The sequence below is a fragment of the Equus caballus genome, chromosome 10 (genome assembly GCF_041296265.1).
Source record: "Equus caballus isolate H_3958 breed thoroughbred chromosome 10, TB-T2T, whole genome shotgun sequence".
NCBI classification, from domain to species: Eukaryota; Metazoa; Chordata; class Mammalia; order Perissodactyla; family Equidae; genus Equus; species Equus caballus.
Window position 1 is genome coordinate 22,991,128 of NC_091693.1, and position 72,089 is coordinate 23,063,216.

A 72,089-nucleotide genomic window follows, 5' to 3' on the forward strand; every position below is an offset into this window, starting at 1 on the left:
TCCACGTGCACAGCCATCTCCAAGGTCAGACAGAGAAATTCAGCAGAAATATACAAAGAGCTCAATATCCTCTAGCGCTCCGCTCCTCACTCAGAAGCATAAAATAATATATTATCTTAAAAATATATATTTATTATGTATACTATATATATAACTTTAAACACATATTATTGTTAAAGTATGTTATGTATATAAAACACGTGTATATTAAAAATATGTATATATGTTAAAATTTCTTAAATGTTTGGGAAAGAAAAATATTCATTCACTGTAGTCCTGGAGAGCCATTTGCGGGGAGATGTAAGCCCTTGCTTCCAAGCCCCCAAGGAGGGGCAGGAAGTGGAGTCATATTCAGACACTTAGCATGGTTTCTTGTGTAAGCAAGAAGAGATGCAGAGGAAGATTCTACTCCAGAATATCCCAGGAGACTTCAAGAGAATCAAGAGCAGAATTGGAAGGAAATGCCAGAATCTTGTGCTCTGAGGGTGTTTCCCCCTCTGGTCCTTGGTTCTGTTGCTTTTCACAGGTGTCCTGATTTGCGTTACTTCTATTTCCCTCATGAGGGGGGATTATCTTAAAGTCTAGGATGACCAATGGGATTCCTGAGATATGTGTACTTTTCTTTCTTTTTGTGCTATCCTTTACATGTCCACCAGCAACAGCTGTGGGGGAATTTCTGTGCACATGTTCAAGTGTCTTCTAGGAGACAGATATGCAAGAACATGCATCATCTTCCAACTTTTGATAAAGATACCCTAATTGTCTGAAAAAGTCATTGTCCATTTATATCCCTGGCAAGCATGAATGAAATGTTGTATTTCTCCTGATCTTAAAAGGAGACAATATTAGTAAACTTTTAATTTAACCAGCTGATGGTCACTCACAAACATAACTATATTTTCTAACTTCTTTTTCTTTGGACACCATTGAGGATGGATGCCTCTTTATATGGGAAATGAGCACTTTTTTTGCTTTACTCTGAAATGTTTTCATAGGTTCTATGTTGTCTTTCATTGAGTTGTTTGTCTTTTTACTTTTCATCAAGAGTAAAACATATTTTCCTTGAATGGTGTTTCTCACATAGCATCCTACCAGGAGGATGCCCATCCATATGTCCAGGAAAAGATCCATCTTGGATCTGTTCTCACTAGTCATCTACCTGTCAAGAAACCTGAGGTGAGACCCACCTACCTGGCATAGCTTTCCATGCAAAGACTCGTACTGGGTTCCCTCTTACCTCATGCACCACACTAAAGATGGGAGGTGGACTTCTTGACGGGCCCCATGCTGCACCCGAGCACTTTGTCCAGGACCCTACTCTCATTGCCTTGCTAACAGTCACAATTTGTACAAGGTTTGCAGTGTCCGGCAGGACTATCCCAGTGAAGAGAAATAGAGAGAGGCAAAACACTTGGCAGCCCCCACAATATGGAAGGGATTCTAACATCTTAAGCAAGCAGGGTAAGGGCTATGAGGCATTTCCCCCCTTGGTTTTTGAGATGAAATAAACATATAACATTGTGTAAGTTCCCCCAATTCTCCTTCACTCCAACATGACCAGTTGGAATCTTCACATTTTAAAGAAAAATCTACCTTCTACGAATCCATGCAATTTTATCCCAGATAGCACGTGGTTGATTTTTTTTTTGATATCAATACTCATCTCATTGTTTTAAATCAGTGACAAGTTTTTGTGCTCTCCTTTGACTCAAACCAGGCCCATTTGCCCATTTCTACACGCAAATGTTTTAAATATGCTAATATTCCTCCATGTAATCATGTTTGAAATGACTACCATCTCTCTAATGACATTTAAATTTTGTAAGTTAGCGCGATGCTCCTAACTGAACCTGAATTTGGTTTATCAGTTTCTGAGAAGAACATCACATCTCATTACAGCATACACTGTCAGAGGTTTCACGCAATTGACTTGTGTTATCTCGTGTGATATTAACTTTGATCAGTTACTTAATAGAGTGTTTACGAGGCTTCCACACCATAAAGTTACTTTGCTGTGTGGTGTGTTTTTGGGCTGGGGCCAGGGTGTTGAATTAAATTCCACCAACTAGATGACTGAGTAGCCACATATAACATTTGCCATTTTTTGTGTGGAATCTGCGTACCTCACTCTCTTTTATTTGCTGATTCAAGTAATTATTCACATCAGCATGAGCTCATTTATATTTGTTTCATAGGAGTGTCTTGGTTATGCTAATGAGGTAACTGTAATGTGTGTGTGTGTGTGTGTGTGTGTTTGTGTCCCTACAGGGGTCTGGACATTAGAAAGAATAACCACGTCATCGCATAGAAATAGTTCACTGCCCAATCTCCAGGGTGGGGATGAAGTTCAAATATTATAACTTAGCCCAAAATGCTCCTAATGGAACCTGAATTTGCACTCCACCTTCATCCCACACTACTTAATTGTTACCTGAGAAAATTCTTTTCTTCACTTTCTCTTTTTTCTTCTTCTTCTCCCCAAAGCCCCACAGTACATAGTTGTATATTCTAGTTGTGAGTGTCTCTGGTTGTGCTATGTGGGATGCCGCCTCAGCATGGCCTGATGAGTGGTGCCATGTCCATACTCAGGATCTGAATTGGTGAAACCCCGGCCCAGCAAAAGGGAGCACGTGAACTCAACCACTCAGCCACGGGGCTGGCCCCTCTTCACTTTCTTGAATTGCCATCTCACGTTTCATTTTGTCCTGTAACTTTTCCAACAATTCCCTTCTTAGTTAATTTCTGGACAGATTTAATACGGCAGATTAAAAGTTACACACTCTAAGATTTCCCCACGACCTCTAGATTTGTTTCAGGAACAATTTATTTTTTATTGCAGAGACTCTGAGCTTCTCCATTGAAAGTGTGAATAAAATTTCAATTACGTAAGTATTTTCATAATAATTATGTGAGGTTTCACTTACATTTACTATTACTATTTATTGTTTATTTGGGGAACAGAAGCTTACTCTCCCTTGCTTACCACGTTCTCAAAAGGTGGTTGTTGCATAATTATGCATGCAATTCAGGGGATGATTGAGTAAATGATGCAACACTGTGCCAAAATATACAATTTATTTGTTTGTTATGAGTTTAGGGGGTTTTGAAATCCTCAAAGGGGCAAAGCAGAGCCTGGGCATACTGGAGTCACGGTTCATGAGAATAAATGGGCAGGCAGTTGCGAAACATCCATTAATCCAGGCTGAGATATTCAACAGCAGCCAATTTGGATTATCAAAAATACCAATACAAATTTGAAAGATGGAGGAGAGAGAGTAAAAAGACACAAAGGTGCTCACCAGGACAAGGATACCTTGGGTGGCTCTGGACTCAGGGGAGGATCTAGGGGAGATGTTGGTCCTGCGAATGTGTTTGACTCTCTGCTTGTGTCTGTACAGGATGAAAACCATTAAGCCACTGGCCCAGAGCATGAGCCCAAAACAGAAAATATCAGGGACTGATAGCAGTGCTGCATATAATGAGTCTCTGGTTTTGTCATGACGAACAGCAGAACAGTATCCAAAATGTTTTTGGTTTGTGATGTTTTTCTTGCTCCAATTGCTACTCACAAACACGGCATACATGACGTTTATCAGCATTTGCAGGATCCAGCACAGGAAAAGTGAAATGACAATGACACTGACAGCTTTCACTTTAAGCTCTGCCCACCTGGAGTTTCTGGAGCTTATTGTGATGGCCTGGAAGATACTCAAGAGGCAGGTGGTGCCAAGGGTCACACCTCTGCCCACTCTGTGAAGACAGAAAAGAAGTTTACACCCAAGGTCACTGGGAAAATGGTTCCACCCGAAGGCTGCCATTGTCTGCGGGACTCCTTTACAGAGGAGGGTCAAGGAGTTGGCTACAATCATGTGATTAAGAATCAGATCCTTGGACCTTAACCTGCACCCAGTGAAGTAAAGGAAGAGATGATGGTAAAGAAGAGAGAAATTCCCCAAGATTCCAACCACGGTCTGGATTAAGAAGAGCATTCCTATAACCAAATCTCTGGAGGCCATTCTGCCAGTTTCTAGACACCGTGAATTGTCTTCAGAACCAGAGGATCCTGCATGGGAATAGGAGGCGTGGGCTTCATGTATCATGTCAACTGAAAGCAATAGTCTCCACTTCTCATTAGCTTCTCCTTAGAAATGGTGTTGGGAAAACTGGATGTCCACAGGTCAAAGAATGATATTAGACCCCTGTCTTACACCATACACAAAAATCAACTCAAAATGCGTTAAAGACTTAACCGTAAGAACTGAAACAGTAAAACCCCTTCAAGAAAACAAAGGGGAAAATCTTCTTGACATTGGTCTTGGCAACAATTTCCTGGATATGATACCAACAGCACAGGCAACAAATCCAAAAAAGGACGTGTGGGACCACATCAAACTAAAAAGCTTCTGCAGAGCAAAGGAAATAATCACCAAAACAAAAAGGCAGCCTACTGAATGGGAGAAAATATTTGCAAACCACCTATCCAATATGGGGTCAATATGCCAAGTATATGACTCTCCTATAACTCAACAGAAGAAACATGAAACAACCCAATTAACAAATGAGCAAAGTTCTTGAATAGACATTTCTCCAAAGAACAGATAAGCGACTGACAAGTATATGGAAAAGTGCTCAACACTATTAATTGTCAGGCAAATGCAGATCAAAACCACAATGAGATGGTACTTCACATCTGTTAGGGCGGCTAGTATCCAAAAAAGACAAAAGAGAATCAGTATTGGTGAGGACATGGAAAATTTGGAGCCGTTATACATGATTGGTAGAAATATGGAATATTGCAGCTGCTATGGAAAACAATGTGGAGATTCCTTAAAAAATTATAATAGAAGTATTCCATCATCAGGCAATCCCACTCCTTGGTATATATCTGAAAGAATTTAAATCAAGATCTCAAAGAGATATCTGCATGCCCATGTTCATTACAACATCATTCACAATAGCCAAGGTATGGAAATAATTTTGAAATGTCCATTGACTAATGAATGGATAAAGAAAAGGTGGTATACACGTATAATAAAGTATTATGCAAGCTTCAAAAAGAAGGATATTCTACCCGGGTGAACATAGAGGACATTAAGTTAAGTGAAATAAGCTGTCACAGAAGGAAAAATATTGTATGATTCCACTTATATGAGAAATCTAAAACAATCAAATTCACAGAAGAGAGAAGAGAATGGCGGTTGCTAGGGGCTGGAGAGAAGGGGCAATGGAGGATTGCTGTTCAATGTGTGTCAAGTTCTGGTTATGCAAGATGAGTAAGTTGTAGAGATGAGTGGTACAATGTAGTGCCTATTGTTAACAGCACAGTGTTGTGCACTTTAAAACATTTTAAGAGAATATATTTCATGTAAGTGTTCTTACCTCAATCACACACACACACACACACACACACACACGAGCACAAGGAACTTTTTGGAAGTGATGGACAAGTTTAGCACCTTGATTGTGGTGATGGCATCACGGAGGTATGCGTATGTCCAAACTCATCAGAACGTATACATTAAATATGTGCCATTTTTGGTATATCAATTATACATAAATAAAGCTTAAAAGGAAAAACATTTAAAGTTGCTATTTTATTATGAGACTTTCAAGAGTTGAATGTATAACCTTTGAAGAGCACTTACAATGTATGAATCATTGCTATAAATGTCAAACCTGCGGTAACTTATTTTCAACAAATCTATGTGACATCACCTCTGTTACTTTCATCTTAAAGACAAGGAGAACATAAAGAAGATAAGTGGTTTGTCTAAATTCATATCCTGCTGAGGGCAAAGTGTGGACTTGAGTCTGGCTGGGTTGTTTGTAGGCAGCGCATTTCACCCCTATGATATACTAAGAAAGCTAGATGCCTCTGTTCTTGGAATCATCTCTATATATAGTTTTGTTTTTAGCTTTGTCATTTAATTTTTGTTTGGTAGTACATTACATTATAATTTTTGTTGTAACATTTTTCCATGATAAGCAAAGATCAATTCTATAGGCCAATATTAAAATGGATAAAGCTTTAGAGATTTATGGAAATGCAGATGCACTGATTGCAGCTTTGTCCTACAGGAACCTGTCCCATGACAGGCTGAACTGAAGGAATGCAAAAATAACTCAATATTAGGATAGAAACAGAAAGCAAAAACATTTTGGGCATTTGCCTTTATTCCAGGAACAGAAGTATAATGACACCTTTCACAGTCTCATGTCTTGCCCTAAAAGATGGGACATTGACTACTAATGTGCAAGGTTAAAAAGATTGCTAATTTTAGATCATACACTTATCTATCAATCGCTCATTATAAACTATTAGCCATGTGGTAAGTTTTCTGAAGTATATTAAAATATGACATTGGCAAATTGGAAACACTAATGTGTGAATATTGTATGCTTTATAAATTGACGCTATAGAATTTGTGATTGATATTAGAGAAAATATCACAGGATATATTTGAGCCCGACAGCTACTGTCTGAAACCCATTATTATAAAGTGATCTTTTCCTTAAATGTTGTTTCCCTAGCTTCAAGAGAGAAAAGATTCTCACCATAAGCAACAGACCACGATGTTTTCAGTAGAGACACAACCATCTCCATTAAGCACAAGATAGTCTCAGAATTAGAGAAAACCTTTCTATTGCAACAGTTGTCATTGGCATGCATTGTTTCTTCATAAGATTACACGATTCCCACAGATTTCTTTATCCTAGTCTTCTTTACATGCACGAAGGAATTATAGGCACACCTCTTGCAATCCTAAAAGTTTTGTCTGTGATTCCTGTAAGTTAGGCTGAAAGCAATTGGATTCAGAACTACAGGTCTTAATTACCTTAAAAATCAGGATTTATTTTCAATGGCGTAAACACCAACAATCACTTTCATTGTGGATTATACTAAATCACATTAGTTGCTATCAGGGATTGGTGTAAAATCTCCAACCCCATCTCTTTTTACTAACTCAGCTTTTGCTTCTGAATGCTTCCTCCTCCTGTGTCGCTTTGGCACTAGATCAATTACAAACCCAGAACAATCCCGTTTTTCGACATGACCGCTCACCTATATGTACTCCTGACAGGTGTCCATACCTTACAGACTTCGCCTTCAGACTGAAATAGAAAAGATTCTCCTGGATCTGTCCTGCTATCGGGGTGGTGAGCTCAGTGTGATGGTCCTGGCAGCTGGTACAGGGAGGGAGGGAGGCAGCCAGACCCTGACATATGGGGTAGTGATGCAGTGACCTCACCTCCCGCAGGAACTGCAATTATTATTTCACCTATAGTGGCAGTGACACTGAAGGCTCGGGGAGATGAGAACATTTAGGAAAAACTTTTTTTCCGAAGTTGCTAATTACCGAAACCAATTACAAGTTTCTAATTAGTATTTACAGGGGGACCCTGAAGTGATTGGTAGAGGCTATCTTCAATTCCTAGAGGTCTCAGTGGATGCTCTGCTGTGCTGGCAAGTTCTTCCGCCCCAAAGTGAGTTCTTCCTAACCACTGAGCTGAACGATCATTCAATCATAAGCAGAGAAATGGAACCAAAGAACCTGAGAAGGCTTTTCAAAAAGAAAGTGAAAGGAGGAACATGATGGAAGCACCCAATGCCAATGAATTTGGAAGTTTAGAGAAAATAGATCAGGTAGTCTAACATGCCATTCCTTTATCTAAGAGAGAAGCAAATTCTGCTTCCTCAATTCCAGAGCAGTGGCTGGTTACCATGGTCTTCTCCACTTATTTTTTGCCGAATTTTCATGAATAAGCACTGGCTGCTCTTGTAATTCACGGGGAAATATCAAGTAGGAGTTCAGATTGACCCTTTGGTTTTTCCTACCAACAAATCTGCATTTTATCCAGGTCCACTATCCAATGCATCTCAATTTGCAAGACTGGGATTAGTGCCATAATGGTGGACACCCCCTTCCACACATGCATGTGAGCACACACACATTTACATATGCAGATATAAACACACACATGCACACCCATACACATCAAATACACGGTGCCTCCTAAACATCCCAGAGCTGCCCCCTCAGCAGCGTGTAGCTGGGCATTTGGCCTCAGGACAGGTTTACAGGTTCGAATGAGTCTTGTGCACACCAGAACTCTGCAGTCCCAGCACCTCTCCCCTACCAGCGTCAGGGCCTGTCACGGAGGCCCAGGCTTTGGGGCTTCACCAACATAGCTCCTCTGGGTTCCGCTGACCTCCGCTCCCCGGCTGCTTTCAGAAATGCCCCTGCTGTCCCCAGAGAGGAGGCCCTCACCGCATGAAGTGTTATAGACTTGGTTTTGGGGGAGTCTCTGAAACTCTCTCTCAATGTCCCCCAACTCCATCCTCAATCCCCAAATGCTCCCTGGATTCTGGGCTCTCTAAAGCCCTCTCAATTGCTGAACGGCTCCTTCCCTGCCCATGCCTGCATGCCTGCTTCCTTCCAGGTCCCCTCTGGGTAAAAAGCAGGAACCCATTTGTGCTATCAGGGAATCTGGACCTGATGTCCAACCTTGTTGAGTTCTCCCCATCTGAGCTGGGCTCTGATTCTGTGGATAAATGAAGAATTTGTGTGACCCACTGCCCCTCAGGGACACCACACGCCCCAGTTCATCCCTGCACACAATGAGCCAGACTGTTCTTTAAAAAAAAGTTGGTTTTAATTGAGGTGTAATTGACATACAACATGATATTAGTTTCAAGTGTACAATATAATGATTCGATATTTCTGTATACTGCAAAATCACCACCACAATAAGTCTAGGTAATGTCGCTCACCATACATAGTTAGAAAATGTTTTTCTTGTGACAAGGTCTTTTGAAATTTGCTCTCTTAGCAACTTTCAAATAAGGAATTAAGTATTATTAACTATAGTCACCATGCTGTACATTACACCCCATGACTTATGTATTCTATAACTGGAAGTTTGTACCTTTGATCACCTTCATGCATTTCATATCTTGCCCACATGACACACCTCTGGCAATCACCAATGTGTTCTCTGTATCTATGAGCTCATTTTATTTTGTTATTTTTAGATTCCACCTATAAGTGAGAACATACAGTTTTTTCTTTCTCTGACTTATTTCACGTCACATAACTGCCCTCAAAGTCCATCCATATTCTTAAAATGGCAAGATTTCATTCATTTTTATGGCTGAATAATATTCCATTTATATATTTCATATTTTCTTTATCTATTTATCCATTGATGGACACTTAGGTTATTTCCATATGTTGGCTGAGCCAGAATATTTTTCACCTTGGTTTTCACTGGCACCCAGAAGGTCAGCTTCTCCAAAGTCTTGGTTGCCACTGAGCTCCTTGCCACAGGGAGATTGAGTTATCTCATCCCCTGCAAGATGCAGACTGAATCAGCCAGCAAGCAGGTCTATGCGTAAATATTTTTAAAAATAGACTTCACTTTTTAGAGCAGTTTTTGGCTCATAACAACGTTGAGTAAAAGGGTCAGAGATTTCCCATATGCCTCCTGACCCCACACATGCACAAACTCTCCCCTTGGCAACATATGTATTAATATTTTAAACACAATATATATTGTTAAAAGTATATAGTTATAGGTGTATTTTTAAAAAATCCTTGGTAATGACAAAGACCAAATTATAGTGTATTGTTTCAGATATATACGTAGGAGATAGAATGAAAGTGCTAAGGATAAGTAAACACCGAATAAAAGATTCCATCTAGTCCAGAGGGAACAGCCAGTGGTGACTGGATCACGTGACTAGGTTAAGATGATTGAATTAGGAGGGAAAGTGCTGGGTGTCCCTACGGATAATAGAGCCCAGCGGAAGGGACCTTCTCCTCAGGCATCTCTTCTTCAATCATCCTGGAAACCCCTCTGTCTCCAGTGGAGCTTGCCTGGTGTCCACATATCTGAGTGGCTACAGAGAGGCAGCAAGACCACAGGATAGTGTCCATTCCTATTTGGGGCCTCGATTTGTCCCCCGGAGTAATAGAAGAGTGGGAAAACTCTATAGAGGGCCATTTTAGGTGTTGAGGTAAGGATTAGTTAATTGTTTAATAGCATTTCTTGGCACAGAGCCTGATTCAAAATATATTTCAAAAATGTTAAGATTTAAACAAAGGTCAAAATTTCCAAGGCATGATCACTCAGCCCCTGATTTCTGTGGGTTGGTGGATGAAAGTTATGGGTACCCTTGACTGAGGGGCTTTGAAAACTTTAAGTGATTTGTTAATTTATCTTTTATTCCAATGTATTCATGAGAACTTGTTTGGAGCTAGTTAAAATTTAGGATCTTGACCCCAAACCCATAAATAAAACAGAGCAGGCCCTCAGCTGTAAAGCTTCCAGTCCAATGTTGCGGCAAGAATCATTCTACCCTAATTCATAGTTGGAAACTGCTTCCTCACTACTGGATTTTGTAATATAAAATCTGAAGAGGAAAGTATACTTTATTCTACATTTTCAAATATGATTTCCCCAAGGTTAGATACAGCATTTGCCTGACCCTATCTTTCTTGTTTCTATGGCAAAATTATCTTTTCTTTTTCCAAACGTAATCTATTATGATAAATTTGGTTATTTTATGACAGCCTGTGGCGATATAGCCTAGTGCTGTTTTTAAAGGAATGACATCTTTTCCCGTTACATTCTATTTACTTTTGTATTAGATCCAATTCATTTCTTGATTAAAGCACTTCCGTCTTTTTCTTCTTTTTGTAATCTTTTGGGTTTTGTCTCTAATTGCTGATGATGGACACTTCCGGTAAATTTTACCTTTCTTTGTAATGTGTCCATTTAGACCAAGGAATTTCCCCTGAACCCACGTTTTGCCCTGCTCCTAAGTTTTGCCATAAAGTGCTTATTTTTTGTTTTCTTCTTGATGATTTCCATTTGAAGTTCATCTTTGATTTCAAGATTTTCCAGGAATTTTTTTCATAGTTTAAAAAATACTGAATATTATAAAGAAATTAAATAATATAATTATATCTAATTTCTTAAATTACGACAAAGGTGGAATAGAAAGTATAAAATATCCAGTTTTCTAATGTATTGAGTTTCCCTTAAGGCCAATTCCATGATCAATTTTTCCAAATGTTTTATGGTATATCACGTGAGGTCTCTACATAAGGAATCTGCAGTTTATACAGATGAAACATGTTCAGTCAAGTGCAGGAACTTCTTTTTGATTTATCACCTTATTTTCATTCACATTGGTACTATGTTGCTAGTAGAAGGATATGTATACCTGGTATGAATATAAGGTAAAAGATGAGGTGGTGGGCAGAGAAGAGAGGTGGGACCTGATTGCATCCTTCACGTGGGAGATCCCAGGGATGTGGAGAATTCAGCAGTCTCATTTTCTACCCTCCAGAGGGCAATACAGTCCCCAGGACAGTACCCACACTGATGGACCCCAACACGCTTTCAGTAGAACAGGGCAAAGAGTTCTTAAAGCAGCTTGGGATTCCACAAACAGATGTAACTATAGGAGGTGCTGGATAAGTGACATGTGGAGGAATGAAGTGGACTCCAAGCCTAGTGTCACTTCTCTGGCAGGTTCTTCTCCCATGACCAAGGGTCAAATTCAGTGATTAACAACATGGATAGATGGGCACTGACCAACTAAATGGACATGCAGTGATCAGATGGGCGGGGGCATTTGCAACTGATGTGGCCTCAGTTCTGACCAGGGGACCACCAGCCTTCCCTAAATACTTACATCTCAGCCCTTTTGCACTTGGAGGTCATCAGCAAACTCATTGTGGGATTGGAGAAAAGAACCTTTACACTCTGATTAGCATGACATTAGAGAACTCAGGAAATTGAGAGTTTATCTTCTATTATCCCAAAGCTTCTTCCTGTGTGCAGAACTCTGATTGCATCTTGACTCTCTTTTCTTTCTCTCAGGTTGACATGATGACAGAGAAATGGGTTGTAGTTGCCACTGTGGAGGTTCTGCTCCGGTTTCCTCCGATACCAGGAGAGGATCCAAGTGCCTGCTGTGTCTTGAATAAGAAATGCCCGCCTTCAGTGGACCAGCCTCACACAGCTTCACAGAGCCATAGAAACCCGGAAGAGAGGTAGGACAAACGACAGGGAGTAATGCGGGCATGGCCCGGAGGGATTCCCTAGAAGGCACAGGTGGGGACCGTAGATTTCTGCCTGGAGCTGCCTAGAGGCTTCTGACTTGGGTGTCCCTCACCGTACATGGGCTTTTATTTGGGAGTTACCTGGTGTGAATTTGCATATATGTGTGAGCTTGCACAAGTATCTTCAGATTGCTCGTCCCTGTGTGGCTTTGTGCATGCCACTGTTGAAATACGGCATGAGGCTTTGGGGTCATGTATTTCTTTCACAGGCGCTCATTGGCTTCATATCAAATATTTGCAAAGCTTTGGCAAAGAAACTGGTGGATTTTCTCAGCAAGGTGTGTTCTGTGAAAATTGTGAGTTTTCTGATAACATATGGGGAAAAAAATGAATAGCTATTGCCTGTCCATTGGCTTTGATAAATATCGGTAGATAGTTTAATTTGGAGGGAGTGGCTTCACAAAAAGCCAAAACACAGGCCTAAGTTACCTTGACATTCTCAGGGAGGCACTGTTCAAGTAGCTCTATGGCAAAGATTCCAGAATCAGGCATTCAATGTTGCCAATCTAATTTCCCCATTTATATACTAAATGGTCTTTTCTTAAGCAGTGTCCTGTTCCGGGAGTAAGTAATGATGGGAAAAGATCACACAATGACATAGAGTGCACATCAGTTCATGAGAAGACCACATCATCGTGGGTGTGACAAATAGGGAGCCCCCATCTAAACAGAGAGGTAGTGGTACCCGGGACTTCCGTCTCTGTGTCTTCATAAATATTGTTTCTGTTCTTTTCTTGTGACTAGGAAGCTGAACAATCAGTTTCTAGAGGAGAAAGACCAGAAGCCCAAGGATGTGAGGCAGATGGCAGGTCATTACGTCCACCATCAGCCCCAAACACCCCCTCCAGCCCAGAACCTGAAGAAGCTACAGAAGGGACCAGTGGAGTGGAGGACTCCCTTACCAGAAGAGGAGGACACCACGGTAAGCGGAGGCTTCAATGTTTCAAGAACCAGGAGATTTCTTGGACCCCAGAGAGTGGGTTTGCACATGGAAAGTGCTGTGTCTGTAACTCAGGACTTCTTACTTATCCAAGGCTGGCCTGGTTCGTGAAGTCCTCGTTTAGCTGATTGGCCCATTCAGATCCTCTGAGGAGCAACCCTATTCCCTACTTGTGTCGTATCCAGTTCGGTGTTTGTCCAATACTCAAATCCAGTTCAGAATTGTCACCTTTAGACACTAAATTCCTTCCTCTCAGATCCCTTTCTAAATTGGGCCCTGAGCAGGACCATAATATCTTGAGTGTTCTGGCACCCGATGGGCCACAGGTCTTCCTCCCACACTGATATCCTACTCCAAATCTCTCTCCTTATATCAACCTTTGAAAGCTGTGATTTCTGCTGACTCACTGACCACCCTCCTTCTCCACCCACAGGTGAAGCGCAGGAACTGCGGGGCCTTTGGGCACATGGCCAGCAGCAGGGGGTGCCCCGTGAAGTGCTGGAGTGGGGCCCTTGTGCTGCAGCCTTTAGGCTCCAATAAGAAGGAGAACCAGGAACCCATGAGCACCAGGACCTGGAGACTCCAGGGTCCTTGAACCAGCCTGACAGAGAGATGGAACCAAGACAGAGGTGAGGAATCACAAGCTCTGAACGATGCTCGGGCAACGGAACCCCAGGAGATTGTGTCTCCCCCTCTACTCTTCCTGCACAGCCACCTCAGGCGCAGACAGGAAGACTCAAGAGAAGCAGACAGAGCTCCGTGCCTTCCAGGGGCTAGCCCTCAGAGCTCACTCTAGCCCTGAGAATCGCGGAGGGGGAAGGGCCAGGGCGTATCTTGGGATGTGGCTTATGGCTGACGGAGAAGCAGCAGAATCTAAAGGAGAGCACTTCATGCTGAAACCACGGTAGGCAATGGGCGCTTCCTGGAAGAGGGGGCTGCCTCTGAGGTAACAGAAGGAGTTGCCTTTGCACGGTTCCCAGGGGCTGCACCGCCTCCCTCACCCCACAGCAAGGGCTGGGAGTGGGCTCCAGGACTGTTCTTGGTCCCCTCACTGGTGTAGACAGGAAGGTCAGGGACATCCAGACAGCTGATGTGTTTTGTTCTGCATGCACGAAGAGCAGCAGAAGAAAGTTCTACCACAGAAATTTCCTGAGACCCCAAGAGAAGAAGCTGAGTCCCTGGAGAGAATCCACAGAAATCCTGTCCCTCTCTGAGGGTGAGGCTTGCCCCTGCCTCCCAGCTCCGTCCACCTTCCCTGTCCCTAATTTACTTCATGTCTATGCCTCTCAGGTGTGCAGTCAAAACCCAAGGTGGCCTATATGAGTCCTGTTTTAATTGTGGAATTTTCATATTCCAGTTCCTCTGATTTTTTTTTTTTTTTGCTCTTTTCTGCAAGTAGATCAGCAAGTGGAGGCACTTTTGTTCACGTGTGAAGGGTTTTATCAGATGCCTTCTACAATCCAGTATCAAGAGAAGGCATCCTTTAAAACTTTTGTGAATACTCCCACATTGCTCTTCAAAAGAACACTTGCCATTACCCTCTCCACACTGCATAGGGTAATGGTTTCTACCCTTGATCTCAAACAGACTATGCAAGGAAACGTTTCATTGTCATCTGAGAGGCAAAAAGTCAGATTGGTCTTGTAATTTTTTCCCCTGATCACCTCTGAAGTGGGCATCTCTGCAAATGAACAATGATTATTTGTATGTCTTTTCTGTGAAATTTGATTCTGCATGTTTTGTGTGTTTAAATTTGGTTGTGCCTTTTTCCTCCTGATGTAGAGAAAATCCTAATGTATACTTATTTTTCCCATATCTATTATTCTGCCATTTCCCATTTGTCCTAAGTTGCTTATTATTTTCATGTTTTCTATGTTCTGGTGGAATATGTCCATCCTTCACTTCATACAGTTAGACAATTCTGACTCCCGAGGTGTCTAACATGAGGTTTCTTCTCCCCCAGCATCCCACCAGGTCAGTACCTCTCCAAACAACCCAAAAGAGATCTGTCCTGCGCCCTGTTCTCACAGGTCAGCCACCTGTCAAGACACTCGATATGAGGTCCTTGTACACTACACCGTTTCTCAAGAAAGCACCTGAACTGAGTACTTGTGGACCAGCCCAAAGACATGAGGTGACCTTCACTGACTCATCCCACCAAGCTCTAAAGGGCTCCTGCCAGGACCCACCTCTCATTGCCAAGTCGACAGCCAGCAGGCCTGATGTTCTCCCACTTTGTTCCCCAGTCTACCAGGAAGACACTTGCCCTGGGTCGTGTCTGTAACCCCCAGGCACAAGTCCAATGTCCTTATGTGGACTCAAAACCTAGCTCACAGACTGCCACACAAAAATGTGGCACGAACTCTAAGTTCAGCATCTAGGCTGGGGGCAGGAGGTCTTCCCAGGTCCCAGTCTAGACTGGCCAGAACCCCCCCCCCCCCAAAATAAGATTCAGCATTTTTAAACCCCAGCTGAGTTCTCAGTGACCTCGTCTGGAGGCTGTCCAGGCTTTTCAGCTTCCCCCCAGCACAACTGGACTCGGATCCAAACAGACACCCCAAGTGACCAGGAAGACAACAGCCCTGATGCCCAGCTTTGACCTCCAGGCTCCACTCAACTCCCCAACTCACCTCACCTGAGCCCAGTCCAGACAGTACTGTCTCCCAGCCCCCAGGAGGCATGTTATAAGCTGGCACAGTCTTCATGAGTTGGGACAAGGAATGACAGAGTTCCAGGTTCTCAACCACTCCTACCTCCCTCCCTCCAGAGAAGTCTACACCTGCAGCCAGAGCCCTCACATCTTAGAGAATTCTGAGGGACAGATTCCCATGTCCCAGCAAGTGTCTTCTATGAGGACCTTCTGATCTTATTCTCACTCCAGGAGAGTGACTGTGAGTGGGAACCTCCGCCCCTCCCATGGAGAGAAGACGGTGCCTCAAGTCTCACACGACTGAGAAGACAGTGAGAGACTGAGGAGGGGAAAGAGGCAAGAGCAGCTGTGTCTGGTGAATCAGAGCTTCCCCAGGTGGGGCCTGTGCAAATGCTGGAACTCCAGATAATACTGGGGATCAATGAACAGACACTACCTTTAAATTTTGTAAATTTATTTAAAATGGAGCTTCTGAAACTGTCATACGCATTCCTTTGTAAATGAGATATAATTATGTAAGGAAGTCAGTCAACATGAAGAAGCCACGTTATACTATAATGTCAATAGAAAACTCTGAAATTCATCTTTGTGGGTGAGTAAATGACTGAAGTTTGGGTAACTTAAAAGGCTCATCTATGGATGTGGCAAAGGTCTGTATCCTGAGTCTAGAATTTTTGACACTGAGGGTGAGTGTTGGTGGAAATTGTCTTTGCCTTGGGAATGGGGAATATTCTCTTAACCTTGTACATTTTTAATTAAAAACCATTGCAGCATTATGTTTGATTAATTTATTTCAATATTAACAAAACTCTCTGAAATATATCATGTATTACAGGTGTTTTGACATTTATCACTTCTGTTCCATTTTCTTTATTTTTCTGCATCGAAGCTTATTTACCTAAGAGGACTGAGGTACACACAGTATAATCTAGGGCCCTGTAGCTTGCAAGAAATACAAACCCTCAGGCACAAGCCAGGCCTACTGGACCAGTATCTGGGTTCTTAATAATTCCATGTGTTTCATATGTAGGTTGAAGTGTGATTAGCGCAAAAAGAGAATGGTTCTCTATTTGCACATCAGAATCACCTGGTTAGGTTTAAAATTATAATAAGTGGTTCCTAGCCCCAGAGATGTTAATTTACTGACTTTGGTTTGAGACGTGGCATGAGATAATAGAAAAAATATATATTGTTCTCTGCCCCGGATTCCTGACACAGAGCTCCTGAAACCCTTTTAGTTTCCTAAGTGATAGGAGCACTAGGAGCATCTTTTGTTCTACTGAGGAGACTCTGGGTGGGCTCCTGAATGGGGGCTGGTCACCAGAAAGACCAAGCCTGATTAGAAGCTTGGCATTTTCAACCCCACTCCCCATCCTCCAGAGAGGGAAGAGGGGCTGGAAATGGAGATAATAATTGATCACGGTTACATGAGGAATCCTCCATAGAATTCCTGTAGTAGTGGGTTCAGAGAGCTTCCAGGCCGGGGAACACATCCACACTGGGAGGGTGACACACCTCAACTCCACAGGGACAGCAACTCCTGCTCTCGGGACGCTCCCCTTCCGCACACTGCGCATCTCCTCATCTGGCTGTTCAACTGTATCCTTTATCACATCCTTTAATAAACTGGTAAATGTGTTTCCCTCAGTTCTGTGAGCTGCTCCAGGAAATTGATCGAACCCAAGGAAAGGGTCGTTGGAACCTCTGATCTACTGCCAGTTAGTCAGAAGCACAGGTGACACTGAGCTTTGAACCGACATCTGCAGTTGTCTCAGGTGAAATAGAAGTAAAAGGAATAATTAAGACTATCTTTTCACAAAATTCTACAGTTTGTACAGATTTGGGGGAAATTGGTACTGAGCTGTAACCCTCAACACTCAATTAGTAAATCTTCCTGGATAATATATAAAACAATATTTATTCCCTGATTCAACAGTCGCACAAATACAGATATAAAACAAAGAACCCTATGAGCGTCATCAAAAACATGTAACTAATGATTAAATAAACAAAAAGCAAGTTCATTTCTAACACATGGAAATGTGCAAGATGAAAGCAACAGTAGCCTAAACAAAATAAATTAAGGTAGACTTCAACATCGTGCACGTCGTTCAATTTCATGAACTCCTTCAATATGATGCATCAATATCACGTTTGTTGAAGAATGAACAGCAGCACACACAGGGGATGCACAATGTGGCGCCAACAATAGTTGCCAGCACAAAGGCGATGACCATTAATAAACGTGGTCAAAACTGTCACGGTGCCCTTGATAGATGCTTTTGTGACATTCCACAGAAACCAGAAAGACAACAGGAAATAGTTATTAGCTAGGCTCTTGTGATACTCTCGTGAGATAAACATGTCCTTGGACATGCTGACCACTCTACTCAGTGCTTCAAGGGGCACTGTTTTATGTAGCAGGATAATATTTCTTGTAACATATTACTCAAGGTGTTCAAGAATTTTCTGTTACCCAGTAAACCCACTCCATGGGAAAGTCCACTGGAAGGTGTCCTTCACCTAAAGATGGGTTATCGCAGTAGAAAAAGAGGAGGAGGGGCTGGCCCTGGGGCTGAGTGGTTGAGTTCGTGCGCTCTGCTTCAGCAGCCCAGGGTTTTGCCAGTTTGATCCTGGGCGCCAACACAGCACTGATCATTAGGCTACGCTGAGGTGGCGTCCCACATGCCACAACTAGAAAGACCCACAACTAGAGTATACAACTATGTACTGGGGGCATTTGGGGAAGATAAAGCAGAAAAAGAAAAAGAGGAGGAAATTTCAGACTCTAGGAATGAGTATTTCAAAAGCAAAAGGCAAAAATCACCAAACGTAAGAGAATATGAAACCAACACGAGCCAAGGTTTTTCTATATTCCAACTAGGAAGAGAGCTGGAAGAGGGAGAAAAATACAAGACATGGAAGTCAAGTAGGGGGTGTGAGACTTTGTGTGATTATGGAGAAGAAGCCATGTGCTCTGCCCAGACTCCAGGCCGAGCACCTGAAAGACAGAGATGCTCCCCAGGTGGGACTGAGGATCAGAGACAATCTCTCCAGCCACTGTCTTTACAGTACTGCTGAGCAGCAATCTCAGAAGATCCACCCCACTTCTTTGTTACACACATTTCTGAACTGAGGCACAAGCAGAACTGAAGAAATGCCTGAGCCACTTGACCAGGCACACAGGGCCTAAGACGGTCCCCGCAATTCCCGGGGCCCCGAGACGCAAAGGAAGAGGAGCCAATGTTCTTCTTCTCCTGAGTTCTCCCCAGTACACGAAACGGTGATGGAGCCTGGACCAGGACTTAAGGAGGCCTTAGCTCTGATCTATACAAACTGAGAAGTAAGTAGAGGGAATCAAGGGGGAAAGAGGATCCCTTAGAAGCAGCTCACCCATGCTGCCCAAAGTCAAGATGTCAACGAGGTCACAGGGGCCAGATATTAAGCATTGTCGGTGGTCATAAAGACATTGCTTTGTCTTTGCATGAGTCAGAGCACCACTGGAGGGTGAGAGGATGATAGCTGGGGGAAAGAAAAAATTTCCTTGGAGAGTTCACAAGAAAGAAACTTGTTTTTTCACATACCTCTCCCATTTGGGGAGAGTTTCCCAAACAATGTTTAATGGTGCAGCCTCCCCACGGTGCATGTGAGCTCTTGCCTCTCTAAGCATCTTTGACATATTCCGATCCATTTGGTTTTCTTACTATTTTCACCTGGCTCTGTACAGTCTAGGTCTCTTTCCCTTGCTCCAAAATGGAGATAATATTCAGGGCAGAAAGAGAGATTCCTGCTTATAAGAAGAAAGGAACATGATGTGCTGTGGTTTTTCCAGAATACCATCCCAGTCCTTTATTCAGCTGAGAAGAGAGAACATTACAGAAGGGTCTAGAAAAATATTTCACAAATTTGTCCACTGACTGTCTCCCTCAGAATGCTTACGGAATACTGAAAATACAGATATCTAGCTCTTTCCCAAGAACTACTGAATCAAAAGCCTAAGGGTAAAACCAGGCAATCAGATATTTTTTTGGTGAGGAAGATTGGCCCTGAGCTAACATCTGTTGCCAATCTTCCTCTTTTTGCTTGAGGAAGATTGTTGCTAAGCTAACACCTGTGCCAATCTTCCTCCTATTTTGTCTGTGGGATGCTGCCACAGCATGGCTTGATGAGCGGTGTGTAGGTCCACACCTGAGAACCCCGGGCCACCAGAGCGGAGTGCGCTAACTTAACCACTATGCCACCAGGCCAGTCCCTCAGGCAATCAGATATTTTAAAAGTTTGCTATAAGGTTTTGCTCTTACTCAACTTCTGGAACCACCACTAATCTAGTGTGGAGTGGGCAGATCATCCAAAGAAAAGGGAAGGTGAAAGTCTAGATGCCACATTAGGAAGCTTTTCATTTCAGAGTCAACACAGCTTCAATCTCAGTTAAGCAAGGCAGAGGCTCCCAAGAGACTCACTAGGGCAGATCCTGACTTCTGGAGGCAGCTCTCCTCACCCAGGGAGAGCAGGTTCCTGAGGTTCTCCACCATCACGTCCCTGTACAAGGCCCTCTGAGCGGGGTCCAGGCATTCCCACTCCTCCTGAGAGAACTCGATGGCCACATCTCTGAATGTCAACTGTCCCTGAAAGGAAAAACATATTTCACCAAGCGATCACAAGAGGAGCTCTTATCTTCACACAAAATGAGAGAAGTATCGACTGTCCGTCAGACTGAAGCAAGTGTTTCCACAGATGCACGTAACTGTGATAAGTGTGAGCAGTTTACATATCTCTAACTTTATTACACTTTTCCCTCAGAGGACATGAAATCCACTAAACCACTGTGATTTCATATTTTTGCGGATGATAAAACAAATATATAAATGAAAAAAACAACACAGGATGGTCTATACATAAGTACTAGATACTACATTCTACACACAAAGTGATATTCAATTTCTAGATGAGCCAGAGCATGAGTGATGTCTTGGGAAATGGAAACACAAATAAAGGATTGCCACTTTCCCTAGATTTTCAAAATACAGATGATTACAGTACCTGTTTTTGCTTATATTGGGGGAAACCTCGGGTTGTGTTGGTGGGATAGGGTACCTGTGCAGCTTTAGGGGAGGGCATCTGGTCAGAATCTATCAAAATATGAAATGTACCATCCTTGACCCAGTAATCAGACATCAAGTTGTGCAACCCAGAGAAATCCTCAGACACCTGCAGTGAAGTCAGCCTGCCCACAGGCAGCCACTGTGGCATTCTTTTTGTCAGCAAAAAAATTCTAAAGGTCCCATGTGCCCTCATTTAGAGAATGCTCCAATGAGGGTGTAAAGAGCAAGCTGTATCTGTTTTCACTAACATGAAAACAACTTTTAGACATATGCTGTGTAAATTTTTAAATCTGCAGACTAAAATATCACAATGAATCATTCACTGAAGAATTTTTTCTAAAATCTCATAATGGCATATAAATGCATTTTTACAAGATTTGTGCTGACTCTTGCCACAGAACTGATGACAAGGGTTCTGATGGAGTCATGAGGATGGCAGAGCACATGACAAGGAAGGGGATGTTTTAATTCTTAGTCCCTGAGCTGCATTCTAGTTTGGAGTTTGATCACAAAACAAATATGTACAGCAAATGATGTTTAAAATAAAAGAGACGCAATGTCTAATGATAATGGTGGAAGTGGAATTTGGCTCCAGCCTCTCTGATGACCAAGATAAAGCCATATCTATCACCCACCATCGTAGCTGAATTATCACTGTTTTACCTAAAACATCTACTGAATTAGAGTCCCTGCCGAAACACCAAAGTCTCCACGGGATGGATGTGCTGAGACTGATTTAAAAAAATGTCCTGCTACATGTTTAAGTGGATTCCATATTTAAAACCAATTATGGAGTAAAACATCTTTTGTCACTGATGTCTGTTTCTGAACTTTCTAAGCTATTCCAAATGACGAATGCTATGGAGCCAGAACTACACTGATTCGCTTGTTTAGAATGTATTGTAAAGTCAGGCAGAACAGGTTCTCCTTATTACTCTTCTTTTCCAGAATCTTCCAGCTGTTCTTACAATTAATGCAGCACATAACTATGCAGTTTCTTCTATCCTGGTCTAGAGAGAGCTGTCAGGGAATCCAGACACAGCCCTAAACAATCCCTGCTGCCCAACCTCACAGACACCCTGTCTCCAATCCAGGGATATGAAGCCCTGCTCAGGACCATGCCCTGTGGCGCCTCCCCACAAGTTCCATGTCACTGGGTCGTGGTGAGATGGAATCTAAGTGGAGATGAGAGGGACTGAGGGAAGGCCCTGGGTGAGTGTGAGAAAACAGGTGTCAGGGAGGATACCTCAGAGTCAGAGAAGATTGGGAAGTCCAAAGAAGGGCATTTAAGAAGGAGAGAAAGAATAATCAACCAAGAGTAGGATTTTCACCTGAGAAAGTGCCATTCCTGATTCCTTTTCTTTCCTCTTCATCTGAGCTTCTTTCTCAGGCAAGTGGAGTCTTGAGAAGTCAAAGCTGAGTGTTGAAAATACGCTGTTTAATGCTTAGAATCAACATAACCCTTCCTGTGCCACAATCACACGTGCAGGGAAGACCTTGCCACGTAGAATAGACGGTCCTCGCTGCCCACTGCCACAGGAGGGATTCAGCGATGGCAAACTCCTACAGAGACCAACAAGTGAGTTTTTCCACCACTTGCTTCAGAACTCACTCCCTTCCTAGTAAAGCCCTCACATACACTGCAGCAGTGGGGATCTGGGCTGGACTGACCCTCCCCTTCAAGTCACAGACCTGGCCCTGATCAAACCCCATAGAGAGCAGAGGCCCCCACCTCCCCCTGGATCGGGGCCAGCCTTCAGAAATGGAGGACTCACAGCCTTAGTTTTCAGTGCTGAATAAAGACTGGAATCAACTCAGACACTTCAAATATTGAGGGGGGGCCCTGCCAGACTATTTGAATGGAAATCTCTGGTAAGCGGCCACAAGGGATGTATTTGCAAAATGACTCAGCAATCTAACCTGAGGTCAGGATTGAGCACCACTCAGAGGCAAGCCCAGCACACCTCCCCTACTCTGGCTCTTCTCACCACCTGCGACCTTGTTGTCATCAGTATCCAGACAGTAGGAGGGAAAGCAGCAGAACAAAACATGCAGAGCAGGCAATATGGAGCAGCAGTGGGGGTGAGGGTGTGGCTGGCCTGTTAAAGGGGAGGAGGTGAGAGAGGGCGCCACTGAGAAGGTGATATGAGAACAAGGATCTGGGGGAGGGTGTTTGCCACCTGCATCTGAGTGGCCAGAAACTTCCAGGCAAAGACACAGCACATGCAAAGGCCTGAGGCAGTGGTGTCCTTGGCCACAACAAGGACAAAGGGTTCTGTGTGGCTGGAGCCAAATGAGCAAAGGGGAGACAACTAGGAGACGAGGTCAGAAAGGCACTAGGGAAAGCAGATTGCGAAAGATGTGGTCTTCTAACATTTTTCTCCCGTGCCCCCAAAGAATTCTGGAAGGAGTGTTTCCTCCCTCACTGTAAGTTAACATCTAATTTCCCCATTATTTTGATATTAATACACTTACAAATAATATAGTATAACGCATGTTTTAAAAACATACCAAGATATTCACCTAAGTCATAGGAAGCACAGGGTTGCCCTTACTTGAGATGTGGAGGACTGCAGGAGAACACATTTGGGGACGTCCAGGAGATCATCTTTGGACATCTTAAGGTGGACATGCCTGTTAGATGTCCCACCAGAGATGTCGAGGAGACAGCTGGACACAGGAGCCTGAAGTTCAGAGGAGAGGTCTGGGCTGGAGACGTGAAATTGAGAGACCTCAAGGTGTTGACAGCAATGAGATGAGTTGATATGGAAAGATGGTGGAGTAGCAAGAGAAGAGGTCCAAAGACTAAGCCTGGGCAAGTTGACCAACCAGAATCCTGGCGAGCTAATCCTCTGGAGTAGCTGCCTGAGGCTGAGCAGACACACTCTGGCAATAAAAGAGCCTAAATTCAGCAGGAGGAGAGCCCCCCTGGCTGTTCAGAAACGTTCCTGGTTTCTAAGATTTCCGACTTTGCAATGACATTTGGCTTAAATGTTCAAAGTCTCATATTATGACTTGATTGTGTCTTGAGATTGTGCAAACTGATAGAAGAATAGCAGAAGTGTGTATCTGAACTACACAGGGGATCCTGGCAAAGTTGAGGGAGAAAACAGACGAGAGGCTGTAACACACAAAACAACTTTTCTCCCTCAAGGTCACCTACCTGACTGCAATGATTACTCGCACCAATCACCAATGGCCAATGATTTCATCAATCCTGCCTATGTAGGGAAACCTCCATAAAAACGCAAAAGGACGGGGTTCAGAGGGCTTCTGGGTTACTGAGCACATGGAGACTCAGGGAGTGGCATGCTCAAACAGCATGGAAGCTCCATGCTCCTTCCCCATACCTTGCCCTATGTATCTCTTCCATCTGGCTGTTCCTGCGTTATATCGTTTCATAATAAACCGGTCATCTAGTAACTCAAGCATTTCTCTTAGTTCTGTGAGCCACTCTAGCAAATTAACCAAATCCTAGGAAGTGGGTTCTTTGGAACCTCCAATCTACAGCCCGTCAGTCAGAAACACAGGTGACAACCTGGACTTCCTACTGGAGTCTGGGGGGAGGGGAGTCTTGTGGGACTGAGCCCTAAACCTGTGGGATCTGACACCATCTCCAGGTAGATGCTGTCAGAATTGAGTTAAATTGTAGGACCCCCAGCTGAGTCTGGAGAATTGCTTGGTGGTACAGGAGCCCCGCCCACATTGGAAACCAGGTGCAGAAACTTCAGCCCCTTTCAACGTTCCAGCAGGTCCCTGCTTCTATGGCCCCAACTCTTACTCCCGTCACTCAGTCTGATGTTCCCACCTTTGCCGACTGACTTCTGCTGCTGGTGAAGATACCCCATTCTCTATTTCATTCCCCTTCATCTCCAGAGATCCCTCTTTTTCTCTATTTTCTTCTGTCCTTCTTTCACTGGTTCACTCTTTCACCCTACTGTTTCTCAAAGTCCACCTGTTCTATCTCCTATTCTGCCCTCATTTTGTCCTTCTTCACAGTCTTTTTAGTTCCACCTCAGTCTGTCCGTTTCTGTCCCCCACCCAGCCTGCCCTGGGAGTCCAAGCCCTCAAATTTGTCTCCTTTCATCTCGTCTCCCCGAAAGAGGGGAGGCAGGGGTTTTAAAAGTTTGTGAGGAATGTGGCTCCTTGTAGATGGGGGGGGGGGGGGTAGGAGGGTCTGTCAGTGACCTTGCTGGTCGGAGCTTTCCCACCAGCTCCCGGTCAGCCTTGGGCCGGTTTGCAGGGAAGAGGAGATAAGGAACGCAGGTGGGTACCCTTGGCCCACTATCTCCGTGGCATATAGCGGACTCTGGAGCCAGGGAGCAAGCAGGCAAAGAGTGCTCTGGTTTTAACCGCACACATGCTGGGTTTAATGGAGGGGAAGTGATATCAGGGCCGGCACCTCAAGGACAGCCAGAGCCATCTCTGCACTCCAGGAAGCCAGGCTGGAGGCAGCGGGAAAGGCGCCCCCAAGACCGGAACCCAATTCGCGCCTGAGGACTTTACCCAACGCGGGGGGTGAAGGGGGTGGGGGGAGCTGAGGCGGAGGGGGACTGGCGGCACCGAAGGGTTTTGATCAGGAAAACGACGCGGCAGGCGGCGTCTGCCCGGAACAAAAGCCAAAAGGAGGGGGTCGGGTGCCCGCCTCAGAGGCTTTTAACTTGAAACAGTCGCGGACACACGGCGAGCGACCAGAGCCACTACGCCTCGCGGTGCTGCCGGGACTTACCGGGCCAGGGACGAGGGGTACGAAGGGGTTTGTTTGAACGTACGCGGGGGCTGGGGGAAGCAGCAAAGGGCACGTCTGAAGCGAAAACGAACTCGTTCACCGGATTGCGCGCCTCGCTCGGTTTCAGTTAAGCAGGGGCGTGCGCGTGCGCGTGCGCGTGCGCAGTGGGCGGGAGTGGGCGGGGCCACAGTGGGGCGGGACGGTTCCCGCAGCACGCACTGGGCAGGAAGCGCGCAGGGAGGGAGTCGACTTGGGGGCGGGGCCCAGAGGGGCGGGGCCTGGTCCTGCGACCTGACTGTCTGGGTTTCCAGGTCTGTTAGTGTCCGGGCGCAGCAGTTTCTGGGGCTCGGCCTTTGGAGGTTTTGGAATCTCTTTAGTGTCCAGTGGGGCAGGGTTACGTAAAAGATTAGACACGTGCGGGCCACTAAATATCGGAAGCACTGTTTCCTCTTACCTACCCAAAATGGTATAAATCAAAGCTCTTTTTGCGAAAGGATGGAGACGCATGTCCTGCGCGAGTGAGGCGGCTCGAGGCAGCCTCGGGGGTCTGGGGGGGTGGCATGTGGGGTGGTGGGTGGATCCCGCAAGTCTGAGGCTTCAGAGAATTAGAACTTATTTAATTAAGCAACAGCTGGACTTGTCTCTGTAAGTGATGGAAACTAAAACGTGAAATGCAAAACTACCTGCTGTGAGGAATGTGCAATTTTACACAGACTCCCTTTACAACATAATTTCCATTTCTGTCCCCAATTCATCCTGGAGCAGGGCTCAACCCTGGGCTGAGTTCCAGGGACTATGGTGGTGGAAGGCTGAGACCTTGGTTTGAAAGAACCAGATTTTCTGTTTGTGTAGCTATAAATTCATTTTTCTTTCTCTGAATTTAGTTTGTTCTAGTCCACACTTCTGAAGATGAAGTATAAATTCGAGTACCTTTGAGAGATACTGCATGACATCTGGTATTAATTTCATAATTTTCTTTATTCTCAGTTATTTGGAAAAGTATTTTTAATTTGAACGTTAAATTATATAAATTACATCTTTTGATGTTTGTTTTTATTTTCTATTTCTGAATGTTTTGGGTCAAGTTTGAATAATGGGGATTGTAAAAAGTGTACTACTCCCAAGATATTTCGAGTTGATCTAACATACGATTTATATATTTCTTACAAGTTTAAGGGCTTTTGTAGTCCTTATCCAAACAAAACAGAAGGTGGATACTCTGGAGTCATGACTCATGAGAATGTAGGGACTGACAGTTGGGAAACCCCCAGCAATTAGTGTAGAGGTGTTCAATAGCCACAAACCAGGCTTGTTGTGAACAGCCAAACAAATGTGAAGGATGGAGAACAGAGTGTACAAAGATGCAAAGGTACATACCAGGACAAGGATGCTTTGGGTCGCTGTGGACTCGGGAGAGAGTCTGGAGGAAGAACTGGTCCTGTGAATGTTTGACCCGCTGCCTGTGCCTGGACAGAATGAAAACCATGGAGCTGCTGGCCCAGAGCGTGAGCCCCAGACATAAAACATCACGGAATAATAACAGTAGTACATACAATAAATGCTTGATTTTGTCCTGAACGATAGCACAACAGTAGCCGAAATCTTGTTTTCTTGTGGTATTTTTGTCGCTACATTTGTCAGCTACATGCACAGGAATTGTAATATTAAATATCAAGTTCAGGATCCAGCAGAGGGTGTTGTAGGTGCCCATGTGCTTGGAAGCTTTTGCTTTAAGTTCTGCCCACCTGGAGTTCCTGGGACTGATTATGATGGCCTGGAAGACACTCAAGAGGCAGGTGGTGCAAAGGGACACATCCTTGCCCACTTTATGAAGATAGAAAAGAAATTTGCATCCCAAATCATTGAGGAAATCTTTTAACCCCAAAGCTGCCATTGTTTGGGCGACTCCTTTAGACAAAATAACCAAGAGATTGGCTACAGTCAGGGGCTTGAGAATCAAATCTGTGGACCTAAATTTGCATCCTGTGTAGTAAAGGAAAAAATAGTGGTAAAGAAAAGAGAAATTCCCCAGAAATCCAACTATAGTCTGTAATGCAAAGAACATTCCTATTGCCAGATTGCTGGAGGCCATTCTGTCATTTCCCAGTGATTGACATCCTTCTTCTGAGCCAGAGATTCCTGCATGGGAAAATGAGGCATAAGCTACAACTGAAATCCAATATCTCCACTTCCTTTAGTTCCCACTTAGAAATATTAACTTAAAGTTTTTTTTTAATTATTATTTACATGTTTCTAAGAGTTGGATGTATAACCTTTAAAGCACTCTTGCACACTATGTTTCACCGCTATAGAGGCTGGATGTGTAGTACAGCCCACGTTCTTCATAACTTCATGAGATAGTCAGTACTTTATTTTCATTGAAAAGATAAGGCGCAGTGAAGCAGACAAAGGTTAATTATTTGTCCAAATTCAAACCTTTTTTATGGATAAGGTGGATTTTGAACCTGGCTGGGCTGGTATAAAGATGGTGAGTTTATATACTATGGCATTCTAACAATGCTCGTTAGCTGTGTTCTTCGAATAATACAGAAGTGTATTTACTTTTTTTCCTACCTTGTTATTTCATTTTAGATTTGTGATATTTTATGTTATAATATTGTTTGTAACAAGTTTCCATTTATGTGTAAGGATTTTTGCAAAGCACAACACCAATTATGAGTAAAGATTTAGTGTAATAAAATGTAGATGCACTGATTTTATATAATTCTACAGAGATCGGCTCCATGAAAAACTGTATTTAACAAATATACAATTGGCTCTATATTAATGGCATCAGAAACATGAATTTACTTTGATTCTAGGAACAAAATATTACCTGTCAGGGGAATCACTGAACCGTATGTCAAGCTCTAAATGGTGGGATGTGAAACACCAATATGTAATAAAGAAGTGTAGAGTAGTAACTAAATGTTACTAATTACAAATCATAAAATAATCTTTTGTTAATACAAGTCTTAAGAAAAGGCATTATCAATAGGAATAAGATTTGTGAAAGATATTAAAATGTCATATATATACGAAGGAATCTTTAGGATTTGAAAATTGTACGTTTTGTGAAATGAAATTGTTGGAATTGATCTGAAAATACATTTAACCAGAGAATATGTCACAAGATACTTTTGTGTTGGACAGCAGCTACTGAAACACAGTTTGTAATGTTACTATTTCCTTAAATGCTGCTTTCCTAACAAAGGTGGAAAACAGTCTCACCAAAATCAACAGAACATGGATCTTTCCCGTAGTGACTAATTACTATCTCCATTAAGCACTTCATAGCTTGGAATTAGAGAAAACATTTCTATTCCAGCAGTTGCCATTTAGATAAATTATTTCTACACAGGGCTACATGATTCCTGTGGATGTGTCCCAGGGTTTATTACAACCATAGTATTATAGTCATACCACTACTAATCCTGAAAATGTAGTTTATGATTCCTGTAGGGCAGGCTGATTGACTTCAGTGTGACAGTCCTTAAGCACATTAAAAACCAGGCTTCATTATCGTTTGGTTTAAACACCAACAATCACCCTCAGCGAGGATTACACTAAATTGCGTTAGGAGGCAACAGGGATTGGTGTCAGATGTAGGATCCCATCTCTCTCTACTAGCTCAGCTCAAGCCTCAGAATTATTCCTTTTTCCTGTATGGCTTTGGCATTGGACCAAGTTCGAACCCTTAAGATTTCCTTTCCTGATGTTATCGCTTACCCAGACTCTGATACCTCTCCTTGCTTGCAAACTCTGAGTCTCAGACTGAAATAGAAAATACTGTATGAAGAAATGTTCCTCTAATATTCTAGGTTCTTCTTACTGGTCCAAGAATTACATTGGCATGAGACAGAATAACAGAAGAAAACCAAACAATTTTAATAGCATGTACATGTGGGAGAAACCCAGGAAAACTGAGTAAGTTGCTAAAATGCCCAACGTCACCACACACAACAGGTTCTGACACACAACAGGAAGTGATCTTATTTACTCACCCGGTAAGGTTGCTGGTAACCCTGTAGTCAAGTATCAGGCCAATATTTCCAAGGGGTCTTATTTGTTCCATAAAGTCGAGCTTTGTTTCCTAAAGCTATCTGGTCATATCTTAGTCTATGCATACCTCTCTCAAATATGATATTCCAGTCAAAGCCTTGGTAGTATAAACAATGTTTCCATATGTGTCCTGTTATGAGGAGAAGAGATTCTTATTGAACTCGTACAAATAATTAAATTGCCATGAAAAAAAGAATACTCACTCATCAAGTTTCCAAATTCTGGAGGGGTCAGATAGTGAGAAAAAGATAAATGTTCTAATTCTGCCTACAAATGAGTAATTTACCAAATTGCTGTAAGTCATAGTTAGCTTAAGAGACAAGAGAAAAAGCTTTCCTTAAATCTGGAAAAACAAATGATTAAAAATCAGTAATATTTCAAACAAAAGTCAAAAATTATAATCATCCTCATCAATTCATTCAGTCCCATGTAATCAATTTTTGATCTTGATCTTTTGTTAGCAGTTTTATGAAGCCATCCGTTTCTCCTTTAGAGTTCTGCAGTTTCTTACCCAGTTCAGTTTTATGATATCAAAGTTTATCAGCAGCCTGTATTCTAGAGTAAGTGTCAGAGTCCTTCCATGAATCACTCTGAAGATGAAACATATTTGTAAAATCATCAGAGTAAAATAGTAATATCTATAAATTACAAAACACTTAAAAATGGTTCATTATAATGCAATTGACAAATTTATTTATTTCTGTGACATATAACATTTTAAGATAACTAGAATTATGACTGATAACCAGGACAGATCAGAGTTTTACGAATGTTATATAATTTTTAAAACCTGTATATTAATGTCACTCACCCAAGCAATGTAACCTAAGAAGGTCTATCAACATTTGTTTGACAATGCTTCCCATGCAGTTTAAAATACTAAATAAGCCTAATTGATTTAATATCTCCCTCTTTATAGGAAGAGAGTACAAATTCTTTGATAAGTCTCCAGGGGCCCACTGGAATTCTCAACTTTATTTTCAGGTCAAAAGAAAGACTTTATGAGCCAACCCTGATGGCCTACTTGTTAAAGTTTGGTGCACTTTGCTTTGACAGCCCAGGTTCAGTTCCTGAGCGTGGAACCACATCACTCCTCTGTCAGTAGCTATACTGTGGTGGAGGCTCATGTAGAACCAGAAGGACTTACAATTAGAATATTTAACTATGTACTGGGACTTTGGAGGGAAAGATAAAGAGGGGAGGAAGATTGGCAACAGATGTTAGTTCAGGGTGAATCTTTCCCAGCAAAAAAGAAAAAAAGGCAATATTAAAAAAATACTTCAGATTTGAATTTTGAGGAAGTTTGTAAAAAATATTAAAAGGATCATAGATCGCTGTGAAACAATGCTTAGTTATCCATTTAACCAAAGTGACAACAGAAGATATTCAAGGCAAATATAGAGAGTTAAAAAGTTAAAAAAAACATTGGGGCTGGCCTGGTGATGTAGTGCTTACATTTGGCATGCTCTGCTTCAGCAGCCCAAGTTCACTTCCCAGGCACAGACCTACACAAGTCATCAGCCGTGCTGTGGCGGTGACCCACATACAAAATAGAGGAAGATGGCCACAGATGTTAGCTCAGGGTGAATCTTCCTCAGCAGGAGGAAGAAAGAAAAAATCCCCACAATTCTCTTAATAGAGAGAGTCACGTTCTATTAAGAGAGAGAACACAAAAATCCAATTCTCTTAATAGAGAGACCTCAGTTTTTTGAACATACAAAATTATTTTGGCAAAACACGGAATGTCTGCCTTTTAGGTAGACTTAATCAAAATAAAGAAAAATCTTTCATAATCGCTTTATCAAGGGCAGATTAAAAGTCCAAAAAATTACCTTTTTAAGAGAAAGAAAACAAAAATCAAATTTTGCACCAGGTTACTTTTTTTTAAAGATTTTATTTTTTTCCTTTTTCTCCCCAAAGCTTCCCAGTACTTAGTTGTATATTCTTTATTGTGGGTCCTTCTAGTCGTGGCATGTGGGACACCACCTCAGCGTGGCTTGATGAGCAGTGCCATGTCTGCGCCCAGGATTCGAACCAATGAAACACTGGGCCGCCTGCAGCGGAGCGTGCAAACTTAACCACTCAGCCACAGGGCCAGTCCCTGCACCAGGTTACTTTTGATGTTAAGACTCACTTAATTAAATTCATTTCAATCTTAATCAACTTGACTATACACAAAATTCTTTCTTTCTGGGTATTTCTTCCACAAACCTACACATTTTTTTCCACATTCAAAATTTATCCCATGTATTCCCTCCTTCTTAGCCTCTCCTTAAGACAAAAATTATTTTTTTCTATAACCAGTTTTACTTTATAGCAAATTTACCTTTTTAATAAAACAAACAAATAAACAGAAATATCTCTATTCCTTATACATTTTTATTTTTACTAAAAACATACATTTTACTCTCCTTGAATACAAAGATGTTTCCCTTATTTAGTTTTAGTAGTTTTAATCACATATATTAATTAGAATTCTTAACCCCTAGAAACCTTCATTTGTAGTGAAAATATAGTATATGATTCCTCTAAGGTAGGCTGAACAGCTCATACATTTCGGAACTACTGTCCTTAAGCACATTGAAAATCAGGTTTCATTATCACTTAGACAAAACACCAACAACCACCGTCACTGAGGGTCACAGTAAATCACATTAGGAGGCACCAGGGATTGGTCCAAGCCCCCATCTCTCTTTACTAGCACAGCTCATGCCTCAGGTATTATTCTTTCCTTCTATGAGGCTTTGGCATTGTACCAGTTTCAAAGACAGAAGAATCTCTTTTTCTAATATCATCACTTACTTAGCCAGACTCAGATGTCACTCCTTGCTTGCAGACTTTGCCTCCTAGACTGAAATAGAAAATATTCTTCTGACTTGTAGCTGGCAGGATGGTGAGCTCAGTGTGCTGGTCAGGACAGTATTGCGTGAGAGGGAGGGAGACAACCAGAGCAGTTAGATATGGGTTTGTGATTCTGTGACCTCACATCCCCTCACAACTACAATTATCATTTCACATGTAGCTGTAATGAGAGCACAGGCTTGGGGAACTGAGAATATTTGTGAAAAAGTTTTTTCCTGGTTGTTAATTACTGAAAAACAATTACACGTTTGTAGTTAACATCTCCAAAGAGACTATTGCACTTTTTGAGAAAGACCTTTTCTTTTCTTTGATCCCTGGAGGAAGACAGAGACTCACACGGACGCAGCAGGAAATACTGAGATCTGACACACGAGGGATGGCAGCAAAGCTCATGGGTCTCACTGGTTTCCTTGCTCACCATAGAGTTATTCTATTCAAATGTGAAGTCTTTCCTCGTCTTCAGACCATTGAGCTGCAGCAGGATTTAACTTATGAGCAGAGAAATTAAAACAGACAAAGTACCTGAGAAAGATTTTCCTAGAGACACAAGTAAAAGAAAGAACATGATGATAAACTTTACACGAAAATCACTGAACTTATTTGCACGACTCAGTGCCAATTGATTTGGAAGTCTAGATAATACGAAAGTTTTGTTGCAAATTATATTTACCTATACTCACCTTTTCCCAGAACCCTCAGTAAATATAGGGATTGTAAACACAACAATATCCATAGATATTGTACAAGTTTATGAGTCTCTCAAATAAAAGTATGATTTTATAGGCAGGATCAGATGATTTAACAGGTAGATTTAACAATTCCTTTAACTATCAGATAAGCCAGTGTTACCCCCTAAATTCAAGAGCTTTGAATGGTTACCACAGCCTTCTACACTTATTTTTTTGCTGAATTTTCAGTAATCGGTATTGATTGCTTTTGTAATTCATTAAGAAATATTAACTATAAGTTTCAATTAATCCTTTGGTGTTTTTATGCCGTGAAATCCACAATTGGAGTGATGTTCACTATCCAATCCTCCTAATTTACAAGTCAGGGTTTAGATCTGTGATGGTGGACAATCCATAGTCCACGCATACACTCACATATTTGTACCCTCACACTGAGATGCTAATAGACGTGAACATGCACACATACAAATATACATTCACATTTCCCACATGCTTAACACGTCCCCACCTTTATACACACTATGATGCACACTCACACAAACTCACACAGCCTCACCCACATTCATAAAGTCACACTCACACATGAGCATGGGCTGGTGTGTCACCATGAACAGTTCTTACATGAGGAATTGTGATTTAGCCAGACATGTGGATGCCTGAAGAAGGAGGCTCATTTCAACCATTTTATTCCTTTCATTCTTGCAACAACCCACAAGGATTTACTAACAACATGCAACACGTAACTGTGCTGCAAGCATTGCCACTGCAGGTCAAAGCACGTAGCAGCTGAGTCGGAGTGTTGAGGAGTGACACTACGTGGATATGTGACAGAGTGAAGCCCTTGGTTACTGTTAATTGTATGCGGTGAATTTATTTTTGTTTTGCTTGTTTCTTTTTCATTATTATTGACTACTTGCTCATTGTTCTGTTAGTTCTAGTATTTATAAAATGTATAGCCTCTCTGGTAGTTTCTAGGCTTGAAATCAGTAATGATTACAGTTTTATCTCTTCTGTTTATCTTTAAAATTAGCTCCGGATAGCCAATGCTGTCTCTAACAGTTGGAGCCAGAGTAGGTCTCCTTGTCTCATGCTACCTTTAGGAGAAGTGCATCGCAATTTCATTTTATGATGTTTTCAGGAAGCTTTTTGTATAAAAACTATTTTTCCCTTTGGCTTGGTTTTGTATTTATGAATTTTTTCCCACATACATTGATACATTTATGTGATTCCATTATTTTCATATTTCAAACTGTTACCAGAGATATTTAAACATATCATCTAATACTGAACCATCTTCACATTGCTAGAATTAATTCTATTTAGAAATTTTGTGTAATTACTTTACCACATCAGAACATTAAAATGACTAATCCTTTCTTGTTTGTTTGTTTGTTTTTGAGGAAGATTAGCCCTGAGCTAACTGCTGCCAATCTCCCTCTTTTTGCTGAGGAAGACTGGCCCTGAGCTAATATCCATGCCCATCTTCCTCTACTTTATATGTGGGACGCCTGACACAGCATGGCTTGACAAGTGGTGCTATGTCTGCATCCAGCTTCAAACCGGCGAACCTCAGGCCTCCGAAGCGGAACGTGCGAACTTAACCACTGCACCACTGGGCCGGCCCCCAAAATGGCTAATCTTTTATTTAAACTGTTGCATCTATACACTTGGTTCAAATTGTAGTTTAGTCCATATTTCACATTTCTTTGAATTTTCTAATAATCAAACCCAACAAAAGGCTGCAAGAAATTTATTTTTAAAATATATTCATAGAAATGACACAACATGGGAGCAATGTTACTTGAAACTTTCAGAGAACTTGCCCTTCAAATAGATCAGACTTCCTGCAATTGGGGGAATAAAAATGTTAACTGCCTTAAAATTTGTATACTGAAATTGATTGTTGCTTTTCTTTCTTTTTTTGAGTTAATATTAGAATCAAAAGAAGCAGTTTTTCCTAGTAAAGAGGAAGTTCTGGTCAATTCCCATATGTATTTGAGGTTCCCCCCACACCAGCAAGCAATACTCCAGACACCAGCTGGGTGTCCTACAATTCAACTGCATTCTGACGCTCTCTACCTGGAGATAGCATCATAGTCCACAGTTTAAGGGCTCCGTCCTAAAAGACTATCTCCCACTCCCACTTCAGATGCCAATCGGAGTCCCAGGTTGTCACCTGTGCTTCTGACCAATAGGGTACAAAACAGAGGTTCCCATGACTCCCTCCTCAGGTTTAATTAATTTGCAGAGGGGCTCACAGAACCTAGAGAAACATTTCACTCACTAGATTACTGATATAACCCAGGAACAGCCAAATGGAAGAAATGCTTAGGACAAGGTATGGAAAAGGGGCACAGTGCTTCTATGCTCTCTTCCAGCACAACCCTCTCCCCAAATCTCCATGTGTTCACCAAACCAGATGCTCTCCATATTCTGTCCTTTTGAGTTATTCCGGAGGTTTCATCACATAGCAGGATTGATTAGGTCATTGGCCGTTGGTGATTTATTCAACCTCTATCTCTTCCCTCTCCCTGGAGGTCGGGGGGTGGGACTGAAAGTCCTACCCTCCAATCATGTGCTTGGTTCTCCTGGCAACCAGTCCCAGTACTTAAGTGCTTTCCAAAAGCCAGGTTATTGACATAACAAAAGACATCTGTGTTGTTCTCGTCACTTAGGAAAATCCAAGGGTTTTAGAAGCCGTGTGCCAAGAACAGGCACTAAGACAATATATACATTTACTATAAATCACAGTATCATGCCTAGATGCACAAATTTGTGCACAAAAAAATTTTATCATTATTTCCTTTTGTAATTTAATATTTCTAAATGTAGACCAGGTCTTTATGAATTTCCAGAGCTTTGAGTTTCTCATGACTTGATTACACTGCCACCATTTTGTTTAATTTATGGTTTTTCTCAAATCATCTATTTTAATTGTACTATTAAAATCTTTCCTTGTTATTATAACGTTACTAGTCTCTGTTTTATTCATATTAACATGAATTTTATTCCACTACAGTTTATTTTGTCTATCTCCAACAGTGTTGAATGAGTTTTTAATTAATTTCTAAACTATATTTTCTAAAATGCATTGTAAATGTTTTATTTTGAAATAATTGACTATTACAGAAACAGTTGGACAAATTGTAGAGAATCACCATATATCATATACCTTTGGGAGAATTTCCCCAAAATTAAGCCTTCTGTACATTCCTCTCCATGTGTTTACATACACATACGCTTTCATGTACACATACACATGCATATACGTTCACATATATATAAATTCTTCTTACTTTTATAGAAGTTTTTGAGATGTGTTGAAGATATAATGCCCCTTAACTCCTAAATACTTCCATGTAAATTCCTAAACACTGGGATATTTTCATACAATATTCAATTATTAAAATTTTAATTTAACATTGATACATTGCTGGAATCTCATCCTCAAATCCTTTACACATTTTGATAGTTTTCTGTAATGTATTTCATATCAAATGAGCAAGCTCAGAATCATGTATCACTGAGTTGCTATGTCTCTACTCTTTTGGCCTGAACTGTTTCTATATCTTCTGTGATTTTCATTAGCTTTCACTTTTGACATTTCCAGGCCACTGATGTTGCAGAAATGTTTCAATTTGAGTTTGTCTGATGTATTCTAATATTAGGTTCAGAAAATCTTTTTTATTTTTCCAAGAAGGTAACAGCAGTGGTGTTGTGTCCTTTCCAGAGCGTCACATTAGAAGCATGTCTTGGTCCTATGACTGCTAATGTTAATTTTGATCAACTGGCACGGTGGAGTCTGACATATTTGTGCATTATAAAGTTATTATATTTTCTTTTTAATTAATCAGTACCTGTGTGGATTTACTTTTAGTTTGCGTACATAATCTTTTCATCAAAGTGTGATAATTCTTATTTATACAAAAATATTTTATGTAAAATTCATGCAAATTTTTCTATGTGTATTTCACTCTACTAATATCTCTGATAAATCTAACAACAGGGGCTGAGACCAAATCCTTTCCATTTGCATAATTCAGCATTTAAGATTACTACCTACAGGATATCAACAAGCAGAACTGGACCAATCTGTTGATCTCATAAATGACCACAAGGATCCCAGACTCAACTAGATAAACAAATCACATAGACCATTACAATGCGCTTGAGAACACCACATGGGTTTCTCCTTAAGTTTCTGTATTGATCCTTCTGCTTATCCTGTATAAATACAGTTATAGTAGGATGACTTATAATTGTACAGACTTGACTTTGGCCCATAAGAAGGAAGTCTAACGGAACTGTATTATCCACAAAATCCCTGACCAGAGAGTGAGGTGACCTACATGCCTTCCTCAGCTGGTGCTGTTTCCTTAAACACTTGTAGATCTTTATGACACCCCTAAAGTGCAAGTTCCTGTGTTTTCAGAAGGGAGGGTTGTAATGAAAGGTTTCCATAAGACTTTGTTCATGTGCCTGAAGGGGCATAAAATTTTCTCAAAGGGAGCTCTGTACTTTTCCTATATTGCTGAGATGTTGAAGAGATAGATCTCTGTTTATTCTTCTATTTGTCAAGCAATGATTTTGGCCCCCTTCCTAACTTGATAGTGATGTATTTCAAGTTGACCTGCTTTAACATCTGAATTTCAGGCTGGGGAGCCAAAAGGCCTCTATGGTTGAGGGCTAAGCTTTGATAAAAGCTAGGTAGCAAGATAATAGCTGACTTCCAAAAGCTCTGTAGCTAGTGGCATTTTCATGGAGGCTATGAAGCCAAAACCCCAAGGCTCACTTTTAGGTGGAGGTGCCCTCTCTTTGCTAAAGGCTCCAAGTTAAAACATCATCAGTCACAATTTTTCCTGATTTCTAGAGGAATTGGACTATATAAATCTGGCCACATAGTTCCAATAAGCCTTAAGAGGAAAACAGAACTCAGATTTCATCAGGTTTTATTTGCCACAATCACTGGGAGGAAAATGATAACATCCCCGTTAAGGCTCTTGAGAACGAAGCTTGTGACTTGACAACAAACACAACTATATCTATACTACAGTGACAAAGAGGACATTGGAGGTAAAGCCATTCAGGATACAGTCTGACTGACCCACAGGTGCCATATTACAGCCATATTTGTCTCCCTAACACTTCTCTGCCTGCGCCTTAAATTTTGGGGATAATCTCTTCTCCATCTAAGTTAAGGGATGGGAAAGGACAAGCATAACCCACATCAATTCCCACTATAGATTCTGGGATATAAACAACAAGAGGGTTTGGATTCGCCCAAATTACACTACTCGTCACATTAACTTTTTTTACCCTCACTGTGAATTCTGCTGCAATAAGATGAGTTTTCTTTACTTAGTTTATGTGCTTTTTTTCTTCTCTTCATGAACACAGACCAAGGATTTGAACTCTTGCTGGAATCAGGGACGGCAGCAAGACTATGCTATCTCCAAGACAGGGGCATGGCAAATGCAAAGCTACTGATGTTGCTGCATGGAGGACAGTCAGGGAGTGAGGAGGTTTCTCTTTTCAGTCTTCACTCCAGGGTCTGTGCCGCCGCCTTCTTTTTGTACATCGCAGCATCTCAGAGTCCACAAGATCAGCAGCTCCTTTCTCTCTGGCCCTTTTAGTTTTACTGGGCCTCACGGTCCCCAGCCCTTTCCCTCATCACTGCACTCAGCACACTCACACACACAGGACCACAGAGGAGGGTGCCTTGGGCTCCTGGATCCCATAGAACTCTACAAGTTTGTGTTCCCTCCCTTCTCAGAATTCTCAAGTGTATCCATACTCTGTTTCTTTAAAGCACCTGAATCAGAAGGAGGGGTCAGAAGTTACACAGGGAGAAAGAGAGTCCTTGCTAGTCAGCAAAGCACCACAAGACACAATTCTTTGTAGTTTTTAGTAGTTCACTGGCTGTTGCAGCTCCGCCACATGAACTGATCATATTTAGATTCACTCATGGTTCTGTATCAATTCTGGGGACTCGGCCTTCCCTGCTGCCAGGAGTTGAATGTAGACCAAACAAAGCACACACAGACTGCCTGGTTCAATCCTAGCTGTCATAGACCAGCCTCATGAACATGGAAGTCACTGGAGGACTATTCCTATAACTTTGCCTGCTTCTTGTGCAAGAGAAGTGGCTACTGGCCTCAGGAGACTATCTCATATGCCCTAACCAGCCCCATGAAGGGTCCTTGACCTTTTCCAGAAAATCGTCTCTCTCTCGTCTATCATTCTCCTAACCTGAACTGTCAAGAAATGTGAAGAGTTATAAATTTTACACTGTTTGCAATCCAACAAGTTATCCGGTTAGTTTCATGGATGCTGACAGAAGGCGTGAGACTCTTGAGTCTGAGATAAAAGAATTATTGTCATTGGGGCTGGCCCCGTGGCCGAGTGGTTAAGTTCGCGCGCTCCACTGCAGGCGGCCCAGTGTTTCTTTGGTTCGAATCCTGGGCGCGGACATGGCACTGCTCGTCAGACCACGCTGAGGCAGCGTCCCACATGCCACAACTAGAGGAACCCACAACGAAGAATACACAACTATGTACCGGGGGGCTTTGGGGAGAAAAAGGAAAAAATAAAATCTTTAAAAAAAAAAAAAAGAATTATTGTCATTGCACAAGAAATGTTAAAAAGCTTGGAAAATGCAAATATATTGGTATTGAAATGTCCTTTTATTTTCTAGGTGGTGATTAAATATATTAAAAACTTTACCCTGTGATTAGTTTTAAAAAATTTATGTTGTAATTTCTAGGTTAAAAACTAAAAGATGCCAAATATACAATCTCTAAGGAAACACAATACAATGTAAAATTATTTTAACACAGGAGAAGTAAAGATAGAATAAGAAAATAAAATACATGTCATCAGGATCCCACTATATACATAAAACTTTGCATTATGATGTCAAATGTTAGTAGAATAATTCCTTTCATAAAAACAAAATACTGCTTCACTGTATGCAATTAGATATTTATTAATAGATAGAACTAGAACATTAGAAGTCTAGCAGAAAATGAGCAACACATTGCATACAATTTTTACCAATTAATAAACTAGCACAGTGAGATAAATATCAGATAAAGAATTTAAGGCAAAAATAGTTTATAATTGTTGGAATAAGACTTAGGTTCCCCAATGGGCCATTATGCAATATTATTATTTGATGGAAAAAAATATTGTTCTGATAGAATATATACTTTTAAATATATGTATATGTACATTTATACTATTGTATGAGTGTGTGTACCTCCACTGTCCTGCAACGTGAACTTTCCTGAATGTGCTCATGAATTTATGGGAGATGAATGAGTATGCAACTTATCATCATGGATACACAAACAATTTATACATTTCTGATCAGACTGAAAATTTTTGTATTGCTTATCCAGGCAAAGCAAAGCCAGGATACACTAGAGTCTCGGCTCATGAGAAGAAACGGGCTGAGAGTTGGAAAACACATAACGATTAGTGAAGAGGTGGTCAGCATCAACTGACTAAGATCTTTAAAAAGAGTCAAACAAACTTCACAGATACAGGAGAGGGAGTAACAGGACACAAAGGCACTCACCAGGATAAGGATGCTTTGAGTAGCTCTGGACTCAGGGGAGGATCTGGAGGACACGTTGGTCCTATGAATGTGTTGGAGCCTCTGCTTGTGCCTGTGCAGGATGAAAACCGTGGAGCCACTGGCCCAGATCATGAGCCCCAAACAAAGAACATCAGGCAATGATATCAATGCTGCATACGGTGATCTAGTCATTTTGCTATTACTGACAAAAGAACAGTATCCCAAGTCCGTTTTCATTGTGATGTTTGTGTTGCTCCATTTTCCCATTATGTACATAGGAAAAATGATATTTAACAGCATGCGCATGATCCAGCAGAAGATAGTGGTGATTCCCATGTACCTGGGAGCTTTTGCTTTAAGGTTTGCCCACCAGGAATTCCTGGGGCTGATGATGATGGCCTGGAAGACACTCAAAAGGCAGGTGCTGCCAATGGTAACACCACTGCCCACTCTGTAGACGTAGAAAACAAGTTTACATCCAAAGTCATTGAGGAAATGTTTCAACCCAAATGCTGCCATGGCCCGGGGGACTCCTACGGTGAGAATGACCAAGGTGTTGGCCACAATCAGGTGCTTGAGAGTCAAATCCGTGGACCTTGACCTGCACCCAGTGAAGTGAAGGATGATATAATGATAAAGAAAAGATAAATTTCCAAGAACTCCAAATACAGTCTGTGATAAGAAAATCACCCCTATTGCCCAGTTCATGGAGGTCATTCTGAGTCCTCAGTGATTGATAGTTGTCTTCAGAGCCGGAGATTCCTGCATCGGGACATGAGGCGTGGGCAACATGGACCATGTCAACTGAAAACCAGCAGTCTCCATTTACTGTTAGTTCTCACTTAGAAATATTTAAGTTTTTCTTTTATTAAGAGATGTACAAGAGTTGAATGCATAACCCTTAAAGCACTGACAATGTCTGTATCACTGTTCTGAAAGCTGGACATGAGGTTACTCCTCTATTCTTCACAAATACATGAATTAGATTTGCAAAATTTACTAATACTTTCATTATAAATAAGAGGGCAACATAAACAGAACAGTTAAGTGATTTGCAAAAATTCACATCTTGATTAGAGATCCAAGGAGGCCTTGAACCCAGCTGTGCTGGTAACAAATATAGTGCATTTAACCTCCATGATCTGTTTAGCTATCTTCTTTAGATAACTCAGTCAATATTAGTTTGTTTTTACCCCTTGTTATTATACTTTATAATGCTGGTATTTTATTTCATAATTTTGTTAGTAATAAAGTTCCACTTGCGTGTAAAAAGTTACACACAATATCAATTATGAATACAACTTTAGGTATCATAATAATTGTAAGTTGCACTGATTTCAGAATAATACTCCAGAAATCTACTCCATCAAAATTCGGAGTAACGAATGCAAGTATGGCTCAGTCTTAGGATGGGAACAAAAAGAGTGATTTGCTTTTGCACTAGAAACAAAAGGATAAGGGGCTCTATTACATGACTTATTGAACAATCTCATGTTGTGCCCTAAAAAATGGAACATGATAAAATAGTGTATGGCAGAAACTAAATTGTTATTCACCTCAGATCATCTACTTATCTAGTTGTTAGTATTTGTATTAAGTAAAGCTGTTAGGAATGAGATGATACTTGTGAAAGTGACTAAAATACAAGACATATGCAAAATGAAATTTGTGAGGGTGAAATATTGTGCATTCTATGTGTTGAAATTACAGTTTTTGATTAATCTTAGAATATTTTTAAATGAGAGAAAATATCACAGGACAGATTTAAGCCTGACAGCTGCAGCCTAAAACCCAAAACTATCTCAAGTTATCTTTTCCTTAAATGCTGCTTCTCTGACTTCACGATGGAAACTAGTCTCACCGTAATCAAAAGACAACAGATGTCTGCAGTGGAGACACAATTCCTGTCTCCATTAATTGCATCATACAATTAGATTTAGAGAAATCATTTCTGTTCTAGCAACTGCATACCAAAAACAGTGTTTGTGCACAGGATTAGGTAATGCCTGTGGATTCATCCTAGTCTTCATTAGTCAGAGATGTATTATACCCACACCTCTAGAGATCCTGACAATTCTGTCTATGATTTTTCTATGGTAATCTGAACAGCAGACTGACTTTGTAACTACAGTTCCTAATATGAACACCTAACAAATCCGGTGTCAGTATTACTTGGATTAAATGCCAACAGTCACGATCAGGGGAGAATTCATTACATTGCTTTAGGAGCCACCAGGGGTTGGTGTAAGTTCGAAGACCCCCCATTTCTCTTGACTGTTTTGCTGACTCATCAGGAATGATACCTCCTCATGCTGTGGCTTTGACACTGGACCTGTTTCACATTCAGAAGAATCCCATTTTCCAACATGATTACTTACATGTGCTCACGCACACCTCCTTTTACAGATTCTACTTCTCTGACTGCAAAAAAAATCTCTACTCATTCTCCAGCAGACAGGATGTTCGGCTCACTGTGATGGTCACAACAGCCAGTACTTGTGTGAGAGGGAGGAAGACAGTCAGACAACTAGATATAGGTTTGTGATTCTATGACCTCACCTCTTCTCAGAACTGCAATTATCTTTTCACCTGTAGTTGCGATCAGAGCACAGGCTTGGGGAGCTGAGAATACTTGTGAAAAACATTTTTCCTAGCTGCTACTTTCCAAAAACAATTATGAGTGTCCTAATTATTATCTCCAAAGAGACTGTTGGAGTGTTTGAGAGAGGCTCTTTATTTTCCACCAACCCTGGAGGCAGACAGGGACGCTCACGGAGGGAACAAGAAACCCTGAGGTCTGACACATGAGGGACTGGCAGCAAGTATGTGTGTCTCACTAGATTTTCTGCTTCTCTGAGTTTTTCTTCCCACAATCAACTGTTTTCCTCGTCCTCAGGCACTGAGTGGTACTATGATTTTAGTTATGAGTAGGGAAATGGAGTGAGACAAAATTTGTGAAACAAACTTTAAAAAAAATACAAGTAAAAGGAAGAACATGATGCTAATAATATATTTAAAAATCATTGAACGCATTTGCACAACTCAGTCTCAGTTAATTTGGACTCACATGCACAACTCAATGCACATTAATATGGGCACTCCATAGGAAAATATAATTTCCCAGTACTGACTCCTCACTAGTGATTGAAAGTGGAAAAGTACACTGTCCACACAAAGAAGAGAGATGTTTATTAAAGATCCATTCAGAAACTAAAGCACAATGATCAGATGGTTTAATAATAAGATTCTATCATTAATTCATTTATTTTTTATTTTTAGAATCATTACAGTTATATTATTTGTTTCAATTAGGAAGTGGCAGAAATAGGAGTCAAATAGAATTAGGATTTCAAAAGGGTCTGCATGTAGACTCTGGGCTCTTAATCATGATCTTTAATTGATTATGGATTTTATACTTTATACTATGAAATTCAAGAAAAAATGTGAGTCAGATAAAACCAAATGAATCAAGGTAACTTAGGTTCTTACCATATGTCCTCCTGTCTCTAAGGAATACCTTGTTTTATTGTGTTCAGTTTGTCACACTTCACAGACACTCCGTTTCTTAGAAGACCATCCACAAGCAAAAAGATTATTACTCCCTGATGGCTCGGATGATGATTAACATTTTTTAGAAATAAAATGTATTTTAATTTAGGTATGTACATATTCGACAATGTTATTACTCACTTTAAAGACTACATTATATTGTAAATATAACTATTATGTGCACAAGGAAACCAAAACTTTGTGTGACCCACTTTGTAGCACTATTTGCTTTATTGCAGTGGTCTGGAACGGAACCCTCACTATCTCCAAGGTGGGCCTGTATTTGTCAGAACTCCTGCCCTTGAATCTCCTTGAAGACAAAGTACTTTTGCAGGAACAGTTTTGCAAAGCATCAGAGTGAAACAATAATTATAAATGACAAGATTTAAAAATGGCCACGGTTCAGGACCTGATGAGAGTTTATTATAATGCAACTGACAAGGAAATTGGCTTATTTTTGTGACATATGTTTTAAGATAATAACTAGAGTTATGCCTGATAACATTATACCAGAACATATCAGATTCCCAGAAATTTCTTATAACTTCTAGAATATTCCTAAAATGTCCTCATTGTAGGTCATTTTACCACAAGCATGTTTGCCATAGACATCTTTGCCACACGCATTTTCACAGCAAATAATTTGCCGCATCACTAATTGGCTGTGAGGCAATTTTGGCATAAAAGTTAAAAATCTCACAAAAATAAAAGACTAATAATTAAAAAGGATACAATGAAACATAAAAAATAAGTAAGAAAATTAAAAACTTTATTGTGAAATACAAAATATTTAAGTTCATTCAAAATATGTGCATGTAGGTTCTTAGCAACACCACACAAAGAAATGAACTGAGTTTTTGTGTACGAATTGTACCTAACCAAGCACTGGCATTCATTCTGTGGAAAATGTACTTCCAACTATGCCTCCTCAAAGAAGAGGCCTTCAGAACTCTTTTTCTCCTCCAAGGTAGTTAGTTTCAAAAATGAGAAACAACTTTTGCGGCAAACCGTCATCATCTGTCAGCTCAATAAAACCGTCAATAAAATTTTGCTAAAAGTCAGAAATGAAAACTAGTTAAAGACCACCCCCACTGCCATGTCCGCTCATGACTGGATAGACCCTTGTGAGAGCTGCCTAAGATTTGTGTTATAAAAAATTCGAGTGACTGAGAATTTCCTCAGTGGAGAAATGAAACCAAACTGACACACAAAATAATGTCAGCCAGTTGTTTTTCCACCTTTTACAGTGGTTGATTCATCAATGGAGAAGTAAAACAAATAAACATAAAAACCAAAACTCAAACTTCTAACCAACTATTTTTTTTATATTTTGTAGCAAAATTGGCTTATGGTCAATTAGATATGAGGCAAAAGTACTTGCAGGAAAGATGTCTCTGACAAAGATGTTTATGGCAACAGCAACAGACACGACAGATGCTTACACAAATAGACGATAAAAAAGGCTTAGTATTTACTTCTTATTTAGTAATGCTTCCCATATTATTTAACATATCAAATAAGCCAAAATAATTTAACATCTCCCTTTTCATTGGGAAAGAGAACAATTTTTTCAGATGTTCCAGGGGACCTCTGGAAAATCCTGAAGTTAGTTAAAAGTCAAAAAGACTTCATTCGGGATTTGATTTGGGGAAGTTTCTCAAAAATATCAAAAAATTTTTAAAACACATGGTCAAACAGGACCATAGGTCACTGTGAAACAATACTTAGTTATCCATTAAGCCATACTGACAACTAAAGATTTCGCAGCCAATTATAAAAGGTTACATAGTTCTGAACAACGTTTAGCTCTTTTAATCAAGTAGCTGTTTAAGTAATCAAAGATCTTATGAAGACGACATGGAACATACATGATTATTATTCTGGGAAGAATACTTAAAAGATTAAAGAAAAAGATTTTACAATCTCTTATCAAGAACAGAGCAATAAGAAGACTTTGTTGTTTTGTCAGATGAAAGAAAATTGTTTTATTTTATGTAACTACAGTATTGGTATGAAAGCTTAATTTTAAAACCCCTATAATAACAATTTAATTTTTTGCCAACCTGAACAAAAAAGTTGCTCTTTTTGCTCTCTGTTTTCAACTTTCTGTATCCACAATTTGTCCTTTATTTTTCTCCATCCCATTCGAAAATAAGCAGATGAGTTTTAGGATCAAATCATTTTAATTTCCCTCAAAATAAATGCATATCTATACCTTATATCTTTTATTTTATATTCAAAATATATATCCTAATTGTCTTGCATGCATAGATGTTTCCTTTATCATTTCTAGTAGACTTCATTACATATAAAAGAGTTATTAATAATTAGAAACTTTAATTCTAGTAAAAACTAAATAGTAAGCAACTGTGAACTGTGTTCTATCAGCATTCTTCAGATTGGCAAATTTGTGAGAATATTTCATAATTTCTAGAAACACAGGCTTCTTCACAGTATAATCTTTCAACATGACGCAAGACATGTTTATTAACAGATCCAAATAACTTTAGTTCCTCTCTTATAGTGCTCAAAAACCAAAATTCCACTAAGCCTATTTAAAGAATTGGCTTTATGCACTGATTCATGAATCGAGCAGCATCTCATCTAGCAAATAGAAAGGAGCTCTAGGGAGCTGTACAAAAAGGAAGGCTTTTATAGGCAGAAGGGAGAAAAGAATGGGACGTTTCCTGCAAGGTCACCCTCCTTTAGAGCATGAATGGGGTATATCAGGTGGATCGCCTCACTAGTGCTGACCAGGTAATTCCCGATCGTCTGTTTAAAGATTACAATCCTGGGAAAGGCTGGAACTGCAATGAGATCAGGTACTGAGTTTTTGTTTGCTGACATGGGGCTTAGCACAAGTAAGTCTATTTGGAGACTTTGTCTCCCTTTATTTATTTATTTATTTTGAGGAAGATTAGCCCTGAGCTGACATGTGCCGCCAATCCTCCTCTACTTTATATGTAGGATGCCTACCACAGCATGGCTTGCCAAGTGGTGCCATGTCCGCACCCAGGATCCTAACTGGCGAACCCTGGGCCGCCGAATTGGAACGTGCACACTTAACCGCTGCACCACCAGGCCGGCCCCTTGTCTCCCTTTATTTTTAACAATAGGAAGCCCAAAGTAGAGAAACTTATATTCAGCAATGTTCAATATTTTGTCTTAGCTGGAAATGATCCAGATATCTCATGATTTTCCATCATTTCACTTAATTCGGCAAAATTTTAATGCTTCAAGTTACCAAAAAAGATTTGGGAAAACTGTTTGGAAGAGTTCACCTAAAAGTTTTATCCTGCTTACATCTATTCAATTTACTTATTCTTAACAGCTGTGTTTAGACTGCCCACACACATTTCATGGGACATCAGACAAACTCAATCATTACAGCAAGCTATTCTTCCTGATGACAAATTTGATAGGAGATAATATAAACTTATTTGGCCCTTAGTAAGCCTGGGTAGAATAAAAGTGTTATATTTAATGCTGGTAACTCTAAAGACATGCCTGTTTAAAAGAAACTAACAAACTTCAACTAGATTTAAAAATGAATATTTTTTTGCAGATCGTGTGAACCTGAAATTCATTTGGATAAGTTTGTATCATATTTCTGAGAATTGAAGTTATTTAAGTGCTTAATTTTTGAGCTAATTAAATAGAGCTCCTTTAGAAATTAATTTTGACAATACTATCTGGAGGTAGAAAAATGCCATAATCTATAACGTACATACATAGACAAATGTAAACATATAGACAGAGATTTCATAGCTTTTACTCCAAAACTTTGCTTACAAATTAGGTACAATAAAAAACTGATGAGTTTATAAGTAATTGTGTCTCTGGAAGACGGAACAAGTTAAGGTTACTTGCTTAAAAAGTTATTTGCTAATAATTGTGGAAAGGACTTTTAGGATTTTTAATTGCTCTTGAACAGTTATCTTAAGGAGGCTGTGGTCTAGAGTTTGGGCAAGAGAATCCCTTTGGCAGTTTGTATTTTAAAAAGGTGTTTTTCCCTTTATTATTTTCCTTATTCACAGGCGAGTATGGGTTGTCCTTCTATTTCAAAGAAATGATGAGATTTACAACTTCAAGGGGCAGAGAAAGAATACACATTTTTTTCCTTGGAGTTTTGGGGCATATTTATCTATTACCAGAAGTCTAATGAAATTACTATGCAATTTTTTCTTCTTTTTTTAAGTATGGGACAATTTGTTTCCAATATCCTTATCTTTTATAATATCTATGAACATTCTAGAGATATACATGAGGTTTGGGGATTGGTAAAAATGAATGGGTGAACTTTGAATTTCCTCATGAGTTGCTTTTCTAGTTTTGCGAAGATTTGTAAGATAAGGGCAGCTCCTCTCAATTCCTCAAAGAATTGGTTTGCAGCCTAAATGACATCATAGGTTTATCCACCCATATAATTACATTATATGCTTTAGTTGATACTTTTACAAAGGCTTCAGAAGTTTTTCTTTCCCTCTGGGTATATAATTTATTTTAGCTTGGAGAGAAGGCCTTAAAAAATTCCAACCAGTCTTCTGATTTGGCCAACTTTTGACTACTCAACTAGTAAAATGAAATTCTTTTAAATGTTTTATCAGTTTTCAGCTGGAACAAACAGTAAATATTTCTGGCAGTATTGAGTGGGCCTTTGGACTCAGCAGGCATCCTCAAAGAGGGTTCAAAGGATATTTTAAATTTCCTTCTCTAACGGGTACTACAGACAGAGATCTTGAAGAGATGACTCTGGTAAGAATTCTCAGACTTTGCAAACTTCCTCAAGTTTTTACAGGATCCCATCTGCAGGTTCACAGTGGGGTTTAAAGGGAAGATTATAGCTTTGATATTGATCAGAATTTATCAAGGTTCAGTGTTAATTTTAGTTTCCCTTTGGCTGTTTAAGGAATAACATAGAAGTTGACAAGAAAACCCTTCAGGGTCTCATATACTCTGGGAGGGGCCCAAACAGGGGCCCTCTTTGGGGATATCTGTGAGAGCGTCTATAAGGCTACTATCTTAAGGGATTTATTTTATGGTCTTGCTTTGAAGTCCTTTCAAAGCCCTCAGTTAGGGTCATGAGTTCAGTCAGAATGTTGGCCTCCCATCCTATTTGCTGCCTTTTTATCAACCCATTAATCTCAGGAGGTAATTCATTTAAAAATTTTGTGAGAATCCTCCTAGGTTTAGAATATTCTTTTTCTATGGCCCTTCGATCAGCCTTTGACTTGGGATAAAAGATAGCCAAAGAGGACCACCTGTAACCTCAGGTGGTCTTATTTTATGAGGTAACTGTTTAAAAGTCTCTTCAGAGTGGAAAGGCAATTCAGACAGAAGATTACTACAATAAGTTCTCCAAAAAGGAGAATAGAAGGGAGAAAGGCTATTTATGTCAGGTTTCATTTCTCAGAACCTGATTCTATTCGACTGGCCACCAAGGTGCACTCTGATATTTTGACCCTCTGGTTGGTGGAGATCCAAGAGAATATTCTCACTGATCACAAAGCCAAGCTTTCAACACATAGAACAAGACAAAAGAAAATTTCATCTGATTTTTCTTCTATACATATTGACAGCTTTAGTTAAGCCTTGGGTCTCTTGGAGCTGAACTAATACCTAAGAGGAACGTGCCCCTGAGTTGAGAATTGTGAGATGTTTCACAGAGTATCTTGTTGCATGGAGGTTTTTGTGAGGTTGGCAGGTGATCTAGTGTCAATCTACCTTGTCTTGTGAACAACTTATGCTAACACGGGAGTCTTTGAGTTAGGTGGCAAGCACTCTAATAGCTTTTAAGTACTAGACCCACGTCCACAAACTTTGCAGCTTTGGCTTCCAAAACTGTCCCTTAGCGAGAGCCTTTACCTCATGCAGACATTAAACTACGGCAATGTTTGTCTAAATGGATGCCAGTCTGGTGAGATTCATCAAATCACCAGTCTGTGAGGCCAGGATGAACAGCAGGCTCCTGCGGTCAATGCCTGTGTTTTACTTTATGATTTTTCCCCTTATTGCAGACAATGCAACTGATGGAGATGAAAAGAATGAGCATCTCTGAAAGGAAGAGGATCAATAAGAACCAAGAGTACTCAGAACAAAACTTTATCAGAGTCGCTGTACCCAAGAAATGAGCCCCGCAAATATTTTCTGCAGCTAATCTAAATTCAGGAAAGGAAACAAGGACTCTCACCACTCCCTCTTCCTCTGGAGCCTGAAGGAAGAGATCCAGGAGACTGACACAGCAAGAATTCTTACATTTGCCAGCTTTTTGTGAGAGCTCCCAGGATCTCTCAGCTGCAGCAGTCTTGGAGTGAGTAGCTTCCAGCCGGGGCAGTTTCTCCTGGCTGGCTTGCCAAGTATTGAGACAAAAATTTTTTCTGAATGCTTCTAAGTTCTTTCAGCTGTCTACCTATTAAATTGATGTAAGTCAGATTAATGGAAGAAAAACTAAGTTAATTATGTACCTGTGGGATCCTTATATAGACATGAGTTGAGTCAAAGAGAGTTAGGCAATTAAGAATTATATACCATGCTGAGGTAATGAAAAGGGAGGGGTCTGGGGCTTCAAAAGGAAGAAGAAAATTCACAGGAAGTTGGGATGAACAAACATTTGCTAAACAGATGATTTTTATGCTATGCAGAGACAATGGGTCACAGAGGGGTCTTTGAACAAACAGGTCCTGCCAAGGTCCCCTAGCTCACCAAACTTAGTGCATATACTTTGTGCATCTCTGGTGACAGCTGTCTTCCTGTTCTAAGCCTCTATGTAAATTATTTTAGGCGATTAAGGAGAGGGTAAAAAGCCCTTTGTGAGACTTTTTGCCTTGATTATCTTCAACTCAAAATAATCCCTGTGCCAAATCGGCACCGTTTGGGGAGGCTCATTCTAAACACTTTCAGTATAATATATAGGGCTCCCCACAGACCCTACTGTCAAGCAGCCCCTCACAGAAGCCACCAGATTCCCTGGTGCTTCTGGCATAACACAGTGGTCATCCCAGAAGTCAGATTCCTTTGAATCTTCCTCCAAGATGGGCTCTCTTTGCCTGTCTTGGCTCTGCAGTACCTAAAAGAAGGAAGACGACTCTTAAATTCTACACTATCCAAAAGTAAAGTAATGAGGTTGTCAGTTTCACGAATGGTAGCAGAACACACAAGAATCCTGGGCCTGCAACAAAAGACAATTTTTCATGTCACAGCTGGGAGCAGGGCTTCATGTTTACACTTGTTTCTCTCGCCCTTCCCAAATGCAGAAGGATGATCGCAAACAGGCACGGGGTGTTCTTTACACACTGCTGACCTGCATCACAGCTGAGATTCCATACACTTAAGAAATGCCAGTATTTTAACCTGGGGCACCAGCCACAATGCCCAACTTTTTCCTCAGGTAAAAGCATTATCTTTATTAAATTGATCAAGTAATTAATCAGCCCTTTACCCCCAAGAAAGAAACAACCACCATCATCGAAGAATATTTGTCATATACATTATTATCCCTTCCTGAATAAGATAATTTGAAACTGAAGCTGCTCAAAGATATAAAAACCATGAAAGATGCATGGAGAAAATATGTCACAACAGGGTTGAATTCTCCCTTTAAATATGAGAAAACCGATCTTCTGAACAAAAAGGCCCATTAAAGATTCTGGACACCAGGACTTTGATTTCTGATGTTATGACATTGATGAGTCTTTAGGAGGCAGAAGGAGATGAACAGGACGACCACAAGAATTCATTGAAAAGTTAGTTCCAAGGATGAAGTGATGTCCCCTGATGAGGCAATAAGCTGAGAGAAAAGTTAAGAAACCAGAAGACAGCATTTTCTAAATCAATTTAAATTATTTGTCTTGTTGGAAAAAAATATCAATTTCTGCCCACATCAAAACAAAGTGATTCTGAGTGGATTTCTAAATACTGATATAAAATAATGTAATTCATAGAACAAAACAAAGGGAATCATCTCTACCTTTTTAGTATGGGGAAATGATTTTGACACTAAACAAAAACCAGTCACCATAATGGGGGAAATGACAAATTAGATTATAGGAAAATTAGGGGCCTTCCCAGTGGCTGAGTGTTTAAGTGCACACCCTCCAATTCTGCGACTCAGAGTTTCGCTGGTTTGGATCCTGGGTGCAGACCTAACACTGCTCCTTAAGCCATACTGGGGTGGCGTCCCACATAGCAGAGCCAGAAGGACCTACAAGTAGGATATACGTCTATGTACTGGGGGTCTTTGGGGAGAAAGAAGAGGAAAAAAAGATAAAATAGAAGATTGGCACCTGATGCTAGCTCAGGTGCCAATCTTTAAAAATAAATAAATAAAGGATTATAGGAAAATTAAAAACTGACCTTAATTAAATACATAGAGAGATAAAGAACACTCCACGAAAAGGTTTTTATATAATAGCACATCCTACAAACCAACTAGAAAAAGAGACATAATAGAAAAACTGGAAAAATATAACAAAGGACGTTTGAAAATGAAAGGTTTCCCAAAGTCTATTTAATATGTGAAAAGATTCTCAACTTCCTCAGTTATCGAGGAAAGGGAAATAAAATGCCTACCTGGAAACATTACACACTAATAAGAATACTAAGATAAAAATGACAGAAAATACTAAGGGTTGATATGATGTAGATAAACCAGGAATCTCATGGTCTGCTGGTGGTGTAAAGCTGGTTTAGAAGAAAAAGCTTTTTGGAAAACATTCCACAGTGTGTGATAAAGCCAGACAGATGTAAGCCTATGGTTAAAAAATTCTAATACCGGGGCTGGCCCCGTGGCCGAGTGGTTGGGTTCGTGCGCTCCGCTGCAGGCGGCCCAGTGTTTCTTTGGTTCGAATCCTGGGCCCGGACATGGCACTGCTCATCGGGCCACGCTGAGGCAGCGTCCCACATGCCACAACTAGAAGGACCCACAACGAAGAATATACAACTATGTGCCAGGGGGCTTTGGGGAGAAAAAGGAAAAAAATAAAATCTTTAAAAAAAAAAAAAAATTCTAATACCATATATACACCCGAAAGATCTACATACATGCCTCACAAAGAGAAAATAATTTGCATTGGAGGAGTAGTTTCAATTTCCCCTAACTGAAAATCACTCATCTGAAGATTATCACAGGAAGGAATAAATTAATTCTTTGATACTTGATATCGATAAATTCGCAAACAGCATACAGAATGAGAAAAATTAAAACCAATTATGTGAATGCTGTTTTCTCATTTGTGTAAAATTGAAAACACTTGAAAGTTTTCTTTGGTCTTAGATATCAAAATATTGGTTACCTAGTGTGGAATTGGTGACTAGCAGGAGGAAAAATTTGGCTTGGGCAGAATGCTGCCAAATTCGATTTTTTTTTTTAATTTAGGTGTTGAGTACAGAGGTATATTCATTTTGTATAAAGTTTCACTGAGCTGTGCATTTACAACCTGTGCGCGTGATATTGACATTTTTAAAATACACAGCAACAACAAGACATGCTGAGAGAACTTAATGGATTTCTGGTTGGATTGCCGTCATACTGTCCAGGTGGAAATTAAATATACTAAATAACTCTACTCTGATTCATTTTTGAGATTATGCTATAATTTCTAAGATAAACATTAAAATATAATGAATATGCAACCGCCAAATTGCAAGAGCTAAGAGGTAGAATTATTTAAAAAATAACAAAGAAGAAATTTATGATATAAAAACCAAGAACATATAACTGGGGTAATAAAGAGCACACTATAACTTGCTAATTACAATCTCAAATGTAACCTTTCATGTATTAAATAGAACTACACTAATTGCTGAGGTTACACATATTTTACTAAAGTCAGTTGGATATTTTTGAAAGAGGTACACCTAAAATATAAGAATTCATATAGAAAAATGAAAAATATATTCCGTCTAAGTTTAAACAATTAAACTACCATATGGATATAGGTCAGATAAATTAGACATTTATGTTAAAGCAGTTTGCTATTATTACTATTATATTCTTTTTTATTTTTTAATTTTCAATTTCCCAATGTTATAGATGAAAAATAAGCATAATTTGACTTATTTTAAATTTATACATTTGTGCATATATAGACACAAGAATCATACACACATGTGTATATACATTCAAATACAAACACACATTTTGTTTACTGTCAAATTGTTGTAAATATATCTACGTGTATCATGAGTTTAAAATACGTTTCTCTATTTTTTTGACAAAGCATTCAATATGCCTCCATAAGACAAAATAAATTCTTCATTTCTAATATTTGAAAATTTAATTCTTCATATCAGCTTTATACTGTAAACATAGAGAGACCAATATTAAAATCATTTGTAAAATTAAGAAAATAATCATTTTTTTCTTTTAAATATTCACAGGCCAACAGCAACACACAAAGGAAATGGATTCATGGCTTACCCCTTCAAATTACCCTTCTCCCATTGCTTCAGTTTAATGCAAGGCTCCCCCAGAACCTTATTTCCTCACCTTTGAGACATAGAAGTGCACCTTGGAACTTATTTCTGCCATGATGCCCATTAGGCGCTTTCACATTGTATAAAAAAAAATCTACTTTCTATAGATTCCAAAGTGCCTATAATTTTCTCCTAGATGAAATGCATTTTCAATAGGAATAACTTTACGTAATCTCTTTTAAAAATCTGCAAAAATATACTTCTGTGATCTCATTTCCCTGACTCCAGTTTAAATGGTCATTTTTACATGAAAATATTCTAAATATATTATCCTCCTTCATAAAATATTACTTCAAATGACTATGGTCTCTCTAAGGATGTCATGTACAAGATCTATACTTAGTCCTCAATGACTCAACCCTCTGAAACTGAATTTACCCTCCAGTTTTACTTAATGCTCTTTATTTTCTGGGGGAGGATTCTCCTTCTTTCAGTTTCTCGAATGACAGTCTCAATTAGTATTCCTGTTTTATGGAACATTTCCTACAATCCCATAAGTACTTAATGTCAGGAAAACTTATATCATATTGAAAATTACATTCTTAATGACTTCTCTATAACCTAGAGACTGTTTCCAGAGCCACTATTTTAACCACTACACAGAATCTCACCCCCCACTGCAAACATTAATGCATTTCAATTACATAAATATTGCATGATAATGACATTTTATTTACAGTGGCCATTCCTGATATTTTTTATCTAGGAGCAGAAGCTCAGTCATTCTTGTTGGCCCCTCTCTTGTCAAATGACTCTTTCATAAATGCACTTATACACTGAAGAAAGTTACTGAATAAATAAAAACATTTGAATAAACAAACATTTCACACATTTATTACGAGTTTCAGTGATTTTGTACTCCTTTCCAAGGAAAGCAGACCAGAGACACTCTGGAATCATGGCTCATGAGGATGTAGGGGCTGACAGTTGGGAAACAATTAGAGACTAGGGTTGAAATGTTCACCAGCCACAAATTGGGACTTTTAACAATTCCTAACTAAATGTGGATGATACATGAGGGAGTCCACAAACACACAAATGTGCACAGCAGTTTAAGGATGTTTTGCATAGCTGTGGCCTCAGGGTAGGATCTTGGGGACAGATTGTTCCTGCGAATGTATTGGACTCGCTGCTTATGCTTGTATAGGAGGAAAACCATGGAACCACTGGACCAGGTCATGAGCCCCAAACAGAATCCATCATGGAATAATAACAATGCTATGTACAGTGAATCTGTGATTTTGCTATGATTTACAGAATGACAGTAGCCATAATCTTTTTTCCCTGTGATGTTTGTATTGCTTTTTACACCAGTCATATGAAAAAGAACCAGAATATTTAGCATCAGGTGCAGGATCCAGCAGAGGATGGTGGAGATTCCCACGTACCTGGGAGCTTTTCCTTTAAGCTCTGCCCATCTGGAGTCCCTGGGACTGATCATAATCACCTGAAAGACGCTCAAGAGGCAGGTGGTGCCAATGGACACATCCCTGCCCACTCTGTTACCATAGGAAACAAGTTTGCATCCAAAATCACTAAGGAAAGGCTTCCACCCCAAAATTACCATTGTTTGTGGGAATCCTTTAAAAAGAAGAACAAAGAGGTTGGCTACAGTCAGGTGCTTGAGAATCAAATCTGTGGACCTCAACCTAAATCTTGTGTGGTAAAGGAAGACACAATAGTAAAGAACAAAGAAATTCCCCAAAATTCCGGCTATCACCTGTAATACAAAAATCATTCCTACCACCAAATGCCTGCCTGGAGGACATTCTGTCAAATCCCAGGGAACAAGAGTCATCTTCCGATCCAGAGATTCCTGCATGTGAAAACGAGGCATGAGCTATATATGTCATGTCAACTGAAATTCAATATTCTCCTCTTACTTAATTTCCCACTTATAAATAATTAATTATAGTTTTTAATTTTAATAGGTCTCCAAGTATTGACTGTTTAATCAATAAAGTGCTTTCTACAGAATATTAGTCACTCCTATAAAGACTGTATGTGTACATCCTGTATTCTTCAAAACTTCCTGAGCGGGTCAGTCTAATATTTCCGGTGAAAAGAGAAGCAGCACTGAGGCAGAGAACGCTTAGTGATTTGTCAAATTCCAGCTGTTTTTATGGGAAGAGTGGAGATTTGAACTGGCTGGACTGGTATAATGGCAGTGCATTTATCAACAATGTTAATCTACAAAGCTAGTTAGATGTGTTCTTCAAAATACAGGACTATATTTAGAGGTTTTCATGCCATGTTACATTATTTTTAAAGGAGGGATTTTGTTTTATCTTTTTGAAACAACTTTCTATTTACGTGTAAATTTTTATTGTAGAGGCCAATACCAATTAGGAATCAAGATTTAAATATATTAGTAAAATCTGCATGCTCTGGCCGTGGTCTAATTCTATGCGGATGTGCCACAGAAACACAAATTTGCTTCTATGTCAGGAATGATATGGTACCGAGCAAAAGAACTGCTTCATGATCTATTGTGCCCTGAATTGTGAGAACTGAAACACCAATATGGGTAAAGTAGTGCTGGGCATAAATTTAATATTGCTAATGTGAAGTCATCAACTAATCTGTTTAATAACATCATTTAAGAAAAAGTAGAAACATGAGGGCAAGCTTTGTGAAACCATACTTAAATATTTTATGCATACAAAAATGTAAGTTGTGAATTCTTGTATACTTTATAAATTGAAATTTCAGAGCTTGTGATTGATATGTGAATTTTTTTTTTTTTGAGGAAGATTAGCTCTGAGCCAGCATCTGCTGCCAATCCTCCTCTTTTTGCGGAGGAAGACTGGCCCTGAGCTAACATCCATGCCCATCTTCCTCTACTTTATATGTGGGATGCCTACCACAGCATGGTTTGCCAAGCCGTGGCATGTCCGCACCGGGGATCCGAACCGGCAAACCCCGGGCCGCCAAAGTGGAACATGCGCACTTAGCTGCGTCACCGGGCTGGCCCCGATATATCAATATTTTTAAACCAGAGAATAGATCACAAGGTACTTTTGTGTCTAACTGCTATGTGAAATCCATTTGTTACATTACCATTATTTAAATGCTGCTTCTCTAAATTCAAAGTGAAAATTTGGTCTCACCAAAATCAACAGATCATGGATATTTTCAATAGTATAAAAGTAATGTCTCTGTGAACCATTTCACATACCCAGAGTTAGAGAAAACGTTTCTCTTCCAGCAATTGTCATTCCTATGTTCTGCTTCTGCAAAGGATTTGATAATTCTGTGGATTTACTCTACATTTTATTAACCATGAAGTTGTCATAGGCACACCTGTAGTAATCCTGGAAATGTAGTCTCTTATCCCTGTAAGGTGGCCTGACTGCAGACAGATTTTAGAACTACACCAAGATTCAAATTACAAATTAGATTTCATTCTCACTTGGATTAAACACCAACGATCACTCTCAGCGAGGATCACACTAAATTACATTAGGAGGCATCAGGGATGGTGTCAGGTCTAACAACCCCACCTCTCTTTCCCAGCTCAGCACAAACCTCAGGATCACTCCTCCTTTCTGCACGACTTCGGCACTGGATCAGGTTCAAACACGGAAGAATCTCTTTTCCCAATATCATCACTTACCCAGACTCCTGATACCCCTCCGTGCATGCAGACTGCCTCTCAGACTGAAATAGGAAACCCTCCCCTGACTTCTCCCAGCTGCCAGGCTGCAGGTCAACAGAATGATCGCCACAGCTACTGTTGTGGGGAGAGAGGGAGGCAGCCAGACCACTAGATATGGGTTTGTGATTCTGTGACCTCATCTCCCCTCGGAACAGCAATCATCTTTTCACCTGTAGCTGCAATGAGAGGACAGGCTTGGGAAGCTGAGAATATTTGTGAAAAACTTTTTCCCGCTTGTCAATTATCAAAAACAACGACAATTTCTAGTTATCCTCCCAAAGAGACTTTTGCAGTGTTTGGAGAGACTCTCTCTTTTCCTTGATCTCTGGAGGTTGAGAGAGTCTCACTGAGAGGGAGCAGGCAATAATGTGGTCTGACACCTGAGTGAGTTATGTGAAGCACATGTGGCTGATGCTTGGCCTGCGGTGAGGTCTGTGCATCTCAGGCCTGTTGCCAGAGTGTGGGCAGGTGTGAATATCCCTGGTCCCCTGAATATTCTCCTGCCTGGTCCCTAGGCTGGTCTCTGGGCAGGTAGGACAGCTACGGAGCGTGGGATAGTAGGGCTGCAACCAGGCAGGTCACGGTACTACTCAGACACTAAAGTTCAGGTCTGAGATAAGCCTGTACCAGGGGTGCTTAGGTGGATGGTTTCTCCTAGATGCCTTAGGTGTATCCCGTTGGCAGGCATGGCCTTCACTGGGTCCCTGGCAGGTGCCTGGGTGAGGAGAGCTGCCTCTGGTACACAGTAGAGCAGGTCTAGAGCTGCATCAAGGGCTTCTTGAAGGACAGTGATTTGGTCTCAGTTCTACTTGCCTGTTACTGGGAACACCTACAGGTGTGTCTCCTCCCAAGTCCGTTGGATGTGTCTCTTGTGGGTTCCTTGTGTGGGTACGACTGCCTCCAGACCATGGAAGAGCAAAGATAAAGGTGGGTCACGGGACTGCTTCAGGGATGGCAGTTGGACCAGAGTTTAGTGGACCTGTCACGGGGTGCTCGTGGGCATGGCTATGGGCGGGTCCATTGCAGGCGGAGCTGTCTCCAGGCTGTGCTAGAACACGGCTTCCTTCAGGTCATGGGATCACTTCAAGGGTAACCGTTGGATCTGGGATTGGTGGGCCTTCTACCTCAGGCGCGGATGGGCTTGGCTGTTCCTGGGTACCTTGGCAGAAGAGGCCAGAGGCAGGACCACAGACGAGTCAGACTGGAGTTGAGTACAGAGAGTCACAGGGCTGCTTCTGGACCGAAGGCAGCACCACAGTCAGCAGGGCTGCCACCAGGGCTTGGGGCTGCCTTCTGAAAGTGGTCCTCCTCACTCGGGCTCCACTGTGGTTTTGCAACCCCCTGCCTGGTTCCCACGCGTCCCACAAAGGCACTTCTTTTTCATGAACGGCTGACAAATTCTGTCTGGGGGCCGGGAGGCAGGGCAGTGCTGATGTCACTCCAGAATATAAATTCTAATTGCTCTTTTGTTGTTGTTGTTGGTCTTTTGTTTCACTCTTATCATAACAGTGGTAATATATTTTGAAGTACGTTATCAATTTTACAAAAAATTGTTTTTTTCATCCAAAATACTCACCAGTCATTGGCAGATCTACAACCCCTTGTGTAACTTTTTAAACATTTTTAAACTTTATTTTATTGCAGTAGCATTGGATTATAACATTATATAGCTTTCAGATCTACGTCGTAATATATTTTGAATTCTATGTAGATTACATCATGTTCACCACCCAAAAACTAATTATAGTCCATCCCCTCACATGTGAGCCTAATCACCCCTCTTGCCCTCCCCTCTCCTGCCTTCCCCTATGGTAACCATCAATCCAATCTCTGTTGCCATGTGTTTGTTTGTCCTTGTTTTTATCTTCTACTTATGAGTGAGATCATACGGTATTTGACTTTCTCCCTCTGAATTATTTCACTTCGTATAATACCCTCAAGGTCCAGCCTTGTTGTCACAAATGGCCGGATTTCCTCATTTCTTATGGCTGAGTAGTATTCCATCGTGTATATATATCACATCTTTATCCATTCTTCCCTTGATGGGCACCTAGGTTGCTTCCAAGTCTTGGCTATTGTGAATAATGCTGCAGTGAACCTAGAGGTGCATGTGTCTTTATGCATTTGTGTTTTCAAGTTCTTTGGATAAATACCCAGCAGCGGGATAGCTGGATCATATGGTAGATCTCTTCTTAATTTTCTGAGGGTACTCCATACTGCTTTCCATAGTGGCTGCACAAGTTTGCACTCTCACCAGCAGTGTACGAGAGTTCCCTTCTCTCCACATCCTCTGGAACACTCATTGTTTCCTGTCTTGTTAATTATAGCCATTCTGACCGGAGTGAGGTGATACCTAATTGTAGTTTCGATTTGCATTTCCCTGACAGCTAATGACCTTGAGCATCTTTTCATACACCTGTTGGCCATCCGAATATCTTCTTTGGAGAAAGCTCTGTTCAGATCTTTTGCCCATTTTTTAATTGGGTTGTTGGGTTTTTTTTGTTGACATGTATGAGTTCTTTGTATATTTTGGATATTAACCCCTTATCTGATATATGGTTTATAAATATCTTCTCCCAGTTTTTAGGTTGTATTTTCCTTTTGTTGATGGTTTCCTTTGCTGTGCAGAAGCTTTTTAGTTCGATGTAGTCCCATTTGTTCATTTTTTCTTTTCTTTCCCTTGGCCGGTCAGACATGGGACTTGAAATTATGCTGCTCAGACCGATGTCAATGAGCGTACTGCTTATGTTTTCTTCTAGAAGTTTCATGAATTCGGGTCTTACATTCAAGTCTTTATGCCTTGTGTAACTTCTAGGGTTGTGTTAAGTTACATAGCAAAGGGGACTGTGCAGATATGATAAGGTGAAAATAAGAAGTTTATCCTAAATAATTTGGGTGGGCCCCATTTAAATATATGAGCTCTGAAATCAGAGATGTCAGAGACATGTGGCCAAAGGGGAAGTTAGAGGTTAGAAGCATAAAAGGATTTCATATGCTGTCTCTGTGATTGAATATGGGGGCTGAAAACACATGGAAATTACCCAAAAAAAACCCCAGTTATGCCAACAACTGCACAATCCTGGAATGATTTCTCCCTTGAGATGGAAGAAAAGTGCTCAGACCAGCTGCATCTTGAGTTTGGACTTTTGCGATCTTAACTAGAGTACTAAGCTAAACAAGCCCCAATGCTGACCTACACATTGTGAGAAAATACATAGGTGTTGTATTAAGCTACTAATTTTGTGGTAATTTGTTAGATCAGAAATAATAAACTAATACATGTAGGAATAAGTGTAATGATAAAATATTTAAGAAATAAAATAACATAAAAGTAACCATTAATTTCCCCAAGACCAGTTTTTTACCCTTTGTGGTATATCCTATTTTTAAATTGCATAAAAAATAAACACATACACACCATTAATATATTTGAATTTTTTCAATATTGAGATAAACATTTTCTTATTGGAGTTTTCCAACCAAATTCCTGTCCTTAATCAGTGATCTCTGAAGAAAACATTTTCAAGGACCGAGTGAGTGAATACTACCTCAGATTCATGTTGGGAACCAATGAACCACATTTATGGAAACACTTCCTGTTTATACATTTACAGATTTGAATCTGTCTCCTGCCATCACACACATCCTAGCGTATGTACCATTGATCTTGAATTGTGCACATGTGAATTATCCAGATGTTTTTTGAGATATGAGATTCCTTCACCTTTCAATTACACACTTTCATTCGGAGTAGGAAATTGCCACAGGGCCATCGCAAATGACTGTAAAACAGAATATCCCACTTGTGTACACATACTACATCTTTCATATTTTGGGGTACATTGTTATTGTCTCCCCCTCAGGGTTGCGGAGCCTGAGGAATAGCAGAGGTTTCCAGGGAAAACAAGTCATTAGAGGCCTCCCACTGGCAAACGTGTGTAGCCCCTCCAGCCCCTCTATACACAGAACCAGGCATGGTCCCAGGACGATGTCTTGGGCTGAGTCACCCACTTGGCCTAGAAAATCACTCCTTGGAGTGCCTGTGCTCCAAGAGGTTCCCATCCAAATGCTGCAGGTATAGATTATGCTCCCAGAGGAACCATGACACATTCCCCTTAGAGCAGGGCTCAACTTCCAGCTGCATCCTATTCCCTCCCCCATCTTGCGTCTCCATCACCTAGAATGCAGTAAGGCACAAGACTGTAGGTCTGAGCTTTGAGTTCAGGCCCATTGAAGACCAGAATTTGTAGCACAAATCATTCATACCACCAACTCCCTGCTGCCCCTTCTATGGGTATTTGATTGCCTCTCCCTCTATTGCCTGTCTTCCTTGCTGTCTAATCTGTTGCATATGCACTCAGGGAACTAGGAAAGGTTCTCAGGGACATTGATACAGCACCTTCTTTGCTCCTCCTTGCCCCAAGTGGAGCTTAAATTCCTGGTGACTGGATGGCCATAACTGTCCTTCCCAGAATAAACATGTAGGGCACCGACCAGGCCTTATGCTAAAGGGGAAATGACAAATTAGTTTATATGGAAATTAAGAGCTGACCTTCATCAAAAATGAGACTGAGAGAGAGAGAGAGAACCGAGAGAGAGCTTGTAAAATACGTATATGAAGAATTGCTAGAAATAAACAGGAAAAAGAAAGACAAAACATTAGAAAAAAGTGAAAAGTATAATTGAGAATATACATTTGAAAAAGATACCAAAAGGCTATTTAATATGTGAAAAGATGTTCAAATTTATTAATAATCTAGAAAATGCAAATAAAACCAACCCCTTATACCTTCACACACCAACAAGAAAACTAAAATGAAAATTAAATAAATTAGCAGTGTTGTCAGGATGTGGGTAAAACAGAAATCTCATACACTGCTGGTAGACATGATAATTACTATAAAAAATACATCTTGGAAAATATTTCACTGTATCTTATAAATTTGAGCTGATGTAAACCTATAGTGTAATAATTTGGCTAACATATGTCTACCCAACTATTATTTGTACATTAGTCACTAAAGAAAATTTCTAGAATTTACATACCAGTACTATTCCCAATAGTCACCAATTTGAAAACACTCCTTGAGCATCAACAGTGAAACAGTTAAATGAATCCTTTGCTGTACAAACAGAGGGATAATATACAGCAATGTTAATGAGTAAACCACAGAAACATGCAGAAACGTGGATAAAGTCATCAACAGCCTAAAGAAAGAAAATGTTAAAAACAAATAAGGGAAGTCCTATGACTAGAATATACAACTATGTACTGGGGGGGGTTTGGGGAGAAGAAGAAAAGAAAACAAATAAGGGGATATCTTCTTATTTACATAAAATTTTACAAAATAGGCTGAAAGTTGCATATGCCCTTAGATAAAAGAATATTGCTCAACCATAGAGGTAGTGACTGTGGAAGAAAGAATAAAGATTGTGGCTTGCGGAGCATACTGACAATGTGTTTCATGATACATCTGTTACAGAGACAAGTGTGTTCAGATGGTGAAATTTCATAAAGCTGTGTATTTATGATCTGTATGTGATGTCAAATTTTTTTAGTACAATCAATGATAAAACACTTGATAGGAGGAGCTTAATAGATTATTGTTGGCTGTGTTGCCCCCTTGCTGTCCTGCTGGAGGTGAAATGTATTAAATAACAACACTCTGGTTCGTTTTTAACAGTATGCTATAATTTCTATTTAAACTAAAGTGTAATGAATATACACCCTCCAAGTAGAAGTAGTAAAGTATAGAATTATTTAAAAAATAATAGGCAAGTTACAGCAGAAAAACTAAGAACATAAAATAGGTGTAATGAAGAACACAAGATATATTGGTAAATCCAATCTGTAATATATTCATTATTATTTTGAACATAAATAGACTAATTGCTCCTCTTAATATCAAATATATTTTATCATATTTTTTCAGAGATATAGGTAAAATATATTGATTAAATTAGAGAAAAGAAAAAGTATATTAGATGTAACTTTGATCGATTAAACAAGCAGCATGACGATACACATATCAGATACATAGACTTGGGATTAGTCTGCTGGGGCTGCCTCAGTAAAATGCCACAGGCCGGTCACTTAAACAATGCATATTGACTTTCTCACAGTTCTGGAGGCTGGAAGTCCAAGCTCAAGGTGCTGACAGCGTTGATATCTCCTGAGGCCTCTCTGCTTCACTGGCACATGGGTATCTCTTCTCCGTGCCTCCCATGGCCATGTTGTGTCTGTTATGTGCACTCCTGGTGTCTCTTCTTCTTATATAGAAACCAGTCCTACCGGATAGGGCTCCACCCTTATGGCTTGATTTACTCATAATTAGCTTTTCCAAATCCTATCATGGGATACAGTCATATTCGGGGTTAGGGATCCAACATACAAATTTTAATGGTGTGTAATTCAGTCCATGACATACGTTAAGCTTAAGGAAGTTTGTTAGTATTGTAATTAGTATTTTTATTTTGTAATTTCCTTTTCCCCAAATATTGATTGTTGGAAAACAGACATAATTTGATTAATATCATATATATTCACGTGTACATATATGTATATACACACAATGAAAGAGATACAAACACTTGCAAACATAAACACACACACATTTCTTGCTTGCTTTGTGGTCTAATACGTGGTTAGTCTTTCTAACATTCTTATGTGAACTAAAAAAATGTGTTTCTCTGTTTTGTGGCACAAGATTCAATATACATCCATTAGTTTTAACTAATTATTTTGTTTTTCCATTTTGAATCTTTAATACATTGCATCAGCTTTAAAGCGTAAATACAAAAACAGCTGTATTAAAAAATTTATTAAAATAGAAGAAATTTCCATTTTCCTCCTTTGAAAATATGTCAAAAATGGCACCTAAAAAAATGAGTTTGTAAGAGAGAAATCTCAAATAAATAAAATTAGGAATGAGAGAGGAGAAATCACAACAGATACCAAAGAAATACAAGGGATCATAAGAGAATACTATGAAAAACTATATGCCAACAAATTGAACAACCTAGAAGAAATGGACAAATTCCTGGACTCTTACAACCTCCCCAAACTGAACCAGGAAGAAATGGAGAATCTGAATAGGCCAATCACAAGTAAAGAAATAGAAACAGTAATCAAAAACCTCCCCAAAAATAAGAGTCCAGGACCAGACAGCTTCTCTGGAGAATTCTACCAAACATTCAAAGAAGACCTAATACCTATCCTTCTCAAACTATTCCAGAAAATTGAGAAAGATGGAGTACTCCCCAACACATTCTATGAAGCCAACATCACTCTGATCCCCAAACCTGACAAGGACAACACAAAGAAGGAGAACTACAGGCCGATATCACTGATGAACATAGACGCAAAAACCCTCAACAAAATTCTGCCAAACCAAATACAGCAATACGTAAAAAAAATTATACACCATGATCAAGTGGGATTTATACCAGGGACACAGGGATGGTTCAACATCCGTAAGTCAATCAACGTGATACGCTACATTAACAAAATGAGAAACAAAAACCACATGATCATCTCAATAGATGCAGAGAAAGCATTCGACAAGATCCAACACCCATTTATGATAAAAACCCTCAATAAAATGGGTATAGAAGGAAAATACCTCAACATAATAAAGGCCATATATGACAAACCCACAGCCAACATCATACTCAATGGACAAAAACTGAAAGCCATCCCTCTGAGGACAGGAACAAGACAAGGGTGCCCACTTTCACCAATCCTATTCAACATAGTACTGGAGGTGTTAGCCAGAGCAATTAGGCAGGAAAAAGGAATCCAAAAAGGCAGTGAAGAAGTAAAACTCTCGCTGTTTGCAGATGACATGATCTTATATATAGAAAACCCCAAAGAATCCATAGGAAAACTGCTAGAAATAATCAACAGCTACAGCAAAGTTGCAGGGTATAAAATCAACATACATAAATCAGTAGCATTTCTATACACAAACAATGAACCAACAGAAAACGAACTCAAGAACTCAATCCCATTCACAATCGCAACGAAAAGAATAAAATACCTTGGGATAAATTTAACCAAGGAAGTGAAAGATTTATGCAATGAAAACTACAAGACTTTCTTGAAAGAAATGGATGACGACATAAAGAGATGGAAAGACATTCCATGCACATGGATTGGAAGAATAAACATAGTTAAAATGTCCATACTACCTAAAGCAATCTACAGATTCAACGCTATCCCAATAAGAATCCCAAGGGCATTCTTTACAGAAATTGAACAAAGAATCCTAAAATTCACATGGGGCAGCAAAAGACTGCGAATTGCTAAAACAATCCTGAGTAAGAAAAACAAAGCCGGAGGCATCACAATCCCCGATTTCAAAACACACTACAAGGCTACAGTGATCAAAACAGCATGGTACTGGTACAAAAACAGGTCCACAGATCAATGGAACAGAATTGAAAGCCCAGAGATAAAACCACACATCTATGGACAGCTAATCTTCGACAAAGGAGCTGAGGGCCTACAATGGAAAAAAGAAAGTCTCTTCAACAAACGGTGTTGGGAAAACTGGACAGCTACATGCAAAAGATTGAAAATTGACCATTCTTTTTCACCACACACCAAAATAAACTCAAAGTGGATCAAAGACCTAAAGATTAGGCCTGAAACAATAGTCTTCTAGAAGAGAATATAGGCAGTACACTCTTTGACATCAGTTTCAAAAGAACTTTTTCGGACACTATAACTCCTCAGATGAGGGAAACAATAGAAAGAATAAACAAATGGGACTTCATCAGACGAAAGAGTTTCTTCAAAGCAAGGGAAAACAGGATTGAAACAAAAAAACAGCCCACTAATTGGGAAAAAATATTTACAAGCTACTTATCCGACAAAGGATCAATATCCATAATATACTAAGAACTCACACAGCTTAACAACAAAAAAACAAACAACCCGATCAAAAAATGGGCAGAGGACATGAACAGACATTTCTCCAAAGAAGATATAAGTATGGCCAAGAGACACATGAAAAGATGTTCATCATCCCTAATCATCAGGGAAATGCAAATCAAAACTACACTAAGATATCACCTTACACCCATTAGATTGGCAAAAATATCCAAAACCAAAAGTGACAAATGTTGGAGAGGTTGTGGAGAAAAAGGAACCCTCATACACTGTTGGTGGGAATGCAAACTAGTGCAGCCACTATGGAAAACAGTATGGAGATTTCTCAAAAAGTTAAAAATAGAAATACCCTATGACCCAGCCATCCCACTACTGGGTATCTACCCTAAGAATCTGAAATCAATCCCAAGAATCCCATGCACCCCTATGTTCATCGCAGCATTATTTACAATAGCCAAGACGTGGAACCAATCTAAATGCCCAGAACCTGACGACTGGATAAAGAAGATATGGTATATATACACAATGGAATACTACTCAGCCATAAAAAAGGACCAAATTGTTCCATTTGCATCAACATGGATGGACCTAGAGGGTATTATGTTAAGCGAAATAAGCCAGACAGAGAAAGATGAACCCCACTTATAGGTAGAAGTTAACATATAGACATGGAGAACCGATCGGTGGTTACCAGGGAAAAGGAGGGGGGTGGAGGTGGGGGGAGGGCACAAAGGGTGAAATGGTGTGCCCACAACATTACTAACAATAATGTAGAACTGAAATCTCACAGGGTTGTAATCTATCATAATCTTAATAAAAAAAAAATGAGTTTGTGACACCCCTCCAAATGCCTATTCTCTCATTGCTACAAGATTAATGGAAGGCTTCACCATCAATTTATTGTCTCACCTGGGAAACATGAGTGAGCCATGGAACCAGTTCCTTGCTAATATGCCCAACTGGCTTCTTCACGTAATATGAAAAACAACCTACTATGCTTCCCCCAAACAACGTCAATTATGCCAGTCAGCATGCATTTTTTTAATGGATAACCCTCACCTGAGGCCTTTTAACAATTAGCAAACACATTCTTGCGCTCTTCTTTGTGTACTGTCGGTCAATCTGGTCCTTTCTACATTTTAAAATCTCCCCTCAGAATATCATATTTTAAATGACTACATCTCGCCAAAGATGTAACATACAAAATTCATGCTTGTCACTCAATCCTTCTACACCCTGAACCTAATTTACTCTCGAACTAAACTCCATGCTATTCAATATTGTGAGGAAGAATCCTTCTTTTTTCAGTTTATTAATGAACATCACATATAGTTTTTCTATCTTGTGGAATATATCCTACTATCACATAAATAGCTAAAGTCAGTGAAAATTAAATATATCTGATTGAAAGTTACACTCTCAAATATTTCTCCAGATTTCTCTTGAAATAATCTGGAGATTATTTCAAGAACCACCGCTTTGATATTGCATAGACTCTGAACTCTTCCACTGCAAACATTAAGAAAATCTGAATTACATAAGCATTAAGATGATAACTATATAACATTTTACATAGAATTAATATTCATTTTATTGTTTATTTTGGAGAAGAATGGTATGACTTATACTCTCTAAATGTGAAAGTTGATAAATTTGATTAATCCTGAAGGGAATTAACACATAAACAGTGAACCGCTATAAATATACATGCAATTTACAAATTTATGATAAGTTTAGGTGAGTTTATATTATTTCCCCAGAAAAGCAGAGCCTTGATAATCTGGAGTCATGGCTCATGAGAACACTCTAATAAATTTGAGCTGATGTGAACCTACGGCCCAACAATTTCACTAACATATATATATATAGATACAAAACTCTTATCCGTACATTAGTCACTTAAGAAAATGTCTAGAATTTACATAGCAGTACAGTTACTAATAGACACAAACTGAAAATACTCAAATGAACATCCACAGTGGAATGATGAAATTAATGCTTTGATATCCGAGCGCTAGAGTAATATACAGCAACGTTAATGAATAAATCACAGCAACATGCAACAATACAGATAAATTAGTAAACAACATAAGAAAAGACAATGTTAAAAGTCAGTAAGGGAACACTTTTTTTATTTACATAAAAGTAAAAAAAAGAGGCAAAATGTTAACATATGCTCTTAGATATAAGAATACTGTATAACCTTAGAGGTAGTGACTGTGAAAGAGCAAAATGTCGCTTTGGTGGGGAGGGTGCTGAGAGGATTATGTTTTGTGACACATGTGTTACATAGACAAATATGTTTACTTTGTGAAAGTTTATTAAGCTCCACATTTATGTGCTGCATGTGACATTAATTTGTTTTTTTAGTATGGATCAACAATGAAAAATACAATCTGGGAAGAGGGTAACAGAGCACTGCTGGATTGCCACCACGTCGTCCAGGTGGAGGTTACGTGCATTAAATAACAACGCTCTGATAGTTGTTAACAGGAGGCTATAGTTTAAAGACTAAAACTACAGCATAACGAATAGACTACGTTGAAGTAGAAGTCATAAGATACAGAATTATTTTTAAAATAATACAGAAGTTAAATAAACAATGAAGAACATAAAACAGGTGTGATGAAGAACATATGATAAATTGGTAAGTTTGATTTGAAATATATTTTTTATTATATTGAACATAAATGGACTAATTGCTCTGTTAATGTCAAACATATTTCAGTATATTCAGTTGGCTACTTTTTAAAGATATGTATCTAAATATATGGATTAAATTAGAAAAAAGGAAAAATACATTCCATGTAACTATAAACAATTAAACAAGTAGCATGGTGATAGAAATATCAGATAAAGAGACTCGGTATTAGTCTGCTATACAAAATACCATAGGCTGGAAGGCTTAAATAATAGAAATATATTTTCTCACGAATCTGGAGGCAGAAAGTCCAAGATCAAGGTGCTGGCAGAGTTGAGATCCCCTGAGGCGTCTCTCCTTGGCTTGCAGACAGCTGTCTCCTTCCTGAGTCTTCCATGGCCACGTCTCTGTTCATGTGGAAGCTAGTGTCCCTTCTTCTCATGAGGATGCCACTCCTCCAGGATTAGTGCTCCACCCTATGGCTTCATTTGATCATACTTGCCAATTCCAAGGCCCTATCACCAAGTATAGTCATGTTAGGGATAGGGGATTCAACATACAAATTTTGAGAGGACATAATTAAGTCCATAACATACTTTAAACTTAAACCAATTTGTTAGTATTGCAATTAGTAGTTTTTACATAATTTCCTCTCACTTTTCATTACATAATTCACTTTTCCCAAAATATTGATTGATGGAAAACAGGCAAAATTTGATTGATTTTATGCATATTCATATTTCATATGTGTACATGTGTATACACACATATATAGAGAGAAACATATTACAAACATGCGCAAACATAAACACTCACACATATTTCTTTCTTACTTTGCGATTTAATGTGTGTTGTACAGTCTAACATTCTCATGTGAACTTAAAAATAATACGTGCTGGGGCCGGCCCCGCGGCCGAGTGGTTAAGTTCGCACGCTCCACTGCAGGCAGCCCAGTGTTTCGTTGGTTCGAATCCTGGGCGCGGACATGGAACTGCTCATCAAGCCACGCTGAGGCGGCGTCCCACATGCCACGACTAGAAGGACCCACAACGAAGAATATACAACTATGTACCGCAGGGGTTTGGGGAGAAAAAAGGAAAAAAATAAAATCTTAAAAAAAAAAGAAATAATATGCGCTTCCCTATTTTGTGGCACAAGATTCAATACAGATGCATTAGATCTAACTAATTATTTTAGTTTTCAATTTTGAATTCTTAATAGAGTGCATCAGCTTTATAGTGTAAACACCATTAAAAGGTTAAAAGATTAATTAAAATTGAGAGAAAGCTATATTAAAATATTCATTAAATTTAAGAAATTGTCACTTCACTCGTTTGAGAACACGTACACCAAAAACATCGCATACACGAAATGATTTCATGGCTAATTCCTCCAAATGTCTATTCTCTCACTGTTTCCAAGATTAGTGCAAGGGCCAGCTGTAAACTTACTGCCTCACCTAGAAACATGAGAGTGAACCATGGAACCTGTTTCTCGCTAACATGCCCAATTTGCCTCCTCGCGTAATAGACTGAGCAAAAACCATGAACCATAATAGAAGAAACTACTATCAGATTATAGTTAAATTAAGAGCTGTTGCTCATTAAAAGACAGCACCCCAGGAAAAGACTTTCATTCAGCATACATGAAAATTTCTACAAATCAACAAGAAAAAGAAACCCAATAGAAAAGTGGCAAAAATATACCAAAGGATAATTTTTTTCAGAAAGCTACTCAAACTGTATTTACACGTGAAGAGATATTCAAATTCAGTAGTAATAAAAAATACAAATAAAACTCATATCTGGAAACATTACACACCAACGAGAATATGAACATGAAAATGACTGAACACACCAGGTGTTGGCATGATGTGGATAAACTAGGAATTTTGTCCCCTGCTCATAGGAATGAAAATTGGTTAATAAAAAAGCCTTCTGGAAAATATTTCATAGCATGTAATTAAACTGCATATGCAAAGATACAGGCAAAAGTTCCACTGCCATATATATGTCTCCAAGACTTTTACTAAAGTGACTCTCAAAATGAAAAGAATTTACATATGAGTACTAGTTCTAAGAGCTCCAAACTAAAAATCGCTCAAGTGAACATCAATGGAAGAATGATT

The 72,089-nt window shown here is 39.9% G+C and overlaps 3 protein-coding genes and 2 pseudogenes across 3 annotated transcripts; all 5 read right to left on the minus strand.

Moving 5' to 3' along the window:
• Window positions 1-3,074: 3,074 nt before the first annotated feature.
• EQUCABV1R918 (vomeronasal 1 receptor equCabV1R918) lies at window positions 3,075-4,016 on the minus strand. Its single transcript, NM_001166862.1, is given in 1 exon segment — window positions 3,075-4,016. A coding segment is annotated over 1 exon segment (942 nt).
• A 12,481-nt stretch (window positions 4,017-16,497) lies between these two features.
• On the minus strand, window positions 16,498-26,117 carry LOC106781598 (uncharacterized). The gene is made up of 5 exons (XM_023651476.2): window positions 26,014-26,117; window positions 25,556-25,906; window positions 22,158-22,242; window positions 20,185-20,349; window positions 16,498-18,003 (listed from the first exon to the last, which is right to left on the minus strand). The coding sequence occupies exons 1-5, from the start codon at window positions 26,115-26,117 to the stop codon at window positions 17,983-17,985; spliced, it is 726 nt and encodes a 241-aa protein (XP_023507244.2). The 3' UTR covers window positions 16,498-17,982.
• EQUCABV1R-PS942 (vomeronasal 1 receptor equCabV1R-ps942 pseudogene) lies at window positions 26,708-27,647 on the minus strand (annotated as a pseudogene).
• On the minus strand, window positions 40,523-41,464 carry EQUCABV1R917 (vomeronasal 1 receptor equCabV1R917). The gene has a single exon (NM_001166861.1). It carries the CDS (start codon window positions 41,462-41,464, stop codon window positions 40,523-40,525), a length of 942 nt encoding a protein of 313 aa, NP_001160333.1.
• EQUCABV1R-PS941 (vomeronasal 1 receptor equCabV1R-ps941 pseudogene) lies at window positions 55,614-56,507 on the minus strand (annotated as a pseudogene).

Coding starts and splice junctions, on each gene's coding strand:
- LOC106781598 (XM_023651476.2), bottom strand. CDS start 26,117: ATGCCACCCCCCCAGACCCCCGAGGCTGCCTCGAGCCGCCTCACTCGC. Junction 25,907..26,013: donor TTTGATTTATACCATTTTGG/GTAGGTAAGAGG, acceptor AAACCTCCAAAG/GCCGAGCCCCAGAAACTGCT. Junction 18,004..20,184: donor AGAAGTCAGGATCTGCCCTA/GTGAGTCTCTTG, acceptor ATGTCACAAAAG/CATCTATCAAGGGCACCGTG.
- EQUCABV1R917 (NM_001166861.1), bottom strand. CDS start 41,464: ATGACCTCCATGAACTGGGCAATAGGGGTGATTTTCTTATCACAGACT.